This window comes from Pteronotus mesoamericanus, unplaced genomic scaffold, assembly GCF_021234165.1.
Source record: "Pteronotus mesoamericanus isolate MK-2021 breed Mesoamerican mustached bat unplaced genomic scaffold, CSHL_Meso_final contig_40, whole genome shotgun sequence".
Classification (NCBI taxonomy): domain Eukaryota; kingdom Metazoa; phylum Chordata; class Mammalia; order Chiroptera; family Mormoopidae; genus Pteronotus; species Pteronotus mesoamericanus.
The window spans coordinates 10995539-11067627 of NW_026555150.1; the positions used below are offsets into that span (position 1 = coordinate 10995539).

Here is a 72089-nt window from a genome sequence, read left to right on the forward strand (position 1 = left end):
CTTTTGGGCCCATTGGGGAACGAAACTCTTCCCCTGCTCACATTCTTGGTTTTCTCAAAAGTAGCAGTGACTTAAAAGCATACCTGAAGCTACCTAGGGCTGAGGTGATGCCTCCCCTAAAATAAGGGGTTCCCAAGGGCTAGGCAGTACCTCCCCTTCCAGTTCAGAGCTCCTGCGGCAGACACCCCTCCCAGCCTGGACTGTGCCTCCTGAGGGCCGATATGATGTCTCCGCTAAAACGTGGGGTTTGTTAGGTCTGGGATACAGTTTTGACCCCAGATCTGAGGCTTCCTGGGACAGGTGCACCATCTCGTCCTCAAATTCCAGCTTCTGGGGCCAGGACTGTCCTTAGGCACCCGATTAAGGGCTCCTGGGTGCAGGGACCTCCCCTCCCTCTCAGATTTGGGGCTCACCAGGACTGAGATGGCGTCTCCCCTCAGACTGTGGGATCCCTGGGGTGGGGGAAGGGTCCTGCCTTCAGTCAGAGCTTCCCGGGACAGGAGCTGTGTCGTGGCCTCCCTCTGCATGGGGTAAGGGGCTGTGGGACGAGTAGCTTCCCCTCCGGAGGGGGGAGGTGGGCTCCCCTGAGGCCCTGCCCCCTTCGTGACATGCCCGAGGTGTCCGGTGACCAAGATACTCTTAGCTGGGTGCAGGGTGCGGCTCAGGGCGTGGTCTCCGGGGGCTACTTAGGGCGGCCAGTGTGGGGGACTGCGCGGAAACTAGTTTCCAGGCTGCTGGGCACTCAGCGAGGGTCATGGCGTGGATTCTGGACTGCCTGTTTGCTTCGGCCTTTGAGCCCCGCCCCCGCCGTGGTGAGTGGAGACCACCGAGTAGAGGGGCTGGGGTGCTTTGCAGGGGGCTGCAGGCGGCTGCAGCCCCAGCTGTGTGCCCTGGGGCTTGGCTGGCCGCCCCCTTGCCTCCTTTCCCGCTGGCTTTTAGCTAATTGTTCCTGGCTCGAAGGACTGCCCCGTCGAGGCCCGGCATAAATCATCAGCTTTGCCCGGAACACGGAGCAATCGCGCTAATGGCTCGGCGGGACGCGGGGCGAGCGTGGGGGCGGAGCCGCTCACTTAGCGGTCCTCAGGGACAACCAGAGCATTGGGACCAGACAGGCAAAAGCGCCTCTCGTCACCCATGGGCCCTAAAGGCCCAAAGGTGAACCGCCCTGGCAGAGCATACAGGGCCTTGAAGGTGTGTGGGAGGGAGGCTTTTGCCTTGAAGCTTGTCCCCCTTGTCCCATTTTCATCCACAGAATATCAACATGAGCCCCTTAGAGTCGTCGAATTCAATCCCTTCATTTAAAATATGATGACATTGAAGTCCAGTGATGGGAAAGGCACGCCCAAGGTCATACAAGTTGTCAGCAAATCGGGTTCTGCTGACGTTCTTCCAACTTCCTACTGCCCCAAACTGCCCAGTGATGGGGGCCTTGGGTCTTTAGTCCGGTTCTTTCTTTGGATGTTTGAGATCAATGCTTGGCTTCCCTATCCCTGTGGAGTTGAGGATATAGATGTGCAAGGATCACAGCACCAGTATGAATATGTGTATGGCATCTCACCCTTTTCTTAGCACTGCTTCTATAAAGTACATTTGGAAACTGATTAGTTTTTTTCCCCCTTACACTTTCAGGAGACTGATATTTTCTTTTTGAGATTTCCCAGGACCCCGATACAAACTGTCCTTTACTCCTTCTTGTAGGCCCCACCCCCTTCAGGCTGCCACCTGCCCCCGCTGCCACCTGTTTTCCCATAGTCTCCACCTCCAAAATCTATATTGGTGAGAGTGCGTCATTGGTCACTAGCCATAGACCAAACCTGGGGTTGTCTCCTCTTTCCTCTGCCCCCTCACAGGCAGGGAGAGGAGCCAGGATAGGAGGGCCTCAGAAACTTAATTCAGCCAAAACCTGCTTTTAATTCTTTGTAGCCCTAGCACCCTACTAAGAACCATCTCAGGAGCCTGACCTACTGTTAAGAGCCTGCAGCATACTTAGCAAGTTCAAGTACAGTCGTTGATAGGCCCCAAGTTCTCTGAAGGAAAGAGATCCACATGCACCGCGATTAATTTTTATTCTGTATACTTTTTCACTTATGTGATCCTGGTGAGTGGAAAAACTTAAGGGGGTTTTACAAGATGCCCTTTAGGCTTTACTGCTCAAACACCCAACCTTCAAAAAGAGGGTAGGCCTGGCCTACCAGGGTGTACTGTGACTCCAATGACATCAGCTATGAAGGCTCCCTTATGAATAAACCCCACTGGGAGGGAGTCAGTATCACACCAGGAAGTCCATCCCCATCTAAAGACAGCTATGTCTATTAGAATTAGAAGATTTTTCCTTAAACTGAACCCAAATCCTTGTTCTGGCCGTAGAGTTGACCTTCATGGTCTTCCCAAGGAAACAGTGCCAGTCATCCTACCCTCATTCACCCCTGTCCTTATCCAGGCCAAAACCTCCCCAGTTCCTTCATCTGTTTAATACATGACATGGCTGTAATGCTCCTACCCATATCTAGCTGCTCTTCTTTGAACATGCTCCAAGTTGAGAATGCCCAGTGACCTGGCCAAAAGAGGATTTCCAGCTGTGCCTCTGTAAATATAGTCCTGGATAGCTGACTTTCCCTCTTTTGGAAGCCCACGTCACACTCATGTAACTCAGATACAGAGCCATAAATACACACATACATACACATTCCCATGGCCACACATGCCCACAAAGTCACAAATGCACACACACATTTGATATGCATCCCATACTTTTAGCACACAACACAATATACCCATATCACACATGCACAACCATATACAAATCCCATGTACATACCACATGATTCACACAACTAGTTTATTTATATTGGAAGTACTTCCAACTGAAGCTACTCTTTAAAAGACAAAAGTAACCCCATGTTCTTTTCAGTCTGTATTCTCTTTTAGTTGGTGTTTAGACCCAAGCACAAGACCTTATATATTTGCTATTGCATTTCCAGTCTGATAAGACCTGTCCCCTTACATATGCCAGTGGCACACCACTGCCTACTCAAGCTCTATTACTTACACAATAAGCAGGAAATATATGTAAAGTATTTCCCAGAGGCTGAGCCTTTGGCTCAGTCCTTTACACATATGATCTTACTTAAGTCACACAACATCACTTTCAAATAAGTAATTAGTTTTTTGACCAGGTAAGAACCTGTTCATTGCATTCTCCCTGAAAAATGCTGTGCAACGAGAAAGGATAACTTTGTGGGTAACTACTGATATTCTGTAGGGTTAAAACTGACCTTGGTACCTCTCTTCAAATGCCTCCCAGAAATCCTCAGGGGTCACAGGTGGGGAAGTAGCTGGCTGCTGACTGGGAAGAGTAGGGGAGGTATCCTACATGTTCTATTATTACAGTGGGTGATTTATAAGTTAAAATTTTAAGTCACTCTATAAAGTTGCCATTTTCACTTTATTTTTCATCTCGCAAAACCACTATAATTGATGTAGACCTCTACACCAAAAGAAAATAGTAGAAAAGGGACAGTGAATATTAAGATCCAGACTAAGCTAAATATCAGATTGATACTCTACATGTTTAAATAAACAGACTTTTGTTCCTGGAAGGGACCAATTTCTACATATTACAGAGAGGGATAACTTACATAATTCAAATGACTTTGCTAAAGTCATACAGTTAGCAAATAATCAACGAACCAATTTATCATACTTATATCCCTAAATTCAAGTTGTATACTTATGAATACACTTTAATTACACTCATTATCTTGTTCTTTTTTGCCATTTTATTTTCTGATGGATTTTAGGATTTTTTTAATTTTTCAAATACATTTGTCTCCATTTTCTTGCCACCACTTTCCCCTGCGCCACCCACTCCCACCTCCCACCCTCAGTCCTTCCCCACTTTGGCTTTGTCCTTGGGTCCTTTATACATGACTATACACCTTTAACTGAATTTATAGCCAAGCTCTTATCAGTTTTATATTTGGTATGGATAGATATTAGATGAGTTTTTTTAAAAATTCTAGCAGGTTTAATTTTTCTGAAGATTTGAATTTCTAAAAGGCCAGTATTTTGACACCCAAATATAACCAAAACCAGAATTTCAGATACCAACGTAGTTCAGACAGGGAACACCCACTCTTCTTTCCTGGAAGATGGTTGGTATGTCAGAGCAATCTTGAGGGTGACAATGGCCAATTAATGGTCATATGAAGACATTTGGTAGAGGCATCATTAAGCCCTGGGAAGAATATGGGTCCCCCAAAAGGTCTTCTTTCTCAGGGAAAAGGACAGCATGATTGACCCACTTGAAAATGCTTTCCCCAGTTCACTCTTGGCATTGGATTTAGCCTCAGACAATTGGACTTCTGTAAAGCAGCCAAAATTCTAAAGCTGAAGGGACCCTGGGGCCCACTTTACATACAAATTTGATCTTTTCTTAGAGATGGGATCCAATTGATTTGCTGAGGCCAGGTCTCCTCGAGCTGCAAAAGGATTATTTTCTGGAGCTGGGGTGAGTTTGCCAATGAGATGCCCCACTCCATTCATTTATGGTAGTAGATGAGCACCCCCATTCATCAATGGCAGGACTTCCCAAAGTTACTTTGTAAATCACTTGTTTGCACCTCAAAACACATTTTGCCATATGAAAAAAAAAAAAAAAACGACACTCTAGAGCTTAGGTTTCTAAGTTATCCCACACTCCACCTACCCACCATGAGGATAAAATGTAGAATCTGGGTGATGAAAACTGGCCAAAAATAATACTTTTGCAAATGTATCTCAGACTCCAGTGTTAGAGCTGACATTCACCACACTTAACTATCAAATGATGAAAAGCATATCAGGTCTTTGATGGAGCAGGATGCCAGGTCTTGGAGGGTGCTTATGGCAATGGTGAAAGCAACATGATTCCTTTTTTCACACCTATGTATAAGACAACCCAAATGTCCAACAAGAGTGGAATGGTTAAATAAACTATATGACATATCCACTTGTTGGACTAGTCTACAACTATAAAAAGATATTTATGAAAAATCAGTAGCAACATGGAAAATATGATTATAACTGTCAAATATATATTTTTGAAAGACAAAGAAAATTCAGCAGCAAGGCAAATAAGTTAAGAGATTCTGTTAACTTTGTGGAATAATAGTTATTTTTTCCATTTTCTAAAATCTCTATCAAGTTTGTTCTTAAATCACTCTAATAATTAAAAAAATTTTTAACAGTCTAATTGAAGGCCTGTGATATGCAAACACTCCAAGTAATGATCTAAAATCCCATTGCACATGGTTTAATATAAGGGATTTTTTTGTTCTATTTGTAGATTAAATGTATTGACTAGATTAGGTCAGCCACATGTGATCCTCCCAATGATCGTAAATTGTTCCTTAACATTGGGTGGAAAGAAGCAGATTTGTTTGAATCCCAAGCCTGCATTTATAGCATTTCTGTGATCAATTTACTCAACCTTTCTTAAAATGATTTAATAATGCTGACATTTTCAGGTTATAAATATTATTATTGATATCATTATATTAAGTATAGTCTATGGCTCAGGTATCAAAAGGTGCATTTTATTCCTTCTCTAAATATTGACTATGTACCAGTCACTTTTTATAAACAACCTCATTTAACTTCCTTAACAACTCTCTGGTGTTACTATCTTTATTTTAAAAACAAAACTCAGAGAGGTTCAGTAACTTCCTTAGTGCCACATACAGTGACTGAGCAAGGACTACAACTTCTTTTGGTCTGACTTCAAAGCTTGAGTGATATTTAAAAAGATAACATTTGCAAAGCTCCTAATGCTATGCTGTTCTGCAGTAGACATTTACTAGGTGGCCAATAGGATGTTAATGATGATATCTTGCCCAGAGTCCAAGTTAGGACTATTTGATTACTTATAGATTCCTCTCTATGAAAAGGTACACATTTCAACTGGAAAATGCAATACAAATACCACCTGTGTCCTCATTGCTGGAGCTCTGAGTCACTAGGAAATGATTTCTGTTTCCTTCTGGCAGTATCATTTGTTCTCACATGTATCAGCAGAAGTAGGTAGATGGCATGTTTGATGAGCCTTGGCAGCTACTGTCACATCTCAGATACACCTCTTGAAATCCACGCAGCTTCCTGGGGATAGGAACCCAATACCAAGCAATTGGTAGGTCCCTGTGCTCAAGGAAGCTTATTAAATGACTGGGGCCTACCCGGAACCACTGTTTCAACTATTTTCTGTATGGTATGGTTGACCCTTAATTTTTATCCCCCTCACTTCAAAGTGGAGGTTACAGGACATCCTCAGAAGCAGACATGGGTAGGAGCTGGAGAAGGTTTTCTAAATTCCTAAATCCTCAGAGGGACTAAATAATAGATTAACTTGCATAGTGGACTCTAGGGTCAGTGAGGGGTAGTATGCAGTATGAATATGAGAGGTGAAGGAGGAGGAGTTAAAGACATCTTCCATACACTGGAAACGGCTAAGGCCTGGCTTCTCAGAGCTTTTTCTGCCTTGAAGCTCAATAATTCTCTAGCTTGTAACATTTTCATTACTAGTTGTAATTATATCCACCCTCTACACTCACTCCTTAAACTTCACCCCCACACCAGCACCGCCATCCCTTCTTAAGTGGTTTTAGCTTGTAGTGACTTGTTTTTGTCTCTAGAGGGAGGCAACAGCATCAGAGAGGAAAGGGCACAGATTGGGGTCTTCTCTCACTTTACCATTTCTTGTAAATGATAGGTTTTATTTTCCTTTAACTGCAAACAGATGAATAGCAACAGATGTATTTTAGCTGCTGCAAAGTATATCTCAGTGAAATATCATTTTTCTTCTCATTAGCTCATCTACCCACCCCACCCCCAACTCAGTGGCTGCTAGAAAAATGGTGGCCTTGGGAACATCTCTTAATTTCTAGGACCGAGGTGAGGAAAACCAAACCAGAATCGTGGGGCAGTTTAGTCAGGAAATATTCATACCATCAATCTCTTGAGCACAACAGTACATATTTAGGAAAGAAGGTTGGGGCTGGGTCTGCAGCAAGGGTTGGGAGTTGGGGGTGGGGGGATGTCTAGCAGGTAGTTTGAAACTTTCTGGTCTGGAGTATTACATTTGAAACCTAACTCATTAACACTGCTAGAAGAAACTGCAGAGTGAGAATTGAACTTAGGGTCCAATTCTTCCGGGGCTGCATTATGCTGATCAAAACATCATCCTAAAAGAAGAGGGGCTATTTCAAGAGTGTCAGACAAACCAGTAATGAGGAAAATTGGCAACTCAGTCAGTCAGCTTCAGTCCCTGAACACACTGGTTAAGACAATCTTGGCTGTATGAGAGCGTGTGGGGTGGGGGTCGGGAGAGTTAATCGAGGGAGAAAATTAACTAACCTTTTCTTGAGCTTTTGCTATACATATTAGGTATTATTAGGCTGCTGCTTTCCATTTTTTTACCTCCTTCAGTCATCTGAGCATTTCTAAGGCAGGAGTTAGCATCTCCATTTTACAGATGAAAACTGAAATTCAGAGAGATGAAGTAACCTTCCCAAGATCACCCAGCAAGTAAGTGATGGAGCTGGGATAAAAACTCAAAGCTGTCTCACTCCAAAGACCCTTTGCCCCCAAGGAAGAGATAAAGGTCATGATATTTAAAGGGCTTTATTCTCCTGGGGAAACCAATATCTTTCTTAATAAAATTCACATTTTGGTGCCCTGCTCCTACAGGTTCTTGTTTTTAGAGTGAAAAACAAGAAAACCTCTGTTAACATTTGGCAGTAATGTGGGTTATTAAAACATTTTCTGCCTTTACAATTTCCCATATAATCCTCATGTTATGAACTGTAAAGAGAGAGAGATTTATAGTGGCAATTTTAAGCTCCAAGAAAGTGTGTGTATGGTGTGTGTCTATCCCATGTTGTTGACCATTTTGACAGGGCTCCTGATAGCCTCTCCTATCCCACCATTTATATGGATTTTGTGGTAGGCAAGGGTAGTAAGGATAGCCTTCCATTATACTAATTTAGAGTATCTGGTCCAGGACTGCATCTTTGAAGCCAGAGCTTTTGGCTTCTACAAAGTTGAAGCTTGTCCCCAATTTCACAGGTAGGAGCACTGAGCTAGAGTAAACTAGAGTCTTCATGAATGCAGGTGGGACTCGCACAACAGGATTTAGATAGGTGGTCTAGTGGTGTGGGGATGAGGGAGTTGGGAGGCAGAGAAAGAACCATCAAAGAGAGGAGACCTCACATGAGAGACTGTGAGGGAATGGGAGTTAAGTTAGTATGTTCAGAGGAGAGTGAGAAGGTGTCAAACTGGCTCTGTACCAGCAGAAAAGCCAAGTGCCCGAGACCAGATGCTGGGACACACCAAAGTTTGCATGAATTCTTTGCAGGGATTTACCAAGGGGCTTCAGTTAGTCTTGTGCCTTGTGTGGCTTAGACTGACCTCTTTAGCCTTTTTCTTTTTCTTTCAAAAGGAGACTTTTTGGATACATAGTAGTTGAAGCAATGTTTTTCCTGCCCACCCAGGATGAGGTGCTGACCTAGGCCCAGCTAGAGAAAAAGCTTTATGGATGTTGCAGCTGCTTCTCTTCTGCATACCAGGCTCATTTGTGCCAGTTGAAAGGGCACAATAATAACAGTAGCAATTTAAATCGTGCTTCTCTCTCCTCCTCACCCCAAAAAGTGGAGAAGTGACTCACCACTGTTGAATTGTCCCTCTTTATCCACCCTCTGACCTCTTCACAGGAGTCTAGGCTGGTTCCCTGGTGGCTGAGCTGGAAGCCAATACTTCCAGTGGCCCTTTCACTGTGACTGAGCCCCAAATCTTCCCTAACAAATGTGCTCTCCAAAATGCAACATATTGTTTTAATTTGGAATTCTTAAATGAGGCTGCTTAGAAGGCATTAGAGCAGCATGAGCCCCATTAGGCAAGCGCAGTGCTCTCCTCAATCATGAATAATACAAAATGGGGCCCATTCAGGAATCTTTTCTAAGGGGCCTCTGCTTGTGTTTTATATGCAGTTTGATTTGAAGGTGACTTGATCTGCTTGAAATTTACCAATTTCTGGTTTTAATGCTATTTTAAAAAGATCTGAGGGGCCATGAAATCATTCCCTTACTTCATCCTGACCCCCTTACCTCCATTCCCCTTTATACCCAATTCTCTTGACCCTATGGCTAGCAAATGCTCATTCTCTGCTCTTTCTTTCAGCACCAGCCTAAGAAGAGCTCCCAGAACTGGAGCTGGTGAGGTGCTTATGAGCCTAGGGTAATTACAGATTTTGAGGTGTCAACAAAGCAGGTAATTAAGTGGAGAAGGTATCAGCTGTCTGTGAGAAGAAGAAAGTGATTATGTTGAACACTCTTGGTGCTGTCAGTAAACTTAAAAGGAATGTTTGTTGGGAAATGATATTGTTTGATAGAGACATCAATGTCTAGCAAGAATCAGGGGACGCTTGGTGAGGCTTCCTGCAGAAGAAAGGCTTAGAGAGCATGGCAGATCTGGGTTCAAATACCAACTCTGCCTCCTACTAGCTCTGTGACTTTGAGGAAGTTACTTAACTACTCTGAGCTTGATGTGTGATGTGTAAAATAGAGATAATCATAGCTCTACCTACCTCATAGGGTCATTGTGAAGACTCAAGGAGATAATGCATGGAAGAGCACTTAGTGCAGTGTCTGGTACACAGTAAGTGTTTAGTCAATGGTAACATATTATAATGATCACTATTATTTTTCTTATTATATACCAGGCATTCTCTACAGCTCAGAGTTTAAAAAGAGAGACAAATAATTGCAGTTATGCATGAGAGCATGAAGAGTGTAACTATGGTAGCTCAAAGGAGGGAGCTCTCAATTGGGAGGGAGGGGTACAGAAAAGCAGAGAAAGTTTTGCAACTCTTGATTTAGGTTAGGAGACCCAGGGGGGGAAAGGATTCCAGGCAACGGGATCTGCCCACACAAAACCAAGGAGGTGTGAAACAACCAGGCCCTGAACAAATAGTTGGTCTCTCCTGGGTACAAAACAGGATTCCCTGGGGTGGGGGAAAGTGACAAGATCTTTCCAGTTTACTCCCACCAGCCCCTGCACCACGCCCTAGGCGCCCTACCTGGCCAATCACGTGCAGCGCCCTCCTCTTCTTTCCTCCAAGCAGCCAGGTAAGCACACACCTTGCCCCAGCCAGCAGGCACAGCGATGGGGGACCGGAAACAGACTCAGACGGGGCAGATCAGGTCAGCAGGCGACCCTGTTCTGGTCCTGGCGCCAACACCTCCACCCCAATTTAAAAATAACAATAACAAAAAAACAAGCACACGGTCACCTGGGTTCTTTAGACAACCCCGGTGCTCTCACACACCACACCTGCACTCATGCTGCAATGTCCCCCTTACAAGGCACACATGGTTTCCAGCTCTCTAACCCAGCACATACACTGGCCACATGCATCTCCACTACAGACATGAATACATCATACCCAAAGACACACACATACTGCACCATATAAAAACACCTTACACACAAGCACACGTACTGCACACAACAGCAAACACCACCCGCAGACCCACATTGACAGAACATATCTTAATACACATACACACACACCACAGCACAACCACCAATCCTTGCAGAAACATATATTGAACACACCCACATTCAGACCGCACCCACATAGTCACATTGTAATCGAACGGATAGATACATAACCTACAAGCATGCAAACACAAACATCACACTAGCATATGCTCCATGTCCAAGCATAAACCAAATACACTCCACATCAAGTACTCGGAGTAAAACATGCACCGCACGCGCACTCCACACACTGAATGCACACACAGAAGTACTGCACTCGCGCGCGCGCGCACACACAGGAACATGCATACACACACACAGCCCGCCCCCTCCTTCCCTCCAGGCGGAAGAGAAGGGGGCGAGGAGGGGACGAAGAGGGGAGGAGGGGCAGGAAGGAGGGGGGATGGGCGGGCAAGGAGGTGCGCGCAGAGACTCTCTTATTTTTTCCCTTTGACCTGGGGTGTGTCTGTTCCCCTTTCCCAAGCAAAGGGAGTGAGTGAGTTGGGTCCAGGAGGGGTTCAGTCGGAACCCAGGAAAACTGGAAGGTACCGGGAATCCGCCGGTGGGCCACGGGCATGAAAGCTGGGCAAGGACCCTGATTCAGCATACTGTCGAACCAGCCAAAAGCTCCTCCTCTGCACCCTCCCCAGATCCCTTGATCCTATACTTCTTTGACCTCTGACTGCCTCCCCCCTCTCGCCCCCGCGGAGGTGACTGCTTCTTCCCCCAACCCGAGAGAGGGCTACTATTAAGGGTGGAGGACTTTATTGGTTCAGTAAATAAGGGGTTTAGGTTTTTATGAAAACTGTTAAAATCTAGCTTGAAGACTTCTCTTAATGGAAAGCTCACTATTTTGCAAAGCAGCTAATTTTCTACATAAAAGGGGATGGCTGTGAGAAATTACTGACACCATGCCGGTCACATAGTAGGGCGTTATAAATGTTCCTCCCTCCCACTTTTGTCACCAAATCTGTCAGGTGTATCTGCAGCCAAGAACCAGCCTGAGACAGCTTTTAAACAGTGGATGAGCCTTTTTTTATACTTAGCACACAAGCCCTCAGGAGAACGTGGTTCTTAGCTAGGCGGTAGGGTTGTCAAAGGTGCTTTGCACTTCTGACGGGCTTGTCCTCTCCGGAAACACTGAGGTCTCCTCCCACTGCAGCGGATACAGGGTAACTACAGAATTCTCCGCAGCCACATGACCGTCTGGCTCCTGTCCTCTGCTTGCCTCCTTTCTGTTGAGATGGATAGCAGGTGAAGGAGAGGTGGAGCAAGGGAACCTCCGCCTGCTGCGACGCCTTCCCCTGCAAAGGGCATAGGCAGGCTTCGGAGTTATTATAGGTTCGAATCTCAGCTCTGCCACTTCACAGCTGACTACCTTGGCAAGTCACTGGCTTACATCGTGGGGTGCTTGTGAAGTTTAAAAGAGGAAACATGTAAAGTGCTTCTCAGTTACGACCAAAAGATTTATATTCCTTTTTCCTCTCCCTCACCCTCATCAAAGATAAAGATTTGGGTTTGCAGAAGAGGGATCAGAGACTAAGAGGGAGATATGGGCACCAAGTGACGCCCCTCCCCCACCACCAGAAAGGCAGCCCATGGCCAGGGTTCACTTAGCATTCAATATCCTGTCGCGTTTAAGGGAAATGCCTACACCAGTGATTTTAGTGATGCCAGTTACTGGCCACAAGAAATTCCAGGTCACCACGCTGTGCCTGGGGCTGAAGTTGAGTCCATTCTCCCTATCACCTTCATCCTTCTCAGGGACTTCCTAGTTCTCTCCCCCTGCATTTTCTCTCCCTTTCCAAGTTGTGCATGTTATTTTTTTTTATATTTGTAGTGAACACACTTTGGGTGTCATGGATATCTCCTCTTACCTTCTGTCTTCACAGTGCCTAATATAGTGCCCCTAGGCTGTGTACATGCATCAAAACAATGCCCTGGGTGAAATCCCTTGGAAACACCGAGGCCTAAGGGAACATAAGGAGTTATAATAGGAATCTATAGAGAGGACTCCAATAGTGACCGTGAGGCACTGTGGGAATGGAGGGCAGTGGATTTTGGATAGAAGGCTATTCCATTGCTTCTCAAAGCCCTCAAGCTCTAAGCCTGCCTGGAAGGGTGTTGTCTCACTGCAGCTGAGGCTTCTGCAGTCAATTAAGAAGAAAGCCTCTTTCCTGGAGGGCAGAGACCCTGGCCAGCTAGAGGGTGAGTCACTGTCTGAGAGTTGAACAGCAGAGATGGTGCTAAACTGGCAATGAATCAGTCCAAGATGGCATGGGGAGATTACCTGAGTGATGATGAGAAAGGGGATAAGGCAGAAGCCTGAGGCCTAAAGGCTGGGTATAAGTGACAGAGGGTCTATATAAATATGCATAGAGTCAGCCTCTTAACACACCTCACCTCTTCCACCCGCACCAAATCCAGAAGGATAGCCCTGAAAGCCTTCTTAGCAGAGGAAGTAGAGTGGAAAGCACCATCCCTGGAAGGGGGAATGTTTGGAAGATCTGGGTTCCAATCCTGACTCTACTACTTGCTGTGTGACCTTGGACAAGCCCTTTTCCTTCTTATGTCCAACACCCAAAGGGAAGTTAAGAGGGCAAGTGGTTATGTGACAGGCCTTGTGCTAAGTATTTTACCAATGTTATTTTGCACACTCTTCCCCACAGTGCAATGGGGTGAGCATGTATCCCCTCATTTTGTAGTTGAGAAAACTGAGACTGGATGATATTCAGTCATCAACCTTCTCTCTAATATATTATGTAGTCCTTTTGTATTTATGTTACTAAGGTAATCGCTGTAACCCAAGCCAACAACCTGCCAGTCCTCTGCCTATTGACTCCCTATGCAATCAGGTTCAAATAATGTCTCCCAGATGCCCCCCAAAGCCAACCCATGTTGTTTTCCTGGCAAGGCAGTTGGTTACCTGGTTGGGTTTCTGTTTTCATCTTCCGTAATTCTGCACACCCCCAACTAAAATCTTTCCTTGGCATATCATTCTAAGATCCCACATTAGAAAACAAGCATCACCAGCCCTGGCTGGTGTGGCTCCATGGATTGAGTGCTGGCCTGCAAACCAAAGGGCTGGCTATTTGATTCCTGGTCTAGGGCATTTGTCTGGGTTGCAGGCCAGGTCCCCAATAGGGGGCACATGAGAAGCAACCATGCATTGATGTTTCTCTCCCTTTCTTTCGCCCTCCTGCCTCCTCTCTAAAAACAAATAAATAAAATCTTAAAAAAACAGAAAACAAGCATCACCAGAAAGATGCACCTCAATATCAATGATTTATCACAAGGGTGGGATAATTGGTTGCAGGATGTTGCAGTGAGGAAATGGAGCAGAGCTGTTAGAGTCAGAAGGAGGGGTTTCAGAAAAACCGAATGGGATGAGGGGGCGGTGGAGAATGCCAGGGACAAATTGAACTGGCCTCAAACTGCCACCCCTATCCTTCCCCACCTTTCATAATTTGGTGCTCTAAAATGTATAAAGGGGCAGCATCCAGCCCATTTTCAGCAGGAAGAGAGGGAGAGATCCTCTTCCTCAATGGAAGAGAAAATCACTCTGACCATTCAAATTGCATTCCTGTGTTGGATAGGATTTATCTAAGTGCTGGAGGGGGTTAAGGAAAAGTGGAGAGGAGAAGCAGGCATCTTCCTGGTAGTGATGTTAGTGAGGTGGTACTTAAAGAACGTTACCAATGATGCTGCCAACACCAGAAGCTCTCTCCCTTTGCTAGGGGGTAAGAGAGACTTGTCATCTGGATCTCAGTTCTAATCCAGATCCCTAAAAGCTCCATTTCTGATCATTTTTGGAGTAAGTTCATGTTTTGTGGGCTGCCCCAGTACCAATGTATGCCTGGAGTCAGAAGCTGCTTTCTAGCCTTTCCCCTTCCCTTTTATCCCTCACTTCTTTGCCTAGTCTCTACTGCCCTCTCCTTCTCTGTGCCAAGCTCATGCGTAGTCTCTGACATTCTTGGCTCTCTTCTCCTCTCCTCTGTTTTCCCCATTCCTCTTCCTCTGTGTCAACATAATTCTCCCTCTTTCCACTTTCTTTACCTAAGAGAGGAGCAAATTCAATAGGAAGGGGTGTATAATTGTGTATTTGAAAAATTTCCCCACTTGAGATTCTTGGATTTAGAACCCCATATTGCCCTTGTAGTGTCAGATAAGAACATTTAGTGCCTAGAAGTAATTTTTTTGTTTGGCTGAATAGTGATCTGTATAGATGATTGTTAGGCTGCAGATTACAAGGCATTTTTGGAAGAGGTATTAGATGGTAAGAAGATTCATGCAGGTGTGGATGGCCTTCTGACTTCTCCAGGTGCCAACAAGGTAAAAAAAAAATTAGGAAGACTGTAGTGCGTGCCTGTGTGCCTGTGTGAGTGTGTGTGTGTGTGTGTGTGTGTGTGTGTGTGTGTGTGCGTGTGTGTGGTGGGTGGGGGGAAGTTACTGAGACCATTCTCATCCGGATGTGTGGAATACATTGTGAAGTTAGCTTCTTTTTGCTCTTGATTCTCATTGAAGTTTGAACAAACTGATCTTTTTTCTCTGTGAATTTGAAAAAGCACAGGCCATGGGAAACAAGGAGCATGAAGAGTGGGGCAAGGAGGGAAGGGGTTTTTCCTTGTGCAGTCCTTGCATGCAAAAGGCCAACAAAGGATGTTCCCTGCACTCAAATATCACATGAGTCAGGGCAGAAGGGAAGCAATGAGGGTAGCAAAAAGTGTCCTGAGCTAAGATCCAGGAGTGATAAGCCTTCCTTTTGGCTCTGCCACTAATTAGCTCTGAGTCCTTTGGTAAGTTTCTTAGCCACCTGAACATCCAGGTTTGCCTTTCCTTTACCCATAATGTGAGATTGGGTAGCATGGCCAGGGGAGAGGAAAGTCAGAACACAGAGGTTGAGAAGAACACACTCTTGGGCTGAATCTTGAAGGAGAGATCAACTTTAAATAAAGGAAGAAAAATTATGGGGTGCAATGAGAAGCAGTGGGAGTAGCCAAGGGAATTTAACAAATAGGTATACATAAGGCACTGAGCTAGCTGCTATGTGGAAAATTGCTATGAATCAGCCCCTGTCCCTCCGCAGAAGCCTTTACAGGGAGTTGGAGAATACGAGCAGCAGAGCTAAGCACTAGCAGTGCTTGCAGCTAGTCCCAGGACAGGCCCTGGCTGCAACGCAGGACTGAGCAGCAGGTCACGCCGCCATTTATTCCCTGGCCAGACCAGGAGAGTCGCGAAGAGGTAGTACAGGGGCAGAGCTGTAGACATCTGAGTGCAGCCCATTGAGGGGCTAGAGTGGGAAATGAGTGCATTCCAAGCAGATGTGAGATTGGTGCAGAGGTTAGAGGAAGAGGAAGCCCTGGGAGTGCTAAACAAGTTTCCCAGGTTTTCATGCACACAAAAGATTTGATTTTTTAAATTTTCTGTGTGGGTAGGCTCAAAGAGTTGTCTTTGTGAGCCATGTGGCTTTGTTTAACTTTGCAGGTTCTGCGCTCTCTCTACCTAGTTAGGGGCAGTTCTCATGTGACTGAGCCCAGCCTGAAGGCCATGCTTTGCAGCACAGGGGCAGCCAGGGGCCCAAGACTACCCTTTTAGATTGAGGGTGCAAAGTAAGCTGCCAGTGGGTTCCCACCCCTCTCGCCCCTGGCCCCCTACCCATCCCCTCCTGTTACCACAGTCACTGTCACTGAGCTCAAAGTCTAGGGCAGGCTGCTGAGTTGGACTGGAGTTCTAGTAAAGAGGGAGGGGAGACCTGCTTAAGATTCCTCCACTCTGGAGCCCTTTAGGCCTTCAGAGATGAGGGGTGCTCCCTTTCCAGTTGTGGAAAGAGGGAGTGTGACTCGGTGTCCTAAAGTTGGCTAAGTCCTGTAGAAGAGTCAAGCATTCTACAGATGTGAGCACTGTGTCTCTGCCTTGTTCTTAGATAAGCAGAATAGTGATAAATTACCCTGATTGTGTTTAGGGCTTGGAGATAGTCACTGACTTGCCTAGGGCCACTCAGCTGCTTAGTAACTAGACAGGCCTTCTGACTCCTGGTCTAAGGCTTTTTTCTCTGCATCAGAGCCAAGACAGTAGACTAATTTTGAAGAGGGATAGATAGTTAGACAGACAGGAATTAATGTTTTTAGAAATATTGGTATTTTAATGTAGTTTTAAAACACCATTCTATCATGAAAACTACCAGTTAAATATCTCCCGCAGCCCCAATTCCCTCTGACAGCTAGTCAGACAAGATTTTGAAAAAGAAAACTGGCAGGAAATTGGATGCTTGTTGTGGAAGATACAATTCGTAGGAGAAGAAAAGCAGAAGGGGGTGGGGAGACAAAGATGGAGGAGGAGTAACTCTCAGCACAATTTCTGAGAACAACTTAATTCTGAAGGTTTTCTTGCTAGTCATCTGTCTAGATGGTTTAGGGGAGTGTCCCCATTGATCCTTTCTTTCTCATGTCCACTCTCTACAAGCTCTAGCTGTGATGGGGGGGGCGGAAATGCTTGACAGTCCTCCCTTTAATACAGAGTCTCATTTACCTTTTTATCCCTGTTGTTCTAAATACATTAGAGAGATCTATTATCTCTCTGTAAAAATACATATGTGAGAAAGCATGAGAATACATGTGTGCACGGATGTCTGTGAGGGATTGTGTGCATCTTAAAGGGAGTGTACCTTAAAGAGAGGAGTTTACAGGGGTAGAGGAGGTGTGAATATGGGAAAAAATGAATCAGAGTTTACTGAGGGCATGCTGAAAACCTACAACTGAGTAAGGGTCTGCTCAGAGCAGGTGGAATTCAGGAAATAGTAAATTCTTAATATTTCTAAAGTGAACAAAGGAGAGGAAACGTATTTAAATTAGTTCATGGAAGGATGATGTTATACCCAAGGGCCTTTCTTTTTTGTTTTTAATTAATTTATTTACTTTTTAAATACATTTGTCTCTGCCTTCTCCCCACCTCTAAGGGGAAAGTCAAGGAACATATAGCAAGGACTCATGGACAAAACCAAAGGGGAAGAGCTGAGGGAGGGAAGGTGGGAGGGGGCAAGGGAAAGAGGTGGGGGCCAAGGGCCTTTCTTGACAGCCTTTCAGACTGTTGATATTTATGTGACCTCCAACTAGGTTGTAAAGTCTCAAGGACAGGAACTGGGGCTTTCCACTACAGATGGCTTCCCCCTTTCCTCCACCATTCTTGACATGGATGTCTTGCACACTGTACTGAGGAAGCCAAAGGTAGGGACTAAATCTCTTCTGTGGACTAGTTTACTTTTTTCTACATTTCACAGCCTAGACTAATTCCCCCAGCCCCAAGCTAAGCTTCCTTGAATATCTGATTATGAAAGACCCAGTGAAAGAACAGTTCAACTTATCCTCCTAACAAGAGATAGATGAATACCTTCAAAGGATGGTGCAAAGGCATTCTTCAATGGAGGCACTATCTGACTCTTTCCAGATATTAGCACTTTTGCTCATTCTTCTTCTCAAATTTGACTGTCAGGTGTTTTGTAGGGCAATTTCTCACCTTGGTACAGCACTGTACCATTTGGAAGATTCTTTCATTCCACCCTGTCTTTTATTTAGTCTTTACTACAGCCTTACCTAATAGGTATCATGATTCTTATTTTTAAGGTGATGGAACTGAGACTCAGAAAAGTGAAATAATTTATTCCAAGTCACTTGGTTGGTGAATGTGTGAACTTACATGCAGTGAAACTGGGATTTGAACCCAAATTTTAATCCACACCTTTGGACCTTTACAAGATGTCATGCTGTCAACTTGAGTGTGGGCTGGAGTGAGGGATGTTGTGGGAGGTATACATAGGACTTTTGGTTCCTTTATCCTCTATTCACTCTTCTCCTGTATCTTTCATAAAAGTCTTTTTCAAAACCATATGTATCTGTATCTTTATATCTATCTGTAGGCCTATCTCCCTATCCACCTAATATCATGATCATCACCTATCTTATCTATCTACTTTATCATTCAATCTAATCTATCAATCATCTACCCTCATTTACATTTTCCAAGAATAATGTGTATAATCAAGATCTCAAAAATCCAGCCACCTCCTCAGGAAAGAAGGTAGTCTTGACTTGGACTATCCCAGTTCTAGAAAGTAAACGTTCATGATGCATACCAATAAATACCATGGTTTGGTGGGAAGGGCAAAGCTAGAGCAAGTATAGGTAAGGACATCTGCTTCCCAAATCATATTTCTCCATGGCATTTTTGTGCAACTTAAGGTAAGTCACAGCCTCTCCAGAGCCCTAGTTGGTTATTATCTGTAAAATTTGGAAACATATCACCCAACATACCTCCTTCCCAGGAGTTGTTGTGAGAATAAAGTGGCATGATTCATTTATTCATGAATTATGAATATTTTAGTTACAAGACTTTTGTAGTCTCTCAAAATCCTCAAAGTTTATAATCCTGTGATTCTCCCAACAAGCAATTATTGAACACCTACTGTGTGCTAGGGTCTGGAAATAATGGACATATGGAAAGTTTTTGAAAAAATGAAAAGCACGAGACAAATGAGACATTTAAAAATTGTTTACCTCTTATTGATGGAACATCTTACTTTTTACTTTTTCTGCCACAACATAATAGAAGCAGCAATCAAAAGGAAGAAAAAAAGATTAAACAGTGACAGCTTGTAATGCCAGTACTATTCTACATTCTAACATATACTGCAGATAATAGTGAAAATATCTATATCTTGTTGCAGTTGATATCACATCACTTTGTTTCCAGGGGTGTCCAACCTGTGGCCATGGGCCGCATGCAGCCCAGGATGGCTATGAATGCAGCCCAACACAAAATTGTAAATCTATGTAAAACATTATGAGATTTTTTTTTGTGATTACGTGTTGCAACATATTTAATGAGTGGCCCAAAACAGCTCTTCTTTTTCCAGTGTGGCCCAGAGACACCAAACGTTTGGACACACCTGGTATACTATCCTTTGGGGTGTTTATAGCACAATGGTTGAGTTTCACTATCCTGAACTTTATTCTTTCTTTAGTTAATAAAATTTTAAAAGAGCATCCCATGTTCTATAGAATGATGACTGTACTTATTTTACAAAGAAGTTATAATGTGTGGTGGCTGTCTGCCTTTGGATATGACATCCTCTGGATTATGGAATCAGGCTTTGATTATGTGTCCATTCTTTTGATTTAAATTATTTATCTATGCATTATTTTACAGCTAGTAAGATAAAAAGTGGATGGGACAGAAGAAAGAGCCCTAGGATTGAGAAGAACTAGATTCTTGTCTAGGCTCTGCTTTTAAACTTCTGTGTGACCTTGGGCAAACCCCTGTTCCTATCTAAGCTTCAGTTTTCTGAACTGTAGAATGGAAACTTTGGACTAGGTGATGGCCCTGATGCCATTAGAAATTGAAGAAGGAAGATTTCTGTTCCCAAAAATCTCTCAAGAACTCTTTACCTGTTTTAATTTAATTCAAATTTAGCAGAGATAGAGCAGTGTAAGTCCTTGCTTGCATTTATACAAATTCTAATTTTATGTGATTGCTTTTGAAACCTGTTATTTTCCTGTAAAGTCAGGCCCTCTGCAAAATACCTTCAATATCCACATGTTTATTAAAAACCAATGTTAAATATCACACACACATTATTCATTTGATTCTCACACAATTACTGAAATGGGTATTGCATCATTTCCCCATATTATAGAGAAAGCTACTGAGGCTCAGAAAATTCAACTATCTTAAGGTCACACAGCTAGGAAATCAATAAAGCTTGACTTTGAACTCAGTTCTAGTTAGCTCCAACTCCAGTGTCCATTACAGCTATGTGTCTAAAGATATTGTTTTTGCAAAAGAGGACTTGCTTTCATCTTTTGTCTTGAGTATATTTTTGATGTCATGGTCACCTCAGGCCAGCACCATGTTACAAGGGGAAGGAGAAGACCTTTTGGAGCAAGAGGTCCCTTGGTACCCTATTTCCTATAAGGAACCTCCTTTTGTGTTCAGCTTGGAAAGTCAGGCCTAAGGGTAAATATTCAGATTTCAAGAACCTGTTACATACCTCTTTCATAGTGTTGAAGTGTGTTTACTGCCCCCCTCCCAAAACTCTACCCATCTTCTTTTTTTCTGGGCATATTGGCCTTCCTGATTTTTGCTTCTGTCATGTATTATTCTGGTGTCTTGGGAGGGTTGAAGGTAAGCAAGACAGTGTCACTTTTGCTGGCAGAACTGCAGCATATGATTGCTCTTAAGTTTAGCCGTGTATCTTTGAGCAGGAGGCAATGACAAACGGTTTATTCTAAGGCCTTTGATTTCTTTTGGAATTGTAAGCATTTAGGCTGACTCATCTCTCAAAAGCTTCTCTCTCTCTCTCTCTTTCTCTCTCTCTCTCTCTGTCTCTGGTGTTGTTTTGAGGTTGTTCTTACCTTATTTGAATGAGGGGAGAGGGATTGATTTTTGTTTTGATTTTTGGGAGAAAGAACCAGCTATACTCTCTGGATAACCAGATGTGGTAAGCCTCGGCAAGAAGAAATAGCTGCAACTCCAAAACAGGTACAACAATGTCTGAATTGGGACAAGGGGAGAGGGGGAGCTCTGTTAGAAAAATGAAGCCAGATTTAAGTTTTGTGTGTCAGGATGAGACCCCAGGTTTACTGGTTTTGGACCTGCAATTGTGATTGGGGGATTGCTGCAGGCTTACTCAGGGACTGAGATTAGGTTATATGCATGTGCTTTTGGTTAAAATGGTCATTTTGTGAATGCACTTTGTTGGTTGGGCTTAGGTATTCTCTTTGGGTTGAGGAGATGGTGCTTTGAAGTTGAAGGACCTTTAAAAAAAACACGATAAGGTTTTTCCTCTTAACTCAGTTCAAAATCTATAGAAAGACATCTCATCTTTTCTCATACTTCACTTTACTTATCCGGCCAGCATTTATTTCGGACATCTGTGGCTTTGACCCTTAAGAAAAGTGGGCAAAAGATAATTTTGGAAACAAAAATAAGGTCATATTTTTGTTGGATAAAACTCAGTTATGTAGGATGATTGACAAAGTCCTACCTACCTTTCCCTTGGCAAAGCAACATTACCTGATCTTTGAAATTTAAGTCCTATCCCAATAATATATATAATATTATCGTAAAAGTCCATGGGAAAGAGAAGCTCAGAAGAGAGGCCTGTGACAACTTTCCTTCTTGTTAAAAGGTTTAGTTTCCCATGTTCCAAATTATTTTCTCTGTCAGGAACCAGCACGCACACACTCACCCAAGTTGTAAACCTCAGAGCTATCTTAAATCCTTTCTTTTCAATTACAATAAAAAATTCCCCTAAGTCCTGTCAATCCTACACATAAAATCCAGCCTCTGCTCCAACTCTAGTGACACAAACTTGTGTTAGCATCTCTTGCCCCTTGGCTGATCTACCTACTTCAAACTCTCTACCCAAACCAGGCTTTTCACTACTCTATGTGATTTTTCCAAGCTGCAGCTCTGTCTCTGCCACTCCCCACTTACAACCCTGCAGTAGTCCCCTATTGCCTTCAGGAGAAATTCTAGCTCCTTAACATGGTTAACAGGGACATTCATGATCTCACCCTTGCCTATCCAGAATTATCTCCTTCCATCTCCTTTATACAGCTTTAAGAATATAACAACCTCTCTCCGTTCTCATCTCCTTGCCTTTGCACAAGCTGTTCTCTCTTTCTGGACTCTCCCCCCTCCCTGTCTCCAGGCAGACTTAGACGTTTTCTCCTTTCTGTTCTCACAGTACTTTGTTTATATCTTGGCTGATTGATTTATCACAAGGTTTTATAAATTGTTGCTAACCTGTGTATCTCTTTCACTGCACAGTTAAATCCTTTATGAAAGGACTGGTATTATCTTGCTCATATTTGAATCTTTAGTGCCTGGTACAAAATGGGCATTTAATACAGGTTTCTTTTTTATAAATAAGTGAAATAATAAAGGAATAATAGAGGTGGGGGTGTGCACAAAAGGATGCTGTGTGAGGTCCAGGGAGATCCCCACTGGGGGAATCTAAGCATCCTGGGAGTGGGCACCATGGAGAAGTGACAGGTTAGCCAGTGCACTAAGATAAACTTCACTCTAATCACAAATCCTATATAAGGAATCTCCTTATAAATGTCTTGGAAATGATGCTCATTTATTTTGGTACAAATGCGTGCCTTTTTCATAAAAAATATAATCAAGTTGCACACTTTTTGGTAAATAGAAGGCAAAATACAAACAAAATCCTACACTTAATACAGATACTGTTAGTATTTGAGTGCATTTCTCTTGGTATTATTTTCATGCATGCTTTTCTTCATATAGTTGTTATCATAATTAATACAGTTCTGTATTTTGTATTTGTGGTTTAAGAGCTCTTTGTAAACATCATTTTTGGTGATTACCAGAGGGAAAAAGAAATGTGAGGAGATAGAAGAGGGTAAAAAAAAAAAGATAAATGGTGATGGAAGGAGACTTGACTTGGGGTAGTGAATACACAATACGATATACAGATGATGTATTATAAAATTGTACACCTGACACCTATATCATTTTATTAACCAATATCACCCGAATACATTCAATAAAAAGGAAAAATAAACAAAAACATTCTTTTAATGATTGTATAAATTTCCATACTGTAACCATTCCATAATTTATAAAATTAGTCTCATTGCTGGGTTAGCCTTTTTTGCCCTTAATTTTTTACGGTTATGGCTCATTTAAATATTATTTTTTTCCTGTCTATAAGAAGATTCTATTAGGATAGATTCCTAGAAGGGAAATTATTGGGTCAAAGGGCCTGGGGATGATTTTTGGCTCAAACTCAGGTGTCCAATTTGCTTTCTGGAAGAATTGTACAGATTTACAGAGTTCCTAACTTAGATGGATATGCTATTTTCACCCAACCTGGACAGCATCGAGTATTGTCATTAAAAAATAAAAATAAACTTCATCAATGTTCTAATTAATGGAAAATATTACCTTATTCTTGTTTCAATGTGCATTTTAAAATTCTAAGGTTGGTTTTATTTTCTTTGTCCTGGTCTTTTTCTTTTCTTTCTTTTTTTTCCTTTTGCCTAATTAAGTATTCTCTTTTCTGGACTGTAGGTGCAGGGATGATTTCTTTTTAAGTTGGATTTTTTTTTCTTAATAGGCAACCAGAGGCAGCTCTGCTTAAGGGTGAAGCCGCCTCCCAGTTTTCCCTCCTCCCCTACCAGCCTCCCCCCACCCCATAGTTCCCTACACCAGGTCCAGTGACAATTGGATGATGCAGCTTTGATAATCATCCGATTCCAGAATGGGTGGCTGCATTCCTTTTCTGAAGGCAGCAAGGACACGGTGCCCCAGAATCATGCCCCTTTTGCTGTTGTTGTGTGCATTCATTTTTTTAGTGAACGTCCTGGGAGGAGCCCCAGGACACAACCCGGAGCGCAGGACGAAGATGATATCAATACACAGCCTCTCGGAGCTGGAGCGTTTGAAGCTGCAAGAGACTGCTTACCACGAACTCGTGGCCAGACATTTCCTCCCTGAATTTAAACCTGACCGAGGTGAGCAGTATCTTGGAGTGTGGCGTACTCGCTCTCTGGAGAGCGGACTCTCCGGGGCGGGATGGGGGTGAGTTGGAGGTCCAGAAGGGTAGCAGGGGCAAGAAACTGGTCTCAGACCTGGTCGATTCTCCTGGCACCCTGAAAACTGAGGAAGCGAGAGTTGAAGGGTGTTTGTTGAATTGTAAGAGAGGTAAAGATGACTCGAGTTGGGTCAAAGGCTGGGAGTTTGAGGCAGCAAGCCCAACAGGCAGATGTCAGGGACAGACAAGTTGACAGAGGACAGGTGAAGAGACAGATGCACCAGGTGCGGTTCGAGAAGGAGTCAGAGCTGAAGGGAGGCACAGAGGGACACTCTGAGAGAGGACTGGGATAGACCGAGACAGAGTAGTTGAGAGACAGAGTAAGAAAGACAGTGAGACAGTGAGAGACACACACCAATCCTAGCAGAAAGCAATGGTGGGAGGTACACTGAGATAGCAGCCCTGTTCCTCTGGCTGCAGGGGAGCGAGCGGGACCCAGCACTGGACGAGTTTGAGTGTGCCAGGGCTCTTACGGGTTTGGGCTCAGATTAGCAGTTGAAGGTAAGCGGGAGGGGGTCGCACGAGCTGAGGGGCGCTCCTGCAGTAATGAGAAGTGCAGGGGCAGTACGTTAGTCAACTGGGCACAGCGGACGCAGCCGGAAAGTAGCGAAGCAAAGGGAGAGTAGACTCCGCAGGCAGCAGCCGTTGCGGGGGTCAGAGCGTGGGGACAGCGTGAGTTGCTGCTCCTCCCGCCGCAGCGCGTAGACCAAAAGGCATCACTGGTGTGAACCAGTTTTTGGTGTCCGCAATAACTTGGCGTCTCCTACTCGCGGAGGTGCTGCAAACAGAGCTTTTCCCTTCGCCTGTTGCACTGTCCCAACGTTTGGAGTCCTGGAATTTACGTTTTAAGCATTGTGCTGAGCTACTACTGGTGCGTGGGCACACAGTGCCTAACATTGTATGGTTTGGTTAAATTCTTGTAGTCTCATACGTGGTAGATAGGATTAGTCCCATTGTTAAACGGGGAAACTGAGGCTGAGAGAAAGCAAAAACATTTCGCAGGCTAGACAGAGCCGTTTACCGCCCCGCCCCCAATTCCTGCTGATCAGTGCATTGAGATGCTTTAGTCACCTATTAAATCCTATTTGTGTGAGTGTGCATGTTTTTTCTTTTTACTTCCCATAGCTCTGCCTATTGACAGTCCAAACACCTTGGAGAAGTGGTTTCTGATTCTTAGAGGACAACAGAGGGGTGAGGAGCTCTTGTACTTTCCTTAGGAAAGAAATGGGATGCTGCACCCCTCCTGTATTGTGTCCCTGGCTACTGGAAGACTGGGTGGTGCCCACTACCCCTGGAGGCACTCACTCCCCCTCCCAGAAACCCCAAAGGGGATGATTGCAGGAAATGCTAACCGCAGGCGCACTCGAGGCGGTCCCATCAGATTTGCCTAAGCCTTCCTGCTTAGGATCCACCCCAGACTGAGCGCTCAGAAGAAACTGTCCTAGTTGCTTCAAGGTAGTCACTCCCTTGCAGGACTTAAGGCAGGGAACTTGAACTCCCTTGGGGTAGTTGTGTGAAGCCGAGTCCTTCAGCCAAACCACTGCAGGGTCTTTTTGGCTCACTCCCCAGGGAGGGGTGCTGCGGGTCTGGAGGGGTGGGGGTTGGCTGTGGGAGGTTGCTTAGAAGAGTGCTACAGCCCCTTCAGTTCCTTCTGATTTAAGCGTTGCAGAGGCTTGACGTTTTTCATTCTTTCTCTCCCAGACTCCTCGGTCGAATCACTCAAGACTTTTGGTATTCGCTTGGAAGAGGTGCTTGTGAATGAGCTTACCCGCGGCAAGCATCTTGAACTAAAAGCTGCGATGCAGATTGAAGAATCTACCGGTCAGGCTGCAGGCCGTCGTCGGGGAAACGTAGTGCAAAGGATGTTTGGCCGCATCAGGCGCTTTTTCAATCGCAGACGGGATGAGCCCTCCTTGCCCCGAGAGTTCACTCGCCGTGGACGTCGAGTGAGTTAAACCCTCCAGGGTGCAGACAGGGGACCTTTCTGAGGTGTTCAGGGATGTGGGGCGGAAGAGGCCTGTGTCCTCAGAGGGATGGGGAGCTGAACAGAACATGTTGGAGAGGGGTACTTTGCTTGCCACAGAAAGAATGTCTCCTGTTAGGAAAGTGATGCAATACTCAGGAAGGTTTCTCCACAGGGTGCAGTGTCTGTGGATAGCCTTGCTGAACTGGAGGATGGGGCCCTGCTGCTTCAGACCCTGCAACTTTCCAGAATTTCCTTTCCAATTGGCCAGAGACTACTCGGATCCAAAAGGAAAATGAGCCTCAATCCGATTGCTAAACAAATTCCCCAGGTTGTTGAGGTTTGCTGCAACTTCATTGAGAAACATGGTAAGGGGGCTGAAAATGATGCTTAAATCAAGGTAGAAGGCAATTTAATGAGAAATAATGATGTAGAAATGGGGAGAGAGAAGGGATTGCAGGATGAAGGGTTTAGAACATTTTCCTGCCTCCAGTTGGGGGATGCCTGCAGCTAGGAGGAGAAGGGAAATGCCCTTGGGGAAAAGGACCAGAGATTCTTAGCATACCTGATCTTTTCTTTCAGGCTTAAGCACAGTGGGGATTTTCACCCTGGAATATTCTGAGGAGAGAGTGCGTGAGGTAAACTGGCTTTGTTTACACTTTTGTTCTTTGAGAGAAAGCAGGTGAGGTGGGCTCTCCCCCATAATCCTGAGGGGAGTTTCCTGTAACTGGCACATGGAATTACCAGCTACCTCCACTGAAGCCAGAGACTTATTACAGTAATGACTAGGAGGGAGCCTGTGGTGGGCAAGGCAGACATTCCATGTATTCTCTCCCTTTTTATAGCTCCGTGAAGAATTTGATCAAGGTCTGGATGTAGTGTTGGATGACACTCAGAATGTGCATGATGTTGCTGCACTCCTCAAAGAGTTTTTCCGTGACATGAAGGACTCTCTGCTGCCAGATGATCTGTACATGTCCTTCCTCCTAACAGCAAGTGAGTCTTCTGCTCTCCCTTCTTCCTTGTTGGGCAAAGAAAGGAAATAGTACAGGAAGTATGGGGGTTTAGGGACAGAGCTCAGACTGCAGGACCCCAAGGAATTAAAGCAGAATAAACATCTAAAGATGAAAACATCTCTTCAGACTTCTTTCCTTGTACCTCATGATATTTCATTATAAATCTGCCATTTGGAAATTTCTCCAGAGCTTCTTGAAGCTCTGTATGTCTTCTCAGGTTCAAAAAGAACCTATTTTCTGCAGAAGGGGTTCAATTTTGATGAGAACCCTTCTTGCTTTTAGGGCTTCTGGGCTCAACTGTTACGGGAATAAGCAAAGGAAAGGCGACTGGGGATTTTCTCCATAGCCTTCAGTGATTTTCAAGCAGAATCACATTTATTCTGGTATTGGGCTGTTGCCAAGGCTAGCCTTCTGAGCTGACCCTTGTTTTCCTTCCTCTAGCTCTGAAGCCTCAGGATCAGCTCTCTGCCTTGCAATTGCTGGTTTACCTGATGCCACCTTGCCACAGTGACACCCTGGAGCGTCTGCTGAAGGCCTTGCATAAAATTACTGAGAACTGCGAGGACTCCATTGGCATTGATGGACAGTTGGTAAAAAGCTCTGGGAAAGAGTAGTGAGGGCTGTGGCTGGGGACATATGTGAGAGTATCTTAGAGAGACAGAGCCAGAGAGACAGAAGGAGAAGGGGAATAAGAATAAAATATTTTCATTTGTATAACTTCTGTTATTACCTCAGAATCAACCACTTTCTGCTTTCTTTTACCTAGGTTTCTGGCAACCGAATGACATCCACCAATTTGGCCTTGGTGTTTGGATCTGCTCTCCTGAAGAAGGGGAAATTTGCCAAGAGGGAATCCAGGAAAACAAGACTGGGGATTGACCACTATGTTGCTTCTGTCAATGTGGTCCGTGCCATGATTGATAACTGGGATATCCTCTTCCAGGTAGGTGGAAATTTTGGACACAATTATTTCATAGCTCTCTTTCCTGTTCATAAGGCAGGGAGAAGTTGTACATATATCCCTGAGGGTAACTAAAGGTACAGCAAAATCCCCTAATCTATAAATCCTTCTCACATTAGCTGGTCATGGTGCCTTCATTCTTGGGTAACTGATAGAAATGAGTATAAAATATAAAAAGTTGTATAATAATAATTATACAATTATTATTATACTATAATAAAGGCTAACATTGCTAATTTTACCCCCAGGTGCCTCCCCATATTCAGAGGCAGGTTGCTAAGCGTGTGTGGAAATCCAGTCCTGAAGCCCTTGATTTTATCAGACGCAGGAATTTGAGGAAGATCCAGTGAGTGTTCTCTCAGTTTGTTTATGCTCAACCTGAAGCAGAATCTTTTATGGGGGTTTCTAATGCCAGATTATCTTTTTTGTTAATCAGTTTAAGTATACAAACTGATTTGTTTTTTCTAATTCATTCTCATCCAGGAGTGCACGTATAAAGATGGAAGAGGATGCTTTACTTTCTGATCCGGTGGAAAGCTCCGCTGAAGCCCGTGCTGCTGTCCTTGGTCAAAGCAAGCCCTTTGATGAAGGTCAGTTCCCTGCTGGAGATCAAACCCTTGCTGAAAGTCAGGCCCTTGCTGAAGGTCAGTCCCTTGGTGAAGGTCAGGCCCTTCCTGAAGGCCAGGTCCTTGCTGAAGATGAGCCCCTTGAGGAAGATGAGTCCTCTGAGGAAGATGTGACAGTTAATGAAGAGCTGGTATTTGAATATCTCAATCAAGGAGTAGTCTTTGAGGAAGTCCAAGGTCTCGAGATCCCAAATGACCTTGATATTCAAGGTCCAATTCTTGAAGACATACCAGAGCTTGATGAAGAAGATGATAATGACAACAACAATGATGATGATGATGACACAGTGAATTTTGATGATCTTCCTCCCCTTGAGGATATTCTAGATCCTGATGATGAAATTCCAGAGCTAATTGAAATCCCAGACTTTGAAGAAATACCATATTTTGATATGGTCCCAGACCCTGAAGGAGCCCCAGATGTGCAAGAAATCCTGAACCCTGGAGAAATCCCAAACCACAATCTTGGAGAAGGACCACATTTTGAAAACTACCAAAGTCTTGACCTTGCAGAAGTTTCCTATCTTGATGCAATCCCAGACAATACAGATGCCTCAGATAATGATGAAAACTCAGATTCTGAAGAAGATCCCAATTTTGAAGAAGTTCCAGCTCTTGATGAAATCCCAAATAATGAAGCCTCAAATTCTGAAGAAATTTCAGACCATGAAGAAGTCGCAGAAGTCAATGGGATTTCAGATTCTGATGAAGACCTTGATTTTGAAGAAGTCCCAGCTCTTCATGTGATCCCAAGCCCTGAAGAAGCCCCTGGTGGTCATGAAATTCCAAATCATGAAGAATCCCCAGAGGTTAACGGACTCTCAGACTCTGAAGAAGATCCCAATCTTGAAGAGGTCCCAGCTCTTGATGGAATTCCAAATGATGAAGAAACTTCAGACACTGAAGAAATTCCAGATTATGAAGAAACTCCAGAATTTAATGGAATTGCAGGTTCTGGAGAAGCATCTGACCTTGAAGAGGTCCCAGCTCTCCATGTGGTAACGAGCCCTGAAGATATCTCTGATTTTGATGAGATTCAAGATGAGGAAGAATCCTCAGATTTGAGTGCATCTCTAAACAATGAAGAAGCCTCAGAGGCTGAAGAAATCCCAGGACATGAAGAAGCCTCTGATATCAATGGAATCCAAGACTCTGAAGAAAACCCCAATCTTGAAGATAACTCAGTTTTCAGTGTGGTTCTAGGGCTCAAGGATGCTCAAATTAACAATGAAATTTCAGATTCTGAGAAAGACCAAGCCAACATTTTTGAAGAAGATGAAGTTACCAATGTGATTCCAGAACCTGAAGATGTCTCCATTTTAAGTACAATCCCAGACCTTCAGCCAGACCCTGCTGTCAATCTTGAAGAAATTATGAATGTGGAAGCAGTACCAATGACGAATTACCTTGACTCTAGTGAAATTCGAAACACAAAGGCAATCCAGTTCCATAAAGAAGATACAGATGTTACATTTCCTGTAGATACCACTCTGCTTAAAAACAAGTCTCAGCCCGGTCAAGTAATGAACTACAAGCCCTTCCCAGAGCCATTGAAGATCGACACCTGCCTTCTCCCCTCCATGAAGTGCTGTAAGCTTCTGGCTCCAGGTTTATTACTCATTTGCTTAGTAAAATTAGTTAGTCTGCTTGTAGGGTGGTGGTGGTTGTTAGGAGGCTGCATACTTCCCTGCCTCCCCAGAGGTATTATTTATTTGCTCTACGCATGGGGTATCTAATGCTTTTTGTTCTCTAACCAAACCCTCCTCCCCCAACTCCCTGCTTCCACCATGAGCCTAGATTTAGAGAAATATATTCTACTCTTAGGCTGCAATTTTCTTACAAGTCTAATGGGGATAACCATTCCTGCCTTAACTTCTTGCCTCAAACTGTATTTAAAGCTCAAAATTAGGTCTTAGTCCCTTGGGTGCTGTGCAAAGTAAGAAGTTAACATTATTACTATTTTCCAGGTTCCTCTGAGGAGCCAGCTGTGCCTCCCGGCACTGCCTGTTCCCATGACGATGAGGAAGGAGCGGGTAATCCCCCCATTCTGGAGCAAGACCACCCATTGCTCCGTGTGCCCCGGGACAAGGAGGCCAATACTGGCATCGGCTACTTCTTTCCTTAGATGTTTTTTCTTTCTATAAGGCACCAGACAGGGGAAAAGGGTGGGGTAGATCTGGGATGTCACAGGAAACATTAAAGAGTATGTCTAGAAGGTAAAGATCTGAGGGTGAGAAGGACTTCCACCTGATGCTCGGGTCAGGCTGAGAAGTCCAAATACACTGCCAGCCCCTTCACTGGGCTTGCATGGTCCCTTCAGCTGGTAAAAGCAGAGATGTTTCTGTGTCAGTCCCAGGCTCCCTGGTGCTACCTTGCCTTTCTCTTTTACCCCTGATCCTGGCTTTGCCACATTACAGCCCTTCCTTTAATTGATGTGACATTTGTGGTAAACATCTGTCCCAGAGAAGCTCACAAATCTTGAGGTGCTTTCCCTCCCCCAAAAGGGGATTGCATGTTTTTCCTGACTCTCCTACCCTCCTCCCGAGAGCTCAATTGGAAAGGCCCTCAAGAGGCATGCTAGGATGTTAGGTCAGCCTACCGGCAGCTGACAATTAATGCTAAACCATGTCACACCAACTCATAGCCGTGTCCCCGCAGTAACTCCACCACCTCAGGATAGTTCATTTCCCCATATTATTTAGACCAGTGGTTTGTCAAACAGCCACTCCCAAAATTGTGTGGTTTTGCTCAGGTAGAGCCAACAGGGCAATCTTAAATGTAAGCCTAACTAGCTTTTCTTTGGTTAAAAGTTTGAGGAAAAATTTGATTTTATTACCTGGATTTGCTTTACAGACAGCTTGCATTCACACCCACTTGTCAGCAAAAACAGCTAGTTAGGTATGGACACATAGTTCCAAGTAGTAAAAGTCACCTGATTACAAATGTTCTTATTTATCGTCTCTGTAGTTCCCCTATGCAGGACGGTACAAATTTGCCGGACATGCTCTAGTAACACACAGATATGGGTTATGTATGACATCCAAAACTATAGCTGATACTGAGGGGTAACAACTGCTAAGGTCCATAGAATGAAGAATGTATTGTATTGAGGGATAGAAATTGATCATATATTGGGTAACAACCACAGAGCTCGAAGATTTGTGATTGTTAAAACTTCTCTGGCATTTAATCATTAATAAACATCTGTATTGTGACAGCAGTGTATTCATGGCTACTGTTTTTTTTTTTTAATTTAAAATTTTGTTGGCGAGTTGGGAAGCTCTGGCTGGAACTGAAGAGGAAAGAGAGGTAGGGAAGAGCAATAAAGGAGGTTGATGTGGAATAAGGGGGAAGGATGACATAGTACTAAGGGACAGAGTGAGTAGAAGAAAAGAGGAGAAGATGCTGTGGAATAAGAGGATAGAAAGATGTGGAATAAAGGGGAGTGATGTGGATAAAGAGGAGGGGGTGACATGGAATAAAGTAAAGTGGTGATATAGGATAAAGTGGAAGGGTTGAAGTAGAATAAAGAGGAGGGCATGATGTGGACTAAAAGGGATAGGGTGATTTAGAATAAAGGGGAGGGGTGATGTGGAATAAAAGGAAGGCATTATGTAGAATGAAGGTGGTAAAATGGAAGAAGGGAGAAGAGATGTAGTTGAATAAAGAGAATGGAAGTGTTAGAGTAGAAATAAATGGTTATGTGGGAATGAAAGAGAAGTAGGGGAAAAGGATGAAGCTTACAAAGAAGGCCTCTAAAGGGAAAGAGAGAAATAAAAAAGAAAGATCACTATGTATCCTCAACTGAGAAATTCCCCTGGTTTGGTGAAAAATAAAAACCTACAAACATCTGGTAACATGAATTCCAAGAGTAAGAGAAAAATATGCTGCTGTTTGATGGGACTTCCAACTTTTCTTGAAAGATTGAGACTTCATGACATGCTTTGAAATTTCCCATGTTAAGGACAGGGCTCCAGAAAGTAGAATAGTGTGTAATATTTATTTTTACACACTTTTCTTTAGGATATTTCCTTGTTCATAGATCTTTAGACAGTGGAAATGTAGCTTAATAATTATAATGATAGTTAACACATATTGAGTTTTAAAAAAACATCTGATACTGCTGCCCTGGCTGGTGTGGCTCAGTGGATTGAGTGCCAGCTGGTGAACCAAAGGGTCTCTGGTTCGATTCCCAGTCAGGGCAAATTCCTGTGTTCCAGGCCAGTTCCCTAATAAGGGTTCATGAGAGGCAAAAGACTTGAGACTCCAAATAATGTCCTTATCTTAGGTGACTTCAACAATATACACATGAAAGATCCATTCAACACATATTGGCCTCATCTCCCTGCCCTTTAACTTCTTAGCACTTCAGTCATTTGGCATCACTGACAATGAATTCACTTTTAAAAGATTTAACCCCAATATCCCATTGTCACTCAAATCTCCTACCAATGGCTGGGTCCCATGTCATATGCTATTTGATTTCATTGAGGTTCCAGTGCCTCCAATCTTTCCCTTTTCTCTTCATTTCTTTCTTTATCCAGCCAGGATCTCAGGGCAATTTGATTTAGAACATACTGATCCTTATCCCCATGATCTCCAAATACACCATCTGTACTATTTAATCTCCATTTTGGGTCCCTCCAAACAACTGATTTCTCCAATTTCATACTGGCCACTGTGAGAGAAAGTGGTAGCACTCCAGATAATGGTGCATCTAATATAATTTCCAACTTCAGCTGGGTCCTCAGGCCAATCAGTAATCATTTTACATGTCCCTAGTCACCTCCTTTTCTAACTCTCCTCCAATTTATATTACATTTCTAAATCATTCCTCTCAAATAACAGCCCATTTCACATGAAAGGGCAAATATCCTCTCCCATTCAGTAAGTATGGAAGCAACCTAGGTGTCCATCAACAAAGGAATGTATGAATCAGGTGTGGTATATGTGTATACAATGGAATATTATCCAGCAATGAAAAAGAATAAAGTCTTGCCATTTGTGACAACCTGAATGGATCTTGAGGGCATTATGTTAAGTGAAATAAGTCAGAAGGAAAAGACCAATACCATATTCTTTCACTTGTATGTGGAATCTAAGAAAACCACAAACAAATGAACAAACAAAACAAAAACAAACTCATAGATACAAAGAACAACCTGATGATTGCCAGAGATGAAAGGAGTGATGGGACAGGTGAAAATGTGAAGGGGAATAAGAGGTTAAAACTTCCAGGTATAGCCCTGGTTGGTGTGGCTCAGTGGATTGAGTGCTGGCCTGAGAACTAAAGGGTCACTGGCTTGATTCCCAATCAGGGCACATGCCTGCATTGCAGGCCAGGTCCCCAATAGAGGGCGTGGGAGAGGCAGCCACACATTAATGTTTTTCTTTCTTTCTCCCTGTTCCTCTCTCTCTAAAAATAAATAAATAAAATCTTAAAATAAGAATAGCACACTTCCTTTCTTTAAATTTCTTTAAAAAAACTTCCAGTTATAAATAAGACAAGGGGATGTAGTATACAGTCAAGGGAATATAGTCAATTCTATAGTAATAACTTTGCACAGTGACAGATGGTTGCAAGACTATTGTGCAATCACATAATATGGTATATAAATGTCAAATCACTATTTTGTATACCTGAAACTAATATAACATTGTATGTCAACTACAGTTGAATAAAAAATAATAAAAATTATATGATCATCTCAATAGATGCAGAAAAACATTTGACAAAATTCAACACCCCTTCAATATAAAAACCATCAATAAAATGGGTGTAGAAAGAACATACCTCAAAAATTACAGGCCATATATGAAAAATGTAAAGCTAATTTTGTACTAAATAATGAAAGATTGAAAACTTTTCCTCTGGGAGACCCAAGATGGTGGAGGAGTAAGTGGAAGCTACACCAACCTCCTCCCAGGACCAATCTGGAAGTACAACAAAATTGTAGAGAAATTATCTTGAATAACCAACTAAACACTAGCTGGAGAGAAGCCTTATACCCACAGACAGACAGAAGAAACCACTTCACTATAACGTGACTGGTAAGGAGTGCTGAGGAAGCATGAGAGGGCTGGCTCGGCTCTCATGAGAGGCAGCTGAAGTGCCAGAGGGATATTTCAGCAGCTGGCGTGGCTCCACTGTGAAGTGTGGGAAGCTGGGCTCCCCAGCCTATAGCACCAGAGCCTGAAAAGTACCCAGATAATATCCAGCTGCAAAAAGCAACAGGGTTTCTGTCTGCCACGTAGAAACAGCTGGAGACACAGAGAGCCTCTTAAAGGGCCAATGCACAAAATCCCATTTGCAGCTACTTAGCCTAGACTCTGGCTGAAGGAAGGCAGAGTGGACTAGAGACATGTGAGGAGAGTCTGAGGCTGGTGGCTCTGGGGAGAGAACTGAAGGAACAGCCACCAGGATCCCTGTGCTGAGTCGTTCCCCATACTGCAGAGGAAAAGCACTCCTCTCCAAGTAGCATTAGTCTGAGGAGAAGAAATGCCCCCCCCTCCCCCCGCCCCGCACAGGAATTACTCTGCCCTACCCTCTGGAGCTTATTAAGCCTGGCTCCACTGAGCACAGCTTGAGGCTATACCACTGGTTAACAACTAAGGCAGATCTTTGGGAGCTCTGTAACCATAGATACCCCTCCCCCAGTCCTGGTGCTGGTAAAAGCTGGCTTTGGTGTGCAGCTTGGATCTTTCTGCACACACCCAGGCCCAGCACAGGGATCCAAACACTATGGATCCCCGATAGCTCCAAACAGGTTGACTAGGTCCAGACACAAGTAGTGCTGTCTGACAAAGGCCTATACCAGAGTCTTTGAAGATCTACCTAACCCACAAAAACAAACAGAGACAGACAGACAGCCAAAATGGGAAGACAAAGAAACAGGTCCCAAATGAAAGAACAAGGGAATTCACCAGGAAAAGAGCCAGATAAAATAGTGGCAAGAAATTTATTAGGCAGTTTAGAGTAATGATTTCTCAAAAGCATGAAAAATACTTAGAAACCATGAAAAAGGACCAGTCAGAAATAAATAATGTAAAATCTGAAATAAATAATATACTGGAAGGAATAAACAGTAGGTTAGATGAAATAGAGGACTGAATCATGATTTGGAAAATAAGGTAGAAAAATAACACCCAAGCAGAGCAGCAAAAAGAAAAAAAGAATTTTTTTTTAAAAAATGAGGAGAGCTTAAGAAACATTTTGAACAAAATGAAACATAATGACATCCACATCATGGGATACCAGAAGAAGAGACAAAGCAAGGGATCGAGAATCTATTTGAAGAAATAATGACTGAAAACTTCTCTAATCTGGTGAGAGAAAAAGACACACAAGTACAAGAATTTTAGAGAATCTCAAACAAGTTGGACATGAAGAGACCTACAACCAGACACATCATAATTAAAATGGCAAAGCTTAAAGACAAGGAGAGAATCCTAAAAGCTGTAAGAAAAAAGCAGGTAGTTACATACAAGGGAGCATAAATTAGACTGTCATTTAATTGCTAAATAATATATTATTAAACAATAAATGGGTCAATAACAAGGTCAAGGGAGAAATCAAAAGATACCTTGAAACAAATGAAAATGACACAACAATCGAAAATCTGTGGAAATGGGAAAGGAATCCTAAAAGGGAAATTCATAACATTATAGGCCTATCTCAAAAAAACAAGAAAAAGCTCAAATAAAAAATCTTACTTCAACTCCCAGACTCTTTCTATGAGGCCAGCATTACCCTGATCCCAAAACGAGATAAAGACCCTACAAAGAAAGAAAACTACAGGTCAATTTCGCTGATGAACATAGATGCTAAAATCCTCCACAAAATATTGGCAAACCACATCCACCAATACATTAAAAAGATTATCCACCACGATAAAGTGGTATTCATCCCAGGCATGCAGGGATGGTTCAATATACGCAAATCAGTAAACGTGAAAAATCACATAAATAAAAGAAAACACAGAAACCACATGATCATCTCGATAGAGCAGAAATAGCATTCAATAAGGTACAGCACCCATTTATGATCAAAACACTCAGCAAAATGGGAATAAATGGGCCTCAAAGTAATAAAGACCATATATGTAAAACCTCCAGCCAATATCATACTCAACGGGCAAAAATGGAAAGCTTTCCCACTAAGATTGGGAACACAACAAGGATGCCCACTCTCACCGCTTCTTTTCAACATCGTATTGGAAATCCTAGCCACAGCGGTCAGACAAGAGAAAGAGATAAAAGGCATCCAAATAGGAAAGGAGGAAGTAAAGCTATCATTGTTTGCAGATGACATGATAGTGTACATAGAGAACCCTGTAGACTCTACCAAAAAACTCCTCCACCTAATAAGTGAATTTGGCAAAACAGCAGGATACAAAGTGAACATTCAGAAATCAAAGGCATTTTTGTACACTAGCAATGCAATAGAAGAAGAAGAAATCAGAAAAAAAATACCATTCGATATAGCAAGAAGAAAAATAAAGTACCTAGGCATAAATTTAACCAAAGATGTAAAAGACCTGTATGGAGAAAACTATACAACATTGAAGAAAAAATTAAGGAAGACACAAATAAATGGAAGCATATACCGTGAATATTTCATAGTGAATGGATGAAAACTACAAGCGTTCCCCTTAAAATAGGGAACAAGACAGGAATGCCTGTTTTCACCTTTCTAATTCAGCACTGTACTGGAAGTCCTAGCCACAGCAATCAGATAAGAAGAAGAAATGAAAGGCATACAAATTAGAAAGGAAGAAGGAAAACTGTCTTTATTTAGAGATGATATGATAGTATACATAGAGAACCCCAATGATTCCACCATGAAATTGCTAGAGCTGATAAATGAATTCAGTAAAGTGTCAGGATACAAAATTTATATACAGAAAACAGTTGCATTTTTATATGCCAATGACAAACTGTCAGAAAGGAAAATTAAGAAAACAATGCCTTTAACAATTGCTTCAAAAAGAATAAGATACCTAGGAATAAATGTAACCAAGGATATAAAAGACCTGTACTTGGAAGATTATAAGACACTGAAGAAAGAAATTGAAGAAGACACAGATAAGTGAAAGCACATACCGTGTTCATGGATAGGAAGAATTAACAGTATTGAAATGTCAATACTGGCCAAAGCAATCTATAAATTCAATGCAATTCTTATCAAAATTCCAAAGACATATTTCACAGAACAGAACAAATATTTCAAAAATTTATATGGAACCACAAAAGATGCTGCATAGCAATTGCGACCCTGAGAAAGAAGAACAAAGTTGAAGGAATCATGCTACCTAATATCAAACTATATTATATTGCCGTAGTAATCAAAACATGGTACTAGCATAAAAACAGACACGTAGATCAATGGAACAGAAGAAAGAGACCAGAAATAAACCTACACCTTTATCATCAATTAATATTTGATAGAATAAGCAGGCACATGCAATGGGATGAAGATGGTTTATTCAATAAAAAGTGTTGGAAAAAATTGGACAGATACCTACAGAAGAATGAAACTAGGCTATCTTCTTACACTACACACAAGAATAAATTCAAAGTGGATCAATGACATGTTCGATTCGAAACCATAAAAATCCTATAAAAACATAGACAACAAAATCTACGATATTGCTTGTAGCAATATTTTGTGGGTTATATCTCCCCAAGCAGTGGAAACAAAAGAAAAAATAAACAAGTGGGACTACATAAAACTAGCAAGGTTTTGCATGGCATAGGAAATTGTCAACAAAATTGAAAGACAACCTACAGTTGCAAGAACATATTCACCAATACATCTGATAAGGGATTATTATCCAAAATTTATAAAGAACTTAAAAAACTTACCGCCAAAAAAACAAACAAACAAACAAAAAAAAACCCAGCCCAAATAAAAAATGGGCAAAAGACCTGAATAGACACTTCTCCAAAGAGGACATACAAATGGGCAATAGACATATGAAAAGTTGCTGAAGGTCCCTAATCATCAGAGAAATACAAATTAAAACCATAATGAGATGCCATCTCACACCTATCAGGATGAATATCATCAATAAATCAATAAACAACAAGTCCTGGTGAGGATGTGGAGAAAGGGGAACCCTTTTGCACTGTTCATTGGAATGCAGACTGGTGCAGCCACTGTAGAAAAATGTATGGAAACACCTCAAAAATTAAAAACGGATCTGCCTTTTTACCCAGCTCTCCCACTTCTGGGAATATATCCAAAGGAATATATCCATCTTCATTTTTCAGAAGAACATAAACACCCCTATGTTGATTGCAGTGTTATTTACAATCACCAAGATATGGAAGCAGTCCATATATCTAGATAAAACAACTATGGGACATTTACACAATGGAATACTACTTGGCAGTAAAAAAAGGAAATTTTATCCTTTGTGACAGTATGAGAGGACTTGGAGAACATTATGCTAAGTGAAATAAGCCAGTGAGAAAAAGACAAATACCATATAATTTCACTCATACTGTGGAATCTAATGAACAAACTGAACTAACAAGGAGAATGGGGACAGACTCATAGATGGAGAACAGATGACAGCTAGTGGAGGGAGGGTAGGGAGTGGAGGGATTGAGCAGTAAGGAAAAAGGACTCATGGACATGGACAACAGTGTGGTGATTGCTGGTGAAAGGAGGTATAAGGGCACTGAATGGTATTAAAGAAAAAATGATAAATATAAGCTAGAATGTTTATAAAAAGGATTAAAAGATAAAAAGCAAACTTTTCTTCTATGATCGGGTATAATACCATGATGCCCACTCTCACCACTCTTATTCAACATAGTACTTGAAGTCCTAGGTAGAGCAGTCAGGCAATATCAAGAAGTAAAAAAGCATAAAGGTAGAAAAAAAAGAAATAAAATTGTTTATTTGCTGATGATATATTTTTTGAAACTCTACTTTTTTATGTAATAAAATAACAACATATTTTCCCAGTAAGCAGCCTTACTGAGAAGTTCCAAGAATTAGAAATAGTAAGAGATAACTCTATTCCATTAAGGGAATTATCTGTCACAAAGTCTATGCACTTTTTTTACAATATTATTGACTATATTTACTATGCTGTACTTTACATCCCTATGACTATGCTGTAACTATTAATTTGTACTTCTTAATCCCTTCAACTTTATTACCAATTCCCCAACCACCTCCCATCTGACAACAATCAAAATGTTCTGTGTATTTATGAGTCTGTTTCTGCTATGCTTGTTTGTTTATCTTTGGCAGGTATTTGACATATAAGTGAAACCATCGGGCATTTGTCTTTCTCTGTCTGACTTATTTCACTCATCAGAATACCATCTAGGTCCATCCATGTTGTTACAGGGGCAAGATTTCATCCTTTTTATGGTTGACTATACACACACACATACACACACTTCATTATCTATTTATTTATCTATTAGTGGATACTTAGGTTGTGTCCATATCTTGGCTACTGTAAATAAACATATGACTATATATGTGTTTTTGATTTAGTGTTTTGGGATTCTTTGTATAAATACCCAGAAGTGGAAATGCTGGGTCCTTCTTTGTGTCTTGCTAAAGACTTTGTTTTAAAGTCTATTTTGTCTGGTATAAGTATTGCTACTCCAATTTTTAATTGCAATTTTTTATGAAATATCTTTTTCCATTACTTTACTTTCAGTTTGTGTGTCTTTAAAAATGAAGTGATTCTCTTGTAGACAGCATATGTAAGACCTTTGGTTTTTTTAAGTTTTATTTTTTAATTTTTATTTTAGAGGCAGGGGGAGGAAGGAAAAAGGAGAGGGAGAGAAACACTAAGTCAGAGAGAAACATCAATTGGCCACCTTGTGCATGTGCCCCAGCCGGGGACTGAACTTGCAACCCAGGCATGCACACTGACCTGTAATATAACCAGTGATCTTTCTGTTTGTGGGTTGATGTACAACCAACTGAGCCACACCAGCTGGAGTGGGTCTTGTTTTATCCATTGAGCCACTATATGTCTTTTGATTAAAACATTTAATCTATTTACATTTAAAGTAATTGTTGATAGATATGCATTTATTGCCATTTTATTACTCATATTTTGAGCTTTCTCCTTTTTTAAAAGATTTTTACTTATTTATTTTTAGAGAGAGAGGAGGGAGGATGAAAGGGAGAGAGGGAGAGATATATCAATGTTTAGTTGCCTCTTGTGCACCCCTACTGGAGACCTGGCTCTCAACCCAGACATGTGCCCTAGCTTGGCATTGAACCGGCAACCCTTTGGTTCTCAGGCCGACACTGAATCTACTGAGCCAGACCAGCCAGGGCTCTTTCTCCTCTTTCTTTTTTAAGAAACGTTTTATTTATTTATTTTTAGAGAGGGTGAGGGAGAAAGCGAGTCTCCTTTTTTTTTTTTTTGCTCTGTTAATCACCATATTTATTTCCTTCTTTGTATTTAATTATTTGCTTACTTATTTATTGTCTGACACAAGAATGTAAACTGCTTGAAGGCAGGGAACTGTACCTGTAATCTTCACTTCTGCATTCCCAGATTTAGAATAATGTCTGGCATACAGCGTGACCTCAATTTTTTAAATTGATTCGTTTTAATTTTTTTTAATTTCTAAGTCATGTTTATTCTATTACAGTTGTCTCTATTTTCCCCTTTTACCCCACTCCACCCATCCTCACCCACCCCCCACTCTAAAAGTCAATTCCCACTCTGTTGTCCATGTCCATGGATCATTTATATATGTTCCTTGTTTAGTCCCTTCCCTTTCTTTCCACCATTGTCTTCTTTCCCCATCCCCTCTGGTCACATTCAGTCTGCTCCATGTTTCCATGCCTGTGGTTTATTTTGTTCCTTAGTTAATTTTGTTGAATAAGGTCCACTTATAGGTGAGATCATATAGTGTTTGTCTTTCACCAACTGGCTTATTTCACTTAGTTCAATATTCTCCAATTCCATCCATGTTGTCACAAAAGGTAGGAGTTCCATCTCCTCTTTCTTTTTCTTTCTTTCTTAAAGGCAGATTGATTTTATATATTTTTTAAATGTCAAAGTTAATTATAAAATATTAAAAAAATTAAAACCATTATAAAGTTTCAGCAATTAAACAAACATGACACCAGCACAGAAATAATCAAGTAGATCAATGAAATATAATGAGCATTATAGAGACAAATGTGTATATCTGTCTAACAATGTAATATATGATTAAGTTGATATCTCAAATCAAAGGGCAAAATAAGGCTTATTCAATAAATAAGGCTCATGGACCACTATTACTTGAAATGAAACAAATATAGAGCCCTATTTCACACATTATACAATAAATATTCAGGTGAGTTAAAATCACTATGTAGAATATGTTTTTGCAGAGAATACAAAATTATATTTTCCATGACCTGAAGTAAACTATTCAAACTCAGAAGCTATAAAGCAAAATAATGACAACATGACTATACTAAACATTTAAGACTGTACAATAATATACATATAAAAAAGTTAAAGGACAATTAATAGAATAGGAACATATTTGCAAGACATCTAAAAAAAGGGTTAATGGGTTTTTTTGGTTGTTTGTTTGTTTTAGGGAAAACATTCTACAAACATTTAATCAAAAAATGGATAAAGAATACCAAAAAGTCATTTAAAATTTTTTAAAAATGATAGAAATAGGCAAGAAATACACAAAACAGGTTTAGTTTCAACAAGTAATAAAGCAATAATTAAAATAACACATCATTGTCACAATCCAATTAATATGTAATAAAAAATAGTGGTACTATCAATTATTGGCAACTGTGAAAGGAACTGGATATTCATTGACTGTTTTTCTTCATTTTCTTAAAGCAGTCCATTTAGCATATTTTGCAGGGCGGGTATGGTGGAGCTGTATTCTTTTAGCCTTCTTTTGTCTGGGAAACTCCTTATTTCACTTTCCATTTTAATTGAGAGCCTTGCAGGTTAGAGCAGCCTTGGTTGCAGGCCTTTGCTTTTCATTCCTTGGAATATTTTTTACTATTCCCTTCTGTCTGGTAGTGTTTCTGTTGAGAAGTCAGCCGTTAGCTGTATTGGGGCTCCCTTACATGTTACTACCTCTTTCTCCCTTGCTTCCTTTAGGATTCTCTGTTTGTTTTTGATATTTGCCATTTTAATGATGATGTGTCTTGGAGTGGGCCTCATTAGGTTCCTCTTCAATGGGACCCTCTGTGCTTCCTGGACCTGTGTGACTTTTTCTCTCCTCCAATTAGGGAAGTTTTCCATCATGACTTTTTCAAACAGGCTCTCTATCCCTTCCTCATCCTCTTCTTCTGGTATCCCTATTATACGGATATTATTGTGTTTCAGGTTGTCCTGCATTTCCCTCAATGTCTCTTCATTTTTTCTGAGTCTTATTTCATTTTCTTGCTCTTTCTGGGAGCTTTTTTCTACCTTGTCCTCCAGCTTACTGATTTGGTCCTTGGCTTCATCCAGCCTGCTTTTGATTCCTTCTGCTGTGTTCTTTAATTCAGAAATTGTATTCTTCATTTCTGCTTGTCTCTTATTGATACTTTCTATGTTACTTTTCATGCTGATATTGTTTGTAGTAAGTTCCTCGTAGTTTCCCTGGAGGTTTTGGTAATTCTCCCTGAGCTCACTGAGCTCATTTAGCTTCCTTAGAACCGTTGTTTGGAACTCAGTATCTCTGATAGTTTACTGGCCTCTATTTCATTTTGTTCTCTTTCTGGGGATTCCTCCTTTCCCTTCAAGTGAAGGGTATTTCTTTGTTTTCCCATTATTTGTGAGACTCTTATTTTTTGCTTCTGTGCCTTAAGTTGATTTGTCTTGATTTCCTGACTTTGTGGTGTGAACTTCTATGGTAAGAGACCGCTGTTTTTGCTTTCTGGGTCTGCCTCTGATGATGTCAGATGTGGTCCCTGTCTGACCTAATGCAGTTTGTTCGAGACTTCCAGCAATCTACTGTTTGTGGCTGTCTCCTTCAGCTGTTAATCTAGTCACTCTGCACTCCACAGACCGCCTTAGAGAGCTCAGGTCCAGGCCGAGTCCCTCCTGGGGGCAGGGTTACTGGGTCCTCTCACTTTGCTGCCCAATTAGATTGCACTAGAGCTGATTCTCCTGTTTCCGAGGTGAGAAGTCTCCTCTCTCACTATTGTTTAATTGTTTGTTCCAGGTGATTTCTCCATAATTTAGTTGTTATTCCAGGTTGTTCTTGGGAGGAGGTCAGTGTGACTTCCACTCCTTTCTCCACCATCTTGATTGCTCCTCTCCTTCCTCTTAATGAAGACCCTTTAACATTTTTTTTTTTTTTGTAATACTGGTTTGGTGGTGATGAACTCCTTTAGCTTTTTCTTGTCTGAGAAAGTCTTTTTTTATCCTTCAATTCTAAATGGTAACTTTTCTGGGTAGATTAATCATGGTTGTAGTTCTTTGCTTTTCATCACTTTGAACATTTTGTGCCAACCCACTCTTGCCTGCAAAGTTTCTGTTGAGAAATCTGTAGACAGTCTTATATGAGCTCCCTTATAGGTAACTAACGACTTTTCTCTTGTTGCTTTTAAGATTCCTTCTTTGTCTTCAATCTTTGGCATTTTAATTATGATGTGTCTTGGTGCGGGCTTCTTTGGGTCCACCTTGTTGGGGACTCTGTGAATTTCCTGGACTTGTATATCTATTTCCTTTAGCAAGGTACAGAACTTTTCCTTCATTATTTTTTCAGATAGGTCGTCAATCACTTGTTCTCTCTATTCTTTTTCTGGCACCCCTATGATGCAAATGTTTGTATACTTGAAGATTTCCTAGAGGCTTATTAAAGTATCTATATATATATATATATATATATATATATATATATATATATATATATATTTGGATTTTTTTTCTTATTGCTATTGATTCCCTATAATGAATTCTTTTTTTTCAGTTAGTGTATCCTTCATTTCTGACCAATTCTTTTTTCATGTTTTTTTAATCTGTGTTTTTGTTTCCTATCTCTTTGTTGAAGTTCTCACTGAGTTCATCTACTCTTCCCCTAAGTTCATTGAACATCCTTATAATCAGTTTTGAACACTGCATCTGGTAAACTGGTTGTCTTTATTTTGTTTAATTCTTTCTCTAGAGTTTTGTTCTGTTCTTTCATTTGGGAAATATTTCTTTGTCACCTTATTTTTCCTCTTTGTGTTTGTTTCTGTGTATTAGTTAGAGCTGCTGCTTCTCCCAGTCTCAATAGAGTAGCCTTATATAGTAGATATCCTGTAAGGCACAGCGGTGCATTTTCCTCAGTCACCTGAGCTGGGCATTCCTGGTGCACCTCCCAAGTATGGGCTAGGTCCACTCTCCTGTTGTAATTGAGCCTTAAATGCTGTTGTCACATCATTGGGAGGTATTTATTCCCAAGTCAATCAGCTGTAAGCACTGGCTGTAATAACCATGGAGGATCTGGTGTGCAGGGGTGGACTCTATGGAACAAGACTCACCTCAGCAGGGACTGGTCCCTGATGAGTCCATCTCTTGAGTGTATTGTTTGTGGAGGTACTTGGGTGGTACTTCAGCCTGGGGCCACTTGGCATGAGCAACAAAGTGATTTGAAGATGGTTGCTACTTGTGCTGGACTTAGAGGTTCTTGGCGAGCCCAAGTTGCAAACTAAGGCTAGTTGCTGCTAATGCTAGGCTTGGGTCCACTTAACAAGAGGTATGGGGCATGCCAAGGCCAGATGCTGCTTGTTTGAGAGATTTTTGGAAAGTCTTATGCATGGCCTAGACAGGCCATTTATATGGAAAAGCCACTGGAAGTGGCTTGGGTGGGCCTGAAATTTGTGGGAGGCAGGGTCTCAGGGAATCACCAGGGCAGGGCAAACTGTGTTAGCCAGGTTGATAGTGACTCAGATATGGCACACACCTACCAGCAGGAGAGGAATCAGCAAAAGATCAGTGATCTTTGCCAGCACTTCTGTCTGGGAGAAAGTTGCTGCTCTAGCCCTTGAATGATACCAGACAGCTCAATACCTCCCTGTATGTTCCTGGTGTCTTTGAAACTGCTGTCCCAGTGCTAGAGCTTAGAGTAAGTGAGTTTGGGTAAGTCCATTTGGGCCCTTAAGAGGAAAGCTTGGGATTCCAGAAGCCCTCCATCTCACTCAGCCACAATCCCCACTGGTATTCACAGCCAGAAGTTATGGAGATTTCTCTTCTCTCATTGGAACCCTGGGCTGGGGGGTTTGTTGTGGGACTGGGACCACTCTCTCCTTAAGGGGACCTTTAGAGCTGAGATATCCTTCTCACTCCTGATTTTTAAGTGCTACATATGGTTGTTGGACCATCTTCACCCCCACTACCAGTCTGATGTGCAGCCTTTTTTATAACCTTAGTTATAGGAGTTCTGTTCAGCTAGATTTTAAGCAGTTCTGAATAATGGTTTTTCTGCAATTCAGTTGTAAATTTGATGTGGTTATGAGAGAATGTATCACAGTTAACTTTACCACCATCTTGACTGGAAGCCAATATATAATAGTCTTATATAGAGAAAATTTTAAAGACTACACCAAAAACTGTTGGAACTAATCAACAAATTAAGTAAAGTTGTAGGATACAAAATCAACATACAGAAATTAGTTGTGTTTCTATACACTAACAATAAAATAACTGAAAAAGAAGAAACAATTGCATTAAAAACAGCATCAAAAACAATAAAATATTTAGGAATAAATTTAATGAAGGAAGTGAAAGATTTGTTCCCTGAAAACTAAAAGTTTTGATGGAAGATTTTGAAGAAAACACAAAGATATCTCATGTTCATGGATGAGAAAAATTAATATTGTTAAATAGTTTATACTATCTAGCCCTAGGTGGTGTGGCTCAGTGGATTGAACACTGGCCTGTGAACCAAAGGGGTCTCTGGTTTGATTCCCAGTGTAGGGCACTTCCTTGGGTTGCAGGCCAGATTCCCAGCAGGGGATGCCTGAAATGCAGCCACATATTTGTGTTTCTCTCTGTCTCTTCTCCTCTCTAAATTAAATAAATAAATAAAATCTTTAAAAAAATGTTCATACTATCTAAAGCCATCTATAGATTCAGAGCAGTCATCACTGATATTCCTAAGACATTTTCAAAGAAAAAAGATAAAGCAGTCTTAAAATGTGTATAGAGCCAGAAAAGACCCTAGTTCACCAAATAAGTCCTCAGAAAGAAGAACAAAGCTAAGTGAAATAAACCAGGTGGTAAAAGACAAATACCATATGATCTCACCTGTAAGTGGAATGTAATCAACAAAACAAACAAGCGAGCAAAATATAACCAGAGACATTGAAATAAAGAACAAACAGACAGTAAACAGAGGGGAGGAGGCAGGGCGATAACAGGGGAAAGAATGGGAAGGGTTGTCAAGTACCATAGACAAACCAAAGTGGGGTAGGATTGAAGGTGGGAGGTAGGGGTTGGTGGGATGGGGCAGAGCAGTGGAGGGAAAATGGAGACAACTGTACTTGAACAACAATAAAAAAAGACAATGAAAAAAAAAGCCGGAGTCATTAAATTTCCTGATTTCAAAGTATATTACAAAGCTATAGCTATCAAAACAGTATAGTAGTAGTATAAAAATAGGCCCATAGACCAATGGAACCAAGTACAGAGCCCAGAAATAAACCTTCCATATTTAGTCAACTGATAAATTACAAGAGAGTAAAGAATACTCAATCAGGAAAGAGTAGTTTCCTCAATAAATGGCATTTTGAAAACTGGATAAACACAGTCAAAAGAATAAAATTTGGCCCTGACCAGTGTGGATCAGTTGGTTGGGCATCACTCCACAAAGCAAAATGTCCCTGGTTTGATACCCTGGTCAGGGCACATGCCTGGGTGGTGGGCTAGTCCCCAGCTGGGGTCATGAGAGAGTCAACTGATCAATGTTTCTCTCTCTGTTATTCTCCCTCACTTACCCTCTTTCTAAAAATAAATTTAAAAAAAGAATAAAATTGGACTCCTATCTTATGCCACTCACAGAAATGTACTTGAAATATATTAGAGACTTATAATGTAAGACCTAAAACTATGAAACTGCTAGAAGAAAACACAGGGGAAAAGCAACTCAACATTGGTCTTGGCAAAAAAAAAAAAAAATTGGATAAAACAGCAAAAATAAACACGTGGGAACATATCAAACTAAAAACCTTTTGCACAACAATAGAAACAATCAGCAAAACGAAATGGCAGCCTATCATGTAGGAGAAAATATTTCCAAACCACGTATCTAGTATTTTGGCCATAAGTTCCCTAGGTTCCTTAGGTATCCAATCTTGTGTGCAAGTAATGAAAATTTTCTTTCAACCTTTCTAGGCCTTATGCCTTTAATTTATTTTTCTCATTTTATTTTGCTATTTTGGATCTGTAGTTCAAATTTGATTAAAAGTGATAATAGAGGTCATCTTTTTTTTCTGATCATGGTAAAATATTTCATTTTAATCACTGAATGTGATGTTTGCTAGTTTTGGGGGAATGTATTTTTTTAGAGTAAGTTCTCTTTCATTCTTATTTTACTACAAGTGTTTATCATAACCAGGTTTTGAATTTTATCAAATACCATTGCTGCTTCTATTGAGATGGTCCTGAGTTTTCTCTTTTTAACTTTCATAATATGATGAATTACATAGCATGATGTTTAAAATTTATTGATTTTGAGGAAAGAGAGGAGGGGGGAGAGAGAGCGAGAGAGAGAGAGAGAGAGAGATATCGATTTGTTGTTCCACTTACTTATGCATTCATTGGTTGATTCTTGTATATCCCCTGACCAGGGATCAAACTTGCAACCTTGGCATATTGTGATGGTAGTCTAACCAACTGAACTATCCAGGCAGGGCTCCATTGAATTACTTTTGAATAATAAACTACCCTTTGATATCTAGAATTACTATCACTTAATTATGATATATTCTATTGTTGTATTTATTGTTAGATTTGAAATGTTAAATTTTAGTAAGATTTCTGCATTTATATTAATAATTAATTATTAATAAGAGAAATTTGTCTACAATTTTTTTCTTTAAATGTCCCTGTCATATTTTCAAAGGAAAGTTATGCTGACTTCTTTAAAAAAGTCAGGATGGCTTTTCTCTTATTTAATTTTGTGTATGAATTTTGTTAGTTTCTTAAAAACTGGTTTTGAGGTTTACTTCATGGGAAGGTTTTAAATAATGGAGTAAATTACTTTATAGATTTTGGATTATTCAGATTGCCTATGCATTATTCTTTCAGCTTTGGTAAATTATATTTTTGAAACAAATTTGCCTTTTTAGTCAATTTTAAATTTTATTGCATACATTTGTTCATAATAACTTCATTAATTTTAGAAAACTTTATGATCTCTTGTGATGCCCCCTTTTATCTGACATTAGTAATTTCTGCTTTCTTGTTTTCTTAATCAGTCTTATGAGACATTTATCAATATTGTTCAGCTTTTCAAAGCACACATTTTCATCCCCTTTCTATTTTACAATTATTTTTTATTAAATTGATTTATAATCTTTGTTATTTCCTTTCTTATAAAATTCTAAGTTTAACCATGGCTCAGTGGATTGAGCGCTGGCCTGTGAACCAAAGGGGTGGCCTGTTTGATACCCAGTCTAGGGCACATGCCTGAGTTGGGGGGGCAGGTCCCCAGTGGGGGGTACGTGAGAGCCAACCACAACACTGATGTTTCTCTTCCTCTCTTTCTCACTCCCTTCCCCCATCGAAAAGAATTCTAAGGTTAAACTTTGCTGTTTTTTTCTAACTTCTTGAAACATAAGCTTAAAAAATTATTTTCTGAGCTTCCTCAATTTAATTTGATTATATATGTCTATAGTGACAAATATATATCACTAATATCTGCACAAGCAGTACACCACATATTTTGATATATTAATTGTATTTGTTGTATTTTATTTTGAAATATATCTTATTTTTATTGCATCTTTTATACATTGATTATGTAATAGTACATTGTATAATATATTCTGTTTTTGTTTTGTTATTGATTTCCAGGTTACTTCCACTGATGTTATCAGAATATTCTGAATGATTTTAATTTTAATAAACATTTGGGGTTTTCTGTTGCAAAGCTTGTGATCAATTTTTTTAAGCACTCCCTATACACATGTTAAAAAATTAATACTGTCAATTTTGGTTGGAGTTTTCTATGTATGACAACAAAGTTATGTTGTTTTATTATGTTGATCATATTTTCTTTGTCCTCACTCATGTGTGCATGTATGTGTGTATGTTTTAATATTTTATCCAATTTTTTGCAGTGGTTTCAGCAGGAGTGCTTGACCATCCCACTAGGAAGCAGAAGTCCCTACACTCCTTGTAAAGAAATACTATCTACATATTGTCACCTCTCAAATATATTTCCAGCCCAGACTTTTACCAAAATCCAGGCTCATATATCTGAATGTTTACTGAGTATCTTCACATCTTTCAGATACTTCACATAGACGTTTAACTTAAAATTATCATCTTTCACCCCAAATTTTGCCCCATCTTCCCATTTTACTGAAAGAAGTGCCATCAAATAAATTGTTTATGTAGGAAAGTTAAGAGGCCAACCTTATTCTTGAGGTCAATAGCACATACAGAAAGTCAGTAAGTTCTTAGATTCTACCTTTTTTGACATCTCTCTGATATATCTCCCCTCTGTCCCCATGAATACTGTTATATTATCTTCTGTTTGAACTCTTTCAGAAGCTTTTAAGTCAAGTAACATGTATAAAGGACCCATGGACAAAGCCAAAGTGGGAAAGGATTGTGGGAGGAAGGTGGGGGAGGGGGGCAGGGGAAAGTGGTGGTGGGAAGGTGGAGGCAAATGTATTTGAACAATAAAAAAATAAAATAAAATAAAACAATCTTAAAAAAGAAAGAGTCTTGCTTTCACTAATTTGCCATCCATGTTACTGCCAGGGTTATCCTTATAAATCACAAATATGACATTATTTCTGTTTAAAAATCCTTATATTTCATCTTATTACCTGCAAGATACGCTTCAAATATCTAAGTATTTGCAATACCATTCCTTTTTCCTGAAACATCTTTCTTGTATTCCACCTCACTCTTTTGTCCAGTTGGAAAACATCTTTTCCATTTTGCAAGAATAAGCTCAAGTATCAAGTTCTTTGCCCATCCTCCACTAGAATATAATACTTACACTGTTTTTCCCTTACCACGTCCAATATGGCTTTCTATCACAAAACTTCTAAAATTTTATTTCACTTAATTTTACATGCCTGTGACACCCACCTACAGCAAGACTCTGAAAAACTCAATATAAAGAATTTTGACAGGCTCATCTTTGTGTAATTCAGTATTGAACTTGGCGGTTACTGGATACACAACAAATACTTGGTTGATTGAGTAAATGAAAAAATAAATTAAACTATGCACAAATCACTATATTTTTACTCCTTTAATATTATATATTTTATGACTGTTAATAATCTTGATCTATTAATGGGGTTATCTCCTATATTTTATCAGAAACAATCTTATTCTGTGAATAGCACTGTTCTGTCTGTGAAGTCCTAACTGCTGTAGGCTATGTCTGGTATTTCAGTTAATCAATTAAGCTACCGTAGGAATAAATGAGAGCATAAATGATTTAGACAGAATCTTTAACATCACATCTCTCATGAGAACTGGTTTTTCATTTTACCATGGAGTAGAGTAAAGACTAATACTAGCCATGTAGAATGATCCTGAGAATAATTGTCTTTAGAAAGTCCACAGGTTAAACTCAGTATCTTCCCACAACAGATTCCCTTCTTTCATTGTCAATGAGTGACATTACTATCCATGTAGTTGCAAAATCAGACACCTTAGAGTTATTTTTCAAGCTCTCCTTTTCCTTTTATCTTACACCCTCCAGTATATTACTAAATCCAATTGGACTTACCTCTAAAATATATTCAAACTCTGTCCATTTCTGTGCATTTTTGCTGCCACCAAGGCACAAACATCTTATAGCATATATAATTCCTTATTATAACATTTATTGTATATTTTATTCTTTCTTGTCTTTCACCAATAGACTGTGAGCTTTCCAAGAGCAATGTATACTTCTGATACTCTATCATTCCAGGAACATGTTATCATCAAATATAGAAGTGGATGTTTATAGTTAATATACAGGGTCTGGCAGAAGTAATGCCTTCTTAAGTGTGGTTGGTAGGGTAATAATATGGGTATAATAATTTGTAGTTATAATTTGAACATTTCATCTAAATTGTCATATGGTGTACTTGAGTGTGAAATTGGTATGTTACAGAATTACATGCTTATGATTTTATAATAAAAAGGTGAGTTATTTGTGCTAGACCCTACATTACTGTACTTTTCATGAAGTATCTTCTGTGCATTATAACCATGGCTTTACAGGGATAATGTTTCAGAACAATGTTTCCCAAAGGGTGGTCTGTGGAACACTAGTCAGATATTCCAGTTTAAATGACTGGGTAAACTGTGAATTTTATCTCCCTCTTGGATAATTATAGTACCAATTTACTATATTAAAGGTTTCACAACATACTGCAATAAAACATTCAGCTTAACTGTTTATGGTCCAGAATTTTTCACGCATATTTGACTAGAGAACTTCATTTTTACAGTTTATCTATTAATGTCTGCTAAATGGTGAATTTTGTACAGTCTATGAAATGACTCCTAAATGAGTGTCTTCAGACACTAACTGTCCAATGCTGTATAGTTATAAAGGGCAGGAGGAGTTTGAGTACATCTGACATTATCTTGAAAGGCTGAGGATGTCTCCCGAAAGACCTCTTAATAACTTACTATGACTATGCCACCCAATGTAGTGTAACTTCTGTTCTGTCAAGAGTTGTTTTTTTTTTCCAGAGTGTATGAGTATCTTTGGTAACTTTACCCAACAATGTACACTTTGGGAATGTCAGGTGATCCACTCTGCTTCTTTTTACTGTAAACCAAAGTTATTCTTATTTTATTTATTTATTGTTTGGTTCAATATTTATAGTATTTTTCCATTACCATTTAATCCCCTTATATTCTCTTTCCCCAACAATCACTACACTGTCAGCCATGTCCATGACTCCTTTTTTCTCAATCCCTCCACCCCTAAACCCCCACCCATAGCTGTCATCCTGCTCTCCATCTATGAGTCTTTGTTTTGCTTGTCAGTTCATTTTGTTCATTAGATTCTACATATGAGTGAAATCATATGGTATTTGTTTTCTCTGAATGGTTTATTTCATTTAGCATAATGTTCTCTAGGCTCACCCATACTGTTGCAAATGGTAAAATTTTCTTCTTTTTTACAGCTGGGTAGTATTCTATTGTGTAAATGTCCCATAGTTGATTTACCCACTCATCTACTGATGGATACTTGGGCTGCTTCCATATCTTGGAGACTGTAAATAACACTGCAATAAATACAGGAGTGCTTATGTTCTTTTCAAATAGTGTTTTGGGTTCCTTTGTATATATTCCCAGAAGTGGGATGGCTGGGTCAAAAGGCAGACCCATTTTTAATTTTTCAGGTATCTCCATACTTCTTTCCACAGTGGCTGCACTAATCTGCATTCCAACCAACAGTGCAAAAGGGTTCCCCTTTCTCCACATCCTCACCAGTACTTTTTGTTTATTTACTGATGATGGCTATTCTGACAGGTGTGAGATGGCATCTCATTATGGTTTTCTTTTGCATTTCTCTGATGATTAGTGATGTTGAGCATTTTTTCATATATCTCTGGGCCACCTGTATGTCCTCCTCGGAGAAGTGTCTATTCAGGTCCTTTGCCCATTTTTTAAAATTTTATTTATTTTAAAAAATTTTATTTTAATTTATTTTTTCAAATACATTTGTCTCTGCTCCCCCCCACCACTTTCCCTTGCCCCCTCCCCCCTTCCCTCCCTCAGCTCTTCCCCTTTGGTTTCGTCCATGAGTCCTTGCTATATGTTCCTTGACTTTCCCCTTCCCTTCCTTTTCCCCGCGCCCCCCTTCCCTCTTGTCTCTGTTGATTTCTTTTCTTTTCAGTGTTGCTGGTCTTATTTTCCTTGCATGTTTGTATTGTTGGTTAGGTTCCGCTTATAGGTGAGATCATATGGTATTTGTCTTTTGCCCCCTGGCTTATTTCGCTTAGCATAATGCTCTCCAGTTCCATCCATGCTGTCGCAAAGTTTAGTAGTTCTTTTTTTTCTTTCTGCTGTGTAGTATTCCATTGTGCATTTTTTAAAATTTTATTTTAATTTATTTTTTCAAATACATTTGTCTCTGCCTCCCCCCTCCATTGTGTATTTTTTAACTGGGTTTTTGTGTGTGTGTGTGTGTGTGTGTGTGTGTGTGTGTGTGTGTGTTGAGTTTTGTAAGTACTTTATAAATTTTGGATTTTAACCCCTTATCAGATGTATCAGCCAATATGTTCTTCCATTCTGTGGGTTGCCTTTTTATTTTGTTGATGATTTCCTTTGCTGTGCAAACACTTATTAGTTTGATATAGTCCCATTTGTTTATTTTTTTCCTTAAGTTTTCCTCGTCTGGTGAAATATATCCCATAAAATATTGCTAGGAGCAATGTCTGAGATATTGCTGCCTATGTTTTCTTTTGGGATTTTTATAGCTTTGGGCCTATAAGTTAAGTCTTTAATTCATTTTGAATTTATTCTTGTGTGGTGTAAGAAAGTGACCTAGTTTCATTTTTCTGCAGGTATCTGTCCAATTTTCCCAACGCCATTTATTGAATGAATTATTTTTAGTACATTGTATGTGCTTGTTTTCTCTGTCAAATATTAATTAACAGTAACGTTGTGGGTTTATTTGTGTGCTCTCTATTCTGTTCCATTGATTTCTGTGTCTGTTTTTATGACAGTACCAGGTTGTTTGATTACTATAACCTTGTAATTTAGTTTGATATTAGGTAGCATTGATTCCTTCAACTTTGTTCTTCTTCCACAAAATTGCTGTTGCTATGTGGGGCCTTTTGTAGTTCCATATAAATTTTTGAAATATTTGTTCTAGTTCTGTGAAATACGTCATTGGAATGTTCATAGGAATTGCATTGAATTTATGGATTGCTTTGGATAGTATGGACATTTTAATGATGTTAATTCTGCAAATCTATGGACAGTATATATGCTTCCATTTATTTGTATCTTCTTTTTAAAAAGATATTTTATTTATTTACTTTCAGAGAGAGGGGAAGGGAGGAAGAACAAGAGGGAGAGAAACATCAATATGTGGATACCCCTCCCATGCCACCAACTGGGGACCCGGCCCACAACCCAAGCACGTGCCCTGACTGGGAATAGAACCCGTGACCCTTTGGTTCACAGACCGGCACTCAATTCACTGAGTCACACCAGCCAGGGCTATTTGTATCTTATTCAATTTCTTCAGCATCTTCTAATATTCCAATTACAGGTCTTTTACATCCTTGGTTAGGTTTATTCCTAAGTATTTTATTCTTTTTGAAACAATTGTGAATGGAACTGTTTTCCTAATTCCCCTTTCTGTTGGTTATTGCCATATGAAAGTGCAACTGATTTCTGGATATTAATTTTGTATCCTGCTACTTTGCTGAATTTATTTATCAGTTCTAGCAGTTTCTTGTTGGAATCTTTGGCATTCTCTATGTACAGTATCATGTCACCTGCAAATAAGTACAGTTTTCCTTCTTCATTTCCAATTTGGATGCCTATCAGTTCTTCTTGTCTGATTGCTGAAGGGGAATGTTTCCAGTTTTTGCCCATTGAGTATGATGCTGGCAGTGGGTTTGTTACATGTGGCCTTTGTGATGTTTAGGTATGTTCCCTTTATTTCCACTTTGTTGAGAATTTTTATCATAAATAATGCTGGATTTTATCAAATGCTTTTTCTGCATTTATTGATATGACCATGTGGTTTTTGTACTTCCTTTTGTTTATGTGATAAATCACATATATTTATTTGCAAATGTTGTACCAATGTTGCATCCCCAGAATAAATATCACTTGATCATGATGTATGATCTTTTTGATGCATTGCAGTGTTCAGTTTGCTAATATTTGTTGAGGATTACAGCATCTATGTTTACCAGAAATATTGGCTTATAATTTTCTTTGTTTATAGTGTCTTTATCTGATTTTGGAATTAGGATAATACTGGCCTTGTAAAATGAATTTGGGAGCCGTGCCTCCTGTTGGACTTTATGAAATAGTTTGAGAAGCAAAGGTATTAGTTCTTCAAGGAATGTTTGGTAAAATTCACCTGTAAGCCATCTGGTCCAGAGCTTTTGATTGATAGGAGTTTTTTTTTTTTTTTTTTTTTTTTTTTACTATTGCTTCCATTTCACTAGGGGTAGTCTGTCTATTCAGGTTCTTTGATTCTTCCTGATTTAGTTTTGGAAGAGTGTGTGTTTCTAGGAATTTATCGATTTTATCCAAGTTTCCCAGTTGGTTGGCATATAGTTGTTCATAATATTTTCTTACAATACTTTGTATTTCTTTAGTGTCAGTTGTTATTTCTTCTTTTTAATTTCTGATTTTATTTATTTAGGTACTATATCTTTTTATTCTTGATGAGTACGGTTAAAGGTTTTCAACTTTGTTTATCTTTTCAAAGAAACAGCTATTGGATTCTTTGATTTTCTGTATCTTTTTTTTGGACTCTGTTTCACTTATTTCTGCTCTGATCTTTATTAATTCCTTCATTCTACTCACAATGGCTTTTTTGTCATTCTTTTTCTAGTTCCTTTAAGTGGAAGATAGATAATGTATTTTTTTTAATTTATAAGTCATGTTTATTCTATTACAATTGTCTCTATTTTTCCCCTTTTATCCCATCCATCCATCTCACCTCAACCCCCATTCCCACAGTTAATTCCCACTCTGTTGTCCATGTTCATGGTCATTCATACATGTTCTTTGTTTAGTCTCTTCCCCTTCTTTCCACCATTGTCCTCTTTCTCCATCCCATCTGGTACTTTCAGTCTCCTCCATGTTTCCATGTCTGTGGTTTATTTAGTTTGTTAGTTTATTTTGTTGAATAGAGTCCACATATAGTTGTGATCATATGGTATTTGTTGTTAATCAACTGGCTTTTTTTGTTTAGCTTAACATTCTCCAGTTCCATCCATGTTGTCACAAAAGGTAGGAGTTCCATCTTTCTCTCTCTCTCTCTTTTTCATTCTTTCTTTTCTTTCATGCAGATTGATTTTATTTATTTAAAATGTCAAACTCAATTATAAAATATTAAAACATTTAAAACCATTGTATAGTCTCAGCAATTAAACCAACATGACACCAGCACAGAAATAATCAAGTAGATCAATGAAATAATATGAATATACTAGAGACAAATGTATATATCTGTCTAACAATGTACTATATGATTAAAATGATATTTCAAATTAATGAGGAAAATAAGGCTTATTCAACAAATAAGGTGCATGGACCACTATTACTTGAAATAAAAAAAAATAGAGAGCCTCATTTTACACATTCTACAAGAAATATTCAGGTGAGTTAAAAACTAATATGAAGAATCTAAGGAGTTTTAAGAGAAAATATAAAATAATATTTTTCTTAACCTGAAGTAAAATATTCAAACCCAGGAACTCTAAAGTAAAATATTGACAATATGACTATATTAAACATTTAAGAATGTACAGTAATATACATATAAAAAAGTTAAAGGACACGTAATAGAATAGGAAAGTATTTGCAAGATGTCTTCTAAAAGGGTTAATTTTTTTATAGCGAAAAAATTCTACAAACATTTAATTAAAAATGGATAAAGAATATCAAAAAGTCATTTAAAGCTTTAAAAATATACAAGAATAGGCAATTGTATATTTTAAAAATAGGCAAGAAATATACAAAAACAGGTTTAGTTTCAACAAATAATAAAGGAACAAATAAAATAACACATCATTGTCACAATCAGATTACTACGTATTAAAAATATTGGTGATAACAAGTTTTGGCAACCATGAAAGGCACTGGGTATTCATAGACTCTCTATCTTGATCTTAAAGCAGTCCCTTTAGCATATTTTGCAGTGCGGGTATGGTGGAGGTGTATTCTTTTAGCCTTCTTTTTTCTGGGAAACTCCTCATTTCACTTTCCGTTTTAATTGAGAGCCTTGCTGGTTAGAGAACTCTTGATTGCAGGCCTTTGTTCTTCATTCCTTGGAATATTTCTTACCATTCTCTTATGGCTTGCAGTGTTTCTGTTGAGAAGTCAGCTGTGAGCTGTATTGGGGCTCCCTTATGTGTTACTACCTTTTTCTCCCTTGTTTCCTTTAGGATTCTCTGTTTGTTTTTGATATTTGCCATTTTAATGATGATGTGTCTTGGAGTGGGCCTCATTAGGTTCCTCTTCAATGGGACCCTCTGTGCTTCCTGGACCTGTGTGACTTTTTCTCTCCTCCAATTAGGGAAGTTTTCCATCATGACTTTTTCAAACAGGCTCTCTATCCCTTCCTCATCCTCTTCTCCTTCTGGTATCCCTATTATTTGGATATTATTATGTTTCAGGTTGTCCTGCATTTCCCTCAATGTCTCTTCATTTTTTCTGAGTCTTATTTCATTTTCTTGCTCTTTCTGGGAGCTTTTTTCTACCTTGTCCTCCAGCTTACTGATTTGGTCCTTGGCTTCATCCAGCCTGCTTTTGATTCCTTCTGCTGTGTTCTTCAATTCAGAAATTGTATTCTTAATTTCTACTTGTCTCTTATTGATAGTTTCTATGTTATTTTTCATGCTGATATTGTTTGCAGTAAGTTCCTCGTAGTTTCCCTGGAGGTTTTGGTAATTCTCCCTGAGCTCACTGAGCTCATTTAGCTTCCTTAGAACCGTTGTTTAGAACTCAATATCTGATAGTTTACTTGCCTCTATTTCATTTTGTTCTCTTTCTGGGAAATCCTCTTTTCCCTTTGAGTGGGGGGTATTTCTTTGTCTTTCCATTATTAGTGAGACTCTTCTTTTTTACTTCCATGCCTTAAGTTGATTTGTCTTGATTTTCTGACTTTGTGGTGTGAACGTCTATGGTTGGAGACCACTGTTTTTGCTTTCTGGGTCTGCCTCTGATGATGTCAGATGTGGTCCCTGTCTGACCTAATGCAGTTTGTTCGAGACTTCCAGCAATCTACTGTTTGTGGCTGTCTCCTTCAGCTGTTAATCTAGTCACTCTGCACTCCACAGGCTGCCTTAGAGAGCTCAGGTCTGGGCGGTGTGGGGTTATTGGTTCTTGACATGCTGCTGCCATGTGGGAGAGGAGTCAGCACTTGGATCCCACCAACTATCTCTCTGTTCTGTCCCCTAAGCCTTTGCTCCCAGTCTCTCCTCAAGTCACTCCAGACCTCTCTGCATCCCCTTTAGCCAGGGATCTACTGTCTGTGGCTGCTATTCAGCACTCTGGTGTCCACTTAGACAGCACAACATGAGGTGGAATCTCACCTGGGGGCAGGACTCTTAGATCTTGTGATGCTGCTGCTGCTCAAGGGTTGTGGCCTCTGTCTGAGCAAGATGGCTGCTGCCACACTGGGGATGAGGCAGCACTGAGATCCAGCTGGCTGCTCTCTCATTTTTGTCCCCAAAGCCTCCTTACCCAGTCTCTCCTCAGATGTCTCCAGCCCACTCTCTTCCCACCTTCGCAGGACACCAGGGTAAGTGGCTGCAAATAAAAATTTATGCGTTGGCCATTTATTTTTTTCTTTTCTTTTTTTAAAATTAATTAGTTTATTTTTTCAAATACATTTGTCTCTGCCTACCCCCACCACTTTCCCTTGCCACCTCCCTCCCTCCCTCCCTCCCTTCCTCCTTTTCTCAACTCTTACCCTTTGGTTTCATCCATGAGTCCTTGCTATATGTTCCTTGACTTTCCCCTTCCCTTCTTTTTCCCCCGCACCCCTCCTTCCTTCCCTCTTGCCTCTGTTGGTTTCTTTTCCTTTCAGTGTTACTGATCTTATTTTCCTTGCATCTTTGCATTGTTGGTTAGGTATCACTTATAGGTGAGATCATACGGTATTTGTATTTCACCCCCTGGCTTATTTCGCTTAGCATGATGATCTCCACTTCCATCCATGCTGTAGCAAAATTTAGTAGTTCTTTTTTTTTTCTGCTGCGTAGTATTCCTTTGTGTAAACGTACCATAATTTTTGTTCCAATCATCTACTGATGGGCATTTAGGTTGCTTCCAACAAGTGGCTATTGTAAATTGTCCTGCTATGAACTTTGGGGTGGATAGGTTTCTTTGAATTGGTGTTTTGGGATTCTTAGGGTATAGTCCCAGCAGGGGAATCACTGGATCAAAAGGCAGTTCCATTTTCAGCTTTTTGAGGAAATTCCACACTGCTTTCCACTGTGGCTGCACCAGTCTGCATTCCCACCAACAGTGTACTAGGGTACCCTTTTCTCCACAGCCTCAGCAACACGTGCTGTTTGTTGAGTTGTTTATGATGCCTATTATGACCGGTGTGAGGTGGTACCTCATGGTGGTTTTGACCTGCATTTCTCTGATGGTTAGTGATGCTCAGCATCCTTTCCAATGTCTCTGGGCCCTCTGTATCTCCTCCTTGGAAAAGGATCTGCCCTGGTCCTTTGCCCATTTTTTGATTGGATCATTTGTCTTCTTGGAGTGGAGTCGAGTGAGTTTTTTATATATCTTGGAGATCAAACCTCTATCTGATGTATCATTAGTGAATATATTTTCCCATATGGTTAGCTCCCTTTTCATTTTGCTGATGTTTTCTGTAGCCGTACAGAAGCTTCTTATTTTGATGAGGTCCCACTTGTTTATTCTTTCCTTTATGTCCCTTGCTTTAGGAGACATATCAGTGAAAAAAATTGCTGCGTGGGATATCTGAGAGTTTCCTGCCAATGTTCTCCTCTAGGACTTTGATGGTGTTGCGACTTATATTTAAGTCTTTTATCCATCTTGAGTTTGTTTTTGTGTATGGTGTCAGCTGATGATCCAATTTCAATTTTTTGCACGTAGCCTTCCAGCTCTCCCAACACCATTTGTTTAAGAGGCTATTATTGCTCCATTTTATGCTTCTGCCCCTTTTGTCAAATATTTGATGCCCATAGAGACCTGGGCTTATTTCTGGGCTTTCTATTGTGTTCCACAGGTCTATGGTTCTGTTCGTGTGCCAATACCAGGTTATTTTGAGGATAGTGGCTTTGTATTATAGTTTGATGTCTGGTATTGTGATCCCTCCTACTTTGTTTTTCTTTCTCAAAATTGCTGCATCTATTCAGAGTCATTTTTAGTTCAATATAAATTTTTGAGATGTCTGTTCTATTTCTTTGAAATATGTCATTGGTATCTTATTAGGGATTGCATTGAATCTATAAATTGCTTTTGGTAGTACGGACAGTTTGATGATATTAATTCTTCCAATCCATGAGCACGGTATATGCTTCCATTTATTTGTCTTTCTTAATTTCTTTCTTCAATGTTGTATAGTTTTATGCTTACAGGTCTTTTACCTCTTTGGTTAAATTTTTTCCCAGGTACTTTATTTTTCTTCTTGCTATATTGAATGGTATTTTTTTTCTGATTTCCTCTTCTTCTATTTAATTGCTGGTGTACAAAAAATGCCTTTGATTTCTGAATATTGACTTATCCTGCTTCTTTGTCAAATGCACTTATTAAATTGAGGAGTTTTTTGATAGAGTCTACAGGGTTCTCTATGTACGCTGCCATGTCATCTGCAAACAATGATAGCTTTACTTCCTCCTTTCCTATTTGGATGCCTTTTATTTCTTTTTCTTATCTGACGACTGTGGCTAGGACTTCCAATATGATATTGAAAAGAAGTGGTGAAAGTGGACATACTTGTCGAATTCTCGATCTTAGTGGGAAAACTTTTAGTTTTTGCCCGTTGAGTATGAGGTTGGCTGTAGGTTTTTCATATACGGCCTATATTTTCTTGAGGAATGGCCCCTTTATTCCCATTTTGCTGAGCGTTTTGATCATACATGGGTTCTGTACCTTATCGAATGCTTTTTATGCATCTATCGAGATGATCATGTGGTTTTTGTCTTTTCTTTTATTTATGTGATATATTATTATGTTTATTTACTTGAGTATATTGAACCATACCCACATCTTGGGATGAATCCCGCTTGATTGTGGTGGTTAATCTTTTTAATGTATTGCTGCATGCGGTTTCCAATATTTTATTGAGGATTTTAACATCTACGTTTATCGTGATATTGGTCTGTAGTTTTCTTTCTTGGTAGGATCTTTATCTCGTTTTGGGATTAGGGTGATGGTGGCCTCATAAAAAGAGGCTGGGAGTCTTCACTCCTCTTGAATTTTTTGGAATAGTCTGAGAAGAACAGGGGCTGGGTCTTCCTTAAATGTTTTGTAAAATTCTCCTGTGAAACGGTCCAGCCCTGGGTTTTTGTGTGCCGGGAGTTTCTTGATGACTGCTTCAATTTCCCCAGCTGTTATCGATCCGTTCAAACTTTCTGTTTCTTCCTCCTTCAGTGTTGGAAGATTATACTTCTCTAAAAATTTGTCCATTTCATCAAGGTTTTGAAATTTCTAGGAATATAACTGTTCATAGTAATTTCTTAACATCCTTTGTATTTCTGTGGTATCAGTTGTTATTTCTCCTCTTTCATTTCTGATATTATTAATTTGGGTGCTGTCTCTCTTTTTTTTTGTTTTTTTGATGAGTGTGCTTAAAGTTTTGTCCATTTTATTTATCTTTTCAAAGAACCAGCTTCTGGATTGGTTGATCCTTTGAATTGTTTTTTTTTCCTCTCTATGTCATTCAGTTCTGCTCAAACCTTGAGTATTTCATTCCTTCTACTCGCTCTGGGAATTATTTGTTGTTGTTTCTCCAATTCTTGAAGTTGCAGTGGTAGGCCTTTTTATTGAAATGTTTCTATCTTTTTTAGGTAAGCTTGTCTTGCTATGAACTTCCCTCTCAGGACTGCCTTTGCTGTGTCCCATAGGTTTTGGACTGTTGTCTGTTCATTTTCTTTTGTTTCCCAAATTTTTTTGATTTCCTCTCTTATCTCATTATTGACCCATCCATTGTTTAATAGTCTACTGTTCAGTCTCCATGAGTGTGCAAGTTTTTGAGGTTTCTCTTTGAGGTTGATTTCCAGTTTCAAGCCCTTGTGGTGCGAGAAAAAGTTTGGTATTATTTAATTTTCCTGAATTTGCTGACGTTTGTTTTGTGTCCTATCATGTGGTCTCTCTTTGAAAAACTGCCATGAGCATTTGAAAGGACTATGTTTTTTTCTTCTTTGGGATGTAAGATTCTATATATGTCAGTTAAGTTTCATTGATTCAGTTTCTCATTCAGCTGCACAATATCTTTATTAATGTTTTCTTGGGAAGATCTGTCCATTTTTGACAGTGGGTTGTTGAAATTTCCTGGTATCTGTGTGTTGCTGTCTGTATCCTTTTTGAAGTCGTCCAACAATTTCCTTATGTACTTGGGGGCTCCTATATGGGGAGCATATAAGTTTACAATGTTGATGTCTTCTTGATAGAGTCTTCCTTTAAGTATTATAAAGTGCCCCTCTGTGTCTATTTTATGACCTTTGTTTTGAAATCTACTTTGTCTGATACAAATACGGCAACCCCGGCCTTTTTCTCATGCCCATTTGCTTCGAATATTTTTTTTCCATCACTTTACTTTCAATCTGTGTAGGTCTTCTGCTTTGAGGTGGGTCTCCTGTAGGCAGCATATGTTTTGGTCATGTTTTCTTATCCATTCTGATACCCTGTGTCTTTTGATTGGGACATTTAGTCCATTAACGTTGAGAGATATTACTGATAGAAAGTTACTCATCTTTTCTTTTTGTGCCTGTGTTCCTCTCTCTCTCATTCTTTTACTTCATCTGCTTAAACCAGTCCCCTTCGCATATCTTTGAGTGCTGGATTAGTAGTGATGTATTCTTTTAGCCTTGTCTTGTCTGGGAAAGTCTCTATTTCCCCTTCTATTTTAATTGAGAGCCTTGCTGGTTCGAGCAGCCTTGTCTATAGGTCCATGCTTTTTATGACCAGGAATATTTGTTGCCATTCCCTTCTGGCTTGTAGTGGTTCTGTTGGTAAATCAGCGTCTAGCCATATCGGGTCCCCCTTGTATGTTAGTTTCTCCTTCTCCCTTGCTGCCTTGAGGATTCTCTCTTTGTCTTTGATAGTTGCCATTTTATGATGATGTGTCTTGGAGTGGACCTCCTTGAGTCCCTCTTAAATGGGGGCCTCTGTGCCTCCTGGATCCACGAGAGCCTTTCTCTCCTCAAATTAGGGAAATTTTCCATCATTACTTTTTCGAGGAGGTTCTCTATCCTTTGCTCCTCTTCTTCTCCTTCTGGTATTCGTATTATACTGATATTATTGTGTTTCAGGTTGTCCTGCATTTCCCGAAATGCCTCTTCATTCTTTTTGAGTCTTTTTTCATTTCTTTTTCTTTCTGGGAGATTTTTTCTACCTTATGCTCTATGTCACTGATTCGATCCTCGGCTTTATCCAGCCTGCTTTGGATTTCTTCTACTGTGTTCTTCAATTCAGAAATGGTATTCTTCATATCCTCTTGTGTCTTCTTGATAGTTTTTATGTCCTTTTCCAGGTTGATATAGTTTGCTGTAGGATCCTGATAGTTTCTCTGCAATTTCTCATAGTTATTTTTGAGCTGCCTGAGCTCATTGAGCTTCTTAGAGTCATTGTTTTGAATTCAGTATCTGATAGTTCCTTTGCCTCTATTTCATTTAGCTCTCTCTGTGGGGAGTCCCCATTTCCACTTATTTGGGGGGGGGGAATTTATTTTTCTTCCCATTTTTGTGAGATTCAGTTAAGTAATTTATTTATTTATTTTCGCTTTGCTTCAATTGGGCCGTCTAGATTTCCTGACTCTGTGTATTAAACCTCTATGGTAGTAGGCTGGTCTTTTTATTTGTTTGTTTGTTTGTTTGTTTATTCATTTACTTTTCTTTCTGGGCCTGCCTCTAATGATGTCAGTTGTTGACCCTATATGACCTTAGGTCTTTTGTTTGAGCCTTCAAGGTGTCTACTGTCTGTGTCTGACTCCTGTTTTGGGCAGCTGTGTGACCCCTTCGGCCGGGGATCAACTATTTCTGTGGATTGCTCTGCAGTCTCCCGCTGGCTCCTTGATCGTGCTCCCCGGCCAGGCAGGATCCCCCGCCAGCCTGGGATTGGTCGCGCTTGCCCCAGCCCAGGGGGCTTCTTCGCGGCCTCACGTACTCGTCTGGCCCCCCAGGCCAGCGGGTACCCCTGCACTGGTCAGTTTAGGGTCTTCTACTGTATGCTTCCCCCGCTTTTGGCTCTTTGGATGCGTTGCCTGCCCTCGCCAAATGGAGACTACGGAAATGGGAAGAAGTCAGCTCCAGGACTCTCCGGTTAATCCTGTCTCCACTCTCTCCTCAAGGACTCTGGGCAGCTCTGTGACCCCTTCGGCCCAGGATCCACTATTTCTCTGAACTGCTCTGCACTCGTTGGCTGGCGCGGGTCAATTTACACCTGCCCTCCACGATCTGCGCACTCCCTCGCAGGCCCCATCGGTGCCAACCTGTGGAAGGCCCTGCCAGCCCATGTGAGTCCTTGCCAGCCCACTCAGGTTCACATACACTCTCCAACCCTTGCCACTTGGCGCAAGTGTGAGAGCCTGCACTGGGTGGTTTTGGGCTGTCTAGTCTGTGCTTTTCAGCTTTTGGTTATTTGGAGGTGTGGCCTCTTCCTGCTCAATGAAGTCTAGGGAAAGGATGAGGAGTCGGGACTCCCTGGTTCCTCCTCCCGTTCTTTCCCCAACACCTCTGTCTCCAGTCCCTCCCCAGGGGTCTCTGTGCAGTTCTGTGACCCCTTTGGCCAAGGATCTAGAACCTGTGTGGATAGCGTTTCAATCGCGGGCAGTCTGGTTCATGCGCGCCCCGCTTCTCTCTCTTTGGGGGCACGCCTTACCTGGCCAAAATGGAGACTACAGAACGGGGAGGGAGTTGGGACTCCCTGGTTCCTCCTCCTGTTCTTTCCCCAATGCCTCCATCTCCAGTCTCTCCTCAAGGCTCTCCCAGTCAGTCTGCACTTAGCCCCCCAGCTCACAGGCGTACAAGCTGTGTTCGGAGCGCACAAAAGGCAGGTTAATTGATTCCCTTATGCCTGAGCGAGATGGTAGCTGCAGAGTGGGAGGTGCGTTATCACCGGTGCTCCACTGGCTGCTGTCTCAGTTCTCTTCACAAAGTTTTCCTCACCAGTCTTTTCCCAGGCACCAGCCCACCCTGCTTGCCGCCTCTACCCAGAGATCAAGGAGGGTGGCTGCCACTGCAATTTTTGCGTTGGCCCTTTAAATGTCTCCTTGCATCCCCAGCCACCTGTCTCTGGCAGAGAGTGCCCCTAAGCTTTTCGGGGTTGCATTTTATCTGTATTTTCCTGGTTTTAGCTGCTGTAGTTTAGAGGCCCCTGTTTATGATTCAGATCCCGTTCTTCTCGGGGGGAGCTAACTGGCCGTTTCAATGTCCTTGTGGTGCTGGTTCCCATGGGCACCCAGCCCACCCTCTCAAGCCTCCACCACACACTTCTCTCCTGTTGGGATGTGCGAGAGTTGAATCCACTGTCTGTCCGTGGCTCCAAGGCTCCTTTCCCACTACAGTTCCATTGTTTTCCAGGTGATTACTCCACTATTTAGTTGCAATTCCAGTTTGGTCTTGGGAGGAGGAGGTAAGTATTACTCCCATTCACTCCTCCACCATCTTTCTCCGCATTTGCCCTTTAAATGTTTCTTTGTGTCTCCAGCCACCTGACTCTGGTAGAGAGTAATCATGCCACTTTTCACAGATGGCTGTTTTCTGTGTACTTTTTGGGTTCTGGTGCTGTGGGCTAGAGATCTTCGCTTTGGGTTTAGACCCTGCTCTTCTCTGGGGGATCCAACTGGCCGTTTCAATATCCTTCTGCTACTGCTGCTGTCCATGGGTGCTCTGCCCTCTTTCTGGAGGCTGTACTGCACTCCTTACCAGTTAGGTTGCTCCAATTATTCTGTCTCTAAGGTTATAAGGTCCCTCTCTTGCTACTGTTCAGTTGTTTGTTCCAGGTGATTTCTCGAAAATTTAGATGTAATTCCAGGTTGGTCCTGGGAAGAGGTCAGTGTGACTTTTGCTCACTGCTCCGCCATCTTGATTTGAGCTTTTTCAAAGATAGACTATTTATTTGAGGTCTTGTTGTTGTTGTTGTTGAGTTAGGCCTGTAATGCAGTGAATTTGTCTCGTAGGATTGTTTTCCCAGTGTCCCAGAGATTTTGGACTATTGTGTTTTCTCTTTCATTTGTTTCAAGATATCTTTTGATTTGTTCCCTGTTCTTGTTGTTGACCCATTTATTGTTTAATAACATATATTTAGCTTCTATGTCTTTGCATGTTTTTCAGTGTTCTTGTAGTTGATATCTAGTTTCATAACATTGTAGTCAGAGAAGATGCTTGATATGACTGCAAACTTCTGAAATTTATTGAGACTTCTCCTTTGTCATAACATGTGGTTTATCCTAGTAAATGTTTTATGTGCACTTGAAGAGTATATATATGTTCTGCTGCTTTGGGGTGAAGTGTTTTGAAGATACAATTAAATCATTTTAATCTAGTGTGTCTTTTAAGGCTGCTGTCCCCTTGCCGATTTTCTTCCTGGAAAATCTATCCACTGAGGTCAATGGAGTGTTAAAATCTCCAACTGTGTTTCTTTCAATCTCTCCCTTTACATCCATCAAGTTTTGCTTTACATGTTATGTGCTCCTATGTTGGGTGTGTAAATGTGTACTAGGGTTATATTCTCTTGTTGGATTTTTCCCTTTATCATTATTAATGTCCTTCCTTGTTTCTTACTATAGCCTTTGTTTTAAAGTCTAGTTTGTTGAATATAAGTATTGCTACCTCAGCTTTATTTTTCTTTTCCATTTGCATGAAATATCTTTTTCCATCCTTTTACTTCTATTCTGTGTGTATCTCTTGATTTTAGATGGGTCTCTGTGGATGGCATATACATGAGTCTTGTTTTCCTTTCCACTCATTTACCCTATACCTTTTGATCAGAGCATTTAAACCAATTTACATTTAGGTCAATTATTGATAGATACATATGTAGTGCCATTTTATTGATAGACTGTTTTCCTGTGTTCTTTTTCTTTTTCTCTTTCTTCTTAAAGCAAATCCTTTAACATTTGTTGAAATACTGGTTTGTTGTTAACAAACTCTAGCTCTTTCTTGTCTTGGAAGTTCCTTATTTCTTCTTCAATTTTAAATATAACCTTGATGAGTAAAGTAGCCTTGGTGTAAGTCCTTGCCTTTCATCACCTAGAATATTTCATACCACTCCCTTCTGGCCTGAAATATTCCTGTTGAGAAAAAATATGACAGTCTAATTGGTGCTCTTTTGTAAGTAACTGCCTGTTTTTCTCTTGTAGCATTTAGAATTCTCCTTTTGTCTTTAAGTTTTTTCATTTTATTCATGAGATGTCTTGGTGTAAGGCTCTTTAGGTCCAAATTGTTTGTGACTGTCTGAGCTTCCTGGGCTTGTGTGTCTTTTTCTTCATGTTATTAAGAAAGTTCTTGGTCATTATTTCTTCAAACAGGTTCTCTATCCCTTGCTCACACTCTTCTCTTTCTGGTATTCTCATGAGGCAGATGTTGTTACGCTGCTTGTTGTCCAAAATGTTTCTTAAGCTCTCCTAATTTGTTAAAATTCTTTTCCTTTTTTTGCTCTGCCTGGGTGATTTTTTCTACCTCATCTTCAAGACACTTAATCATCTAACCTACTCTTTATTCCTTCTAGTGTCTTATTTATATCACATGTTGTATTCTTTATTTCTGATTGGATTTTTTTATAGTTTCTATGTCTTTTTTCCCCCATGTATTTGAGTATCCTTACAATCATTAAACTCTCTCTCTGATAGATTGCTTGTCTCTATTTCATCTAGTTCTTCTGGAGAATTCTCTTATCCTTTAAATTGGGGGTCTGTTTCTTTGTCTCCCCATTTTGGCTGTTTCTTTGTATTTTGCACTTAGTTGTTGATTGATCAATTGTTAATCTAATAAATCTGTAATCAGCAGCCTGGTTTAAGCACCACAGAATAGGGCAGAGTAATTCTTGCAGGCAGGGTTATTGCTTCCCCTCAAGCTGATGTCCTTGGAGAGGAGTGCTCTGCTTGAGAGAGATGGCCTCTGCAGTATGGCAAATGACTCAGCATGGGGATCCTGGTGGCTGTTCTCTCAGTTCTCTCCCCAGAGCCACCAACCCCAGACTTTACTCAAGCTACTATAGTCCACTCTGCCTTCCCCTCACCAGAGCCCAGGGTAAGTTGCTGCAAAAGAAATTTTGTATGTTAGTCCTTTAAGAGGCTCTCTGAGTCCCCAGACATCTCTCCCTGGCACACAGAAATTCTGCTGCTTTGCACAGTTAGATGTTATCTGAATTTCTTTTGGAGTCTAACCCCCAAGCTGGGATTTAGACCTCACACTTCTCAGGGAGATCATCCTGATCATTGAAATATCCCTCCAGAACTTCAGCTGTGGCCTGTGGGAGCCCAATCAGCCCTCTCTCACCTCCTCTGCACTGCTAACAAGTCTTCTGTCATCTTTGGTTATAAGGTTTCTCTCCAGCTACTGTTCAGTCAGTTGTTCTGAATGATTTCTCTACAATTTAGTTGTAATTCCAGATTGGTCCTGGGAGGAGGTTAGTGTAGCTTCCACTTTCTCCTCCACCATCTTAGATCCTCTACAAATGAAGTTGTTTTTAAATTTTCAACCTCACTCACTGTAGCTTATTAACTGTTTGATTATTTTTCCCTGGATATAATGGGAAACTTTAGAATTCCTCTACTCCACTGCTTTTCTTTCAACTTGGCATTGATAATCTTCAGGGAAAAGCATTCCTTGCCATCATAAGAGGATTCTGTTCTCTCTACCTCTCTCTCTCGCTCTCTCTTTTTCTTTCTCACTCTCCCTCTCCCCCTCCCTCTCTCTCTCCCTCTCCATTCTCTTTCTATTACACAGAGACAGAGGCAAACAGAAAGAGAAAAAGGGTTGAACATATTGATTTATAAATGCAGCTTCTTTAGCTTCTGTGAAAAACATAACAGTCCAATAGCTTGGGAGTTTCCCTGGCCCATGGAAAACCCATAGATACCACATCAGTCTCTCTGCAGTCATCCCTTAGAAGTTACTCTACCACTAACCCAAGGCCATCCATATTTTCTGTACTGTCTTCCAAGCATACATCTTATTATTGCCCTCTACATTCCCTAAGAAGACCACTGGTATTATATTTGCCTTCATACTGGAATTCTCCTGGCAGAGATTTATTACATTTGTATTAGCCTTTCTTCCCAAGAAAGGGGTGTACCTCTATTTTATAAGTCAAATTCATACTCTGAAAATCTCTTATCTCTCAAATCTTGAGGGACCTTACTTGTATATTTTCATCTGTTTATATATCTATTCACAAATACTTATTAAACAACTTTTAAAGTTCCAAGCACTGTCCAAGGTACTGCTGTTTACAACTGCGAATGAAACAGTAACTGTCCCTGCCCTCAGGGAGCTCACCCAATTCAGTTCTTGACTGTCTTTCTCTACACTGTCATCTCCCCCTCAGGCCTCAAAACTAAACATGGGAGTCCCATATAGAAAAACCAGTTGAACTCTCAATGGCCATCTAGTCTCCTGTCTTACACTGTCCCTACTCTTTTTTCACAATTTGTAAAATGATGTAAGCATAAATATAACTAGTCCTCACCCTAGCTTAAAAACCTCCTATAATTTTCCTACCATCTACAAGCACAAGCCCCTACTTCTTGATAAGGCATATACAGCCTTTCACAACATGGTCCCAGTTTGGTTTCTTGATCTAATTTCCCCCAACTCTTCATTACAAACCCTGTGCTCAAAACTAGGGCTAGAGTAAGGTGCCTAAGTCATGAACTTAAGAGTGAGTGCCTCCTTAAATTTTGTGCCCTAGGTGTTTCACTTAGCTCACCCTAGTCTCAACCTACCTTGTTTTGGAGCCACACATGATGGATTCTGTGTCCCCCAAAACATGGCATGCCATTATATCTCTGTGCCTTTGCAAGGTTTCCTTTGTTTTCATTATTCCCTACTCTCTCGTAGTCAAAGAAATTTTTAATTTTCTGCTTAAGTTTAATTGAGTCACACCTAACTAGAATATAAACCCCAATAGAGCAAGGCTCACAACTGTGTTACTCACTGTTGTGTGTCGATCCAGTAGGAAAATGAAAGATGGAATTAATTCAGGTCAAAAGTCACTTCCTCCATGGAACCTTCCTCCTTGACACCTCTGTCCCCCTGCAAATTCAATTGGTCCTGCTTTTTTTTTTTTTTGAATTTGGAATCTCTGATTCTTTATTAAGAGATGTGAAATCAATTATAATCTTTTATGAAAAACAGGAAGAACTTTTCCATCTTCCACATTCATATTTTTATATAAATTCACATAATTATGCCTACTATGTAATTTCACTTTTCCAAACAGCATATTTACTGTCAAAAAATGTAACTATACAACATCATTAGAACAAAAGTATTTCTTTGATTCTAATTATATTTATTTTTTCTTTTTAATTGAACCAGAAACTTTGAATTCAAATATGGATAATGGTGAAAACTGACTTAAAAAATCAGTAACTTTACGTATTATTAGATACTGGTTTTAATCACATTTTTATGTTATAGCATTGAATGGTAGGAATAAAAATTACTACTAATTTAAGATTAGGATTATTTAATCAATATTAACTCTCTCTCTCTCTCTCTCTCTCTCTCTCTCTCTCTCTCTATATATATATATATATATTATATATATATATTCCCTGAAGTTCTTTAGGTCCAATGATTGTCATTGCATATACTCTCACTTACATACTGTGTATTATCCCTTTCCAACTATGGACATGGAAACTGAGGTTCAAAAAATGTGTAATTTTTCTAAGCACAAGTCATAGGTCTTCAAAAGAGGTAGGATTGAAAAATACTTCCTGTCTCACTTGTTATTCTTTTTTTATTGTTACTCTATTACAGTTGTCCCGATTTTTCTCCCATTGCCCTCCTCCACCCAGCCCACAACAGTGTGGGGGTTGTCTGGAGCAGGGGGCAGGCTAGTCCTGCTTTTGTGCTTACACAAGGATCTAAGGACATAACTCAGTTATAGCTTTATCAGACTGTGAGACATTTACGCTCTCTTCAACTGTATATTTGTTTTAAATAAATGTTTTTATGTTATAATAGTTAAAAATTTACAGAATTATTGCAAAGATAGTACATAGAGTTCTCATTTAGTGCACACCCAGCTTCCCTTATTATTAACATCTCACATTAGTTTCTTGCATTTTTTCACAA

General features: G+C 40.4%; 1 protein-coding gene across 2 annotated transcripts; it reads left to right on the forward strand.

Annotated features, from left to right (window-relative positions):
• Window positions 1–754: 754 nt before the first annotated feature.
• Window positions 755–30881, forward strand: ARHGAP36 (Rho GTPase activating protein 36). Of its 2 annotated transcripts, XM_054576966.1 has the most exons (12): window positions 755–812; window positions 23952–24110; window positions 25316–25381; window positions 25892–26136; window positions 26329–26521; window positions 26736–26791; window positions 26999–27149; window positions 27611–27759; window positions 27936–28112; window positions 28379–28476; window positions 28614–28720; window positions 30724–30881. In XM_054576966.1, exons 1-12 carry the CDS (start codon window positions 755–757, stop codon window positions 30879–30881), a joined length of 1617 nt encoding a protein of 538 aa, XP_054432941.1. The 2 variants fall into 2 exon arrangements, with proteins under 2 accessions (XP_054432941.1, XP_054432940.1); XM_054576965.1 differs by lacking the exon at window positions 755–812 and having other exon boundaries at window positions 23858–24110.
• The last annotated feature ends 41208 nt before the right edge of the window (window positions 30882–72089 follow it).

What these genes read in the sequence shown, in the direction of transcription:
- ARHGAP36 (XM_054576965.1), top strand. Translation starts at nt 23,858, where the DNA reads ATGGGTGGCTGCATTCCTTTTCTGAAGGCAGCAAGGACACGGTGCCCC. An exon ending in TGAATTTAAACCTGACCGAG is followed by an intron (nt 24,111 to 25,315) that starts GTGAGCAGTATC and finishes TACTTCCCATAG; the next exon opens with CTCTGCCTATTGACAGTCCA. An exon ending in ACTGGGATATCCTCTTCCAG is followed by an intron (nt 28,113 to 28,378) that starts GTAGGTGGAAAT and finishes TTTTACCCCCAG; the next exon opens with GTGCCTCCCCATATTCAGAG.